The sequence below is a fragment of the Oncorhynchus gorbuscha genome, unplaced genomic scaffold (assembly GCF_021184085.1).
Source record: "Oncorhynchus gorbuscha isolate QuinsamMale2020 ecotype Even-year unplaced genomic scaffold, OgorEven_v1.0 Un_scaffold_2676, whole genome shotgun sequence".
In the NCBI taxonomy this organism is placed as follows: domain Eukaryota; kingdom Metazoa; phylum Chordata; class Actinopteri; order Salmoniformes; family Salmonidae; genus Oncorhynchus; species Oncorhynchus gorbuscha.
Window position 1 is genome coordinate 1 of NW_025747120.1, and position 69,033 is coordinate 69,033.

A 69,033-nucleotide genomic window follows, 5' to 3' on the forward strand; every position below is an offset into this window, starting at 1 on the left:
GTTCCACCTGGTTTTGAGGTTACTGTATCTTTGTGTTTCTCAGTGTATTGTTCCACCTGGTTTTGAGGTTACTGTATCTTTGTGTTTCTTTTGGTTTTGTTTCTCAGTGTATTGTTCCACCTGGTTTTGAGGTTACTGTATCTTTGTGTTTCTCAGTGTATTGTTCCACCTGGTTTGAGGTTACTGTATCTTTGTGTTTCTCAGTGTATCCACCTTCTTTGTGTTTCTCAGTGTATTGTTCCACCTGGTTTTGAGGTTACTGTATCTTTGTGTTTCTCAGTGTATTGTTCCACCTGGTTTTGAGGTTACTGTATCTTTGTGTTTCTCAGTGTATTGTTCCACCTGGTTTTGAGGTTACTGTATCTTTGTTCTATTGTTCCACCAGGTGTATCTTTTGTTCTCAGTGTATTGTTCCACCTGGTTTTGAGGTTACTGTATCTTTGTGTTTCTCAGTGTATTGTTCCACCTGGTTTTGAGGTTACTGTATCTTTGTGTTTCTCAGTGTATTGTTCTAGCTGGTTTTGAGGTTACTGTATCTTTGTGTTTCAGTGTATTGTTCTGGTTTGAGGTTACTGTATCTTTTGTTTTCAGTGTATTGTTCCACCTGGTTTTGAGGTTACTGTATCTTTGTGTTTCTCAGTGCTCTGCCAAAAACCTGAAGAACATCTCAGAGCTGTTCTACTATGCCCAGAAGGCAGTGCTCCACCCTACAGGACCCCTGTACTGCCCAGAGGAGAAGGAGGTGAGGAGGGCAGAGGGAAAACTCCAGGTCCCTAGCTACCCTAACTATGTAGTTACTTTTCCTGGTCAGGTTACGCAATCAAAACGTTTCCTAGCGCTACCATGGGTACACAGGCAACATCTACTTTTTAGCTCTCCAAAAATATAATATTTTACATATTTCAAATGTATACTTTGTGTTTATTCAGATGAAGCCGTCTTGCATCAAGTCTCTAACTCGCATCTTCAAAGTGTCGGACCTGGACAACGATGGCATCCTCAACGACAAAGAACTCAACTTCTTCCAGGTAGGAGCCTCACTGTGGGAAAATAAACCTTGTGGGAAAACCTTTCTTGGCTGTAGCTGCAGGCTTGTGTGCTTTATCTGGCTGAAGTGAGAACCTGATTTACTTCCTTTTCCAATGGCAGTTTATTTGAACTTGAGTGGAAGAGAGGGGGAGGGATAGGTTATTAGTGGGTTCACCGGTAGCCTGCAGACAGGTGGTTGATTTAGAAACCCTTTCAGAGCATCTTTTGTCCTCTAGTAAATGGGGCAAAGCTGTATACATATCTGCTTGTGACTTCATATATCCCAAACCACGTTACATTATTAGCTGTGTCAGAGTTGTTGGAATAGACTGGTTCTTTCCCATTTTGGTCTCACCGGACGTATGTTCAGTTGTGTTTAGGTGATGTGTGTTGAGTGATTTATTGTTGAAGCACTTGGATGCAGCATTGTGCTGTCTGTAGACTTTCATTCTTCACTCTAGTTCTGTGTGGATATAGTAGTTCTGTGTGGGTATAGTAGTTCTGTGGGGGTATAGTAGTTCTGTGGGGGTATAGTAGTTCTGTGGGGGTATAGTAGTTCTGTGGGGGTATAGTAGTTCTGTGGGGGTATAGTAGTTCTGTGGGGGTATAGTAGTTCTGTGGGGGTATAGTAGTTCTGTGGGGGTATAGTAGTTCTGTGGGGGTATAGTAGTTCTGTGGGGGTATAGTAGTTCTGTGGGGGTATTGTAGTTCTGTGTGGGTATAGTAGTTCTGTGTGGGTATTGTGATTCTGTGTGGGTGACACATGTGTTGTGTGTCTGGTAGAGGACGTGTTTCAACATGCCCCTGGCGCCCCAGGCCTTAGAGGATGTCAAGAACGTGGTGAGGAAGAACATGACGGACGGAGTTGAGGACAACGGACTCACGCTCAAAGGTGAGACTGACCACATTGATTCAGTTCATTCAGTTTCTCTCTATAATCTCTCTCATTCAATCTCTATATTGTCTCTCCATCTCTCTCATTCAATCTCTATTGTCTCTCCATCTCTCTCATTCAATCTCTATATTGTCTCTCCATCTCTCTCATTCAATCTCTATATTGTCTCTCCATCTCTCTCATTCAATCTCTATATTGTCTCTCCATCTCTCTCATTCAATCTCTATATTGTCTCTCCATCTCTCTCATTCAATTCAATCTCTCTCTCTCTATTGTCTCTCCATCTCTATTGTCTCTCCATCTCTCTATTGTCTCTCCATCTCTCTCATTCAATCTCTATTGTCTCTCCATCTCTCTCATTCAATCTCTCTATTGTCTCTCCATCTCTCTATTGTCTCTCCATCTCTCTCATTCAATCTCTATTGTCTCTCCATCTCTCTCTCTCCATCTCACTCTATTCTCTGCCCACTCTCCCTTGTACTCTTCTGTAACCTTCACTAAAGGTCATGCATGAATAACATATTTAATAACCCTTTACCAGTGTACTGTGTCCATCTCTATCGTTGTGTCTGGGTGTATCTCTGACGTGTGTCCATTCTTCACCCTGATTGGCCACTAGGGTTCTTGTTTCTGCACACGCTTTTCATCCAGAGGGGGCGTCACGAGACAACCTGGACGGTGCTGCGGAGGTTTGGGTACGACGACGACTTGGAGCTTCACCAGGAATACCTGTTCCCCCTGTGAGTGGACACTTTGAACCCCCCTGGACCAGGGTCATGTACATTAGGGCACATCGTAGTAAAACTCTTTACAGCAGAACACAAAAACCACCTGTTCTGGACAAGTGTACATAGTGATAACTTTCACTCTGTGTTTGAGCTCTTTCTTCCATTTCGCGCCTACAGAACACAACCCTGCCGTACGTATGGGCAACTCTTACCTCTGGGCAGAAAGAGGGAGATATACACCTGTTTATGTAAGGCTGGACGAGCATAACAATGACTCTCTGGCCCCAATTCAGTTTCAGTCAATAGCAGAGAAAGGACATCTGCTCTGCAGGCTCTCACTTTCTTTACACTGTGTCAAAGATGTTAACGTTGATGAAACCTACTGAACCATCAAGCTGTCTGCGGGTGCATCTTACACTACTTGTTATGACTTGCAAGCAGCACTAGGTCTTTCCCAGGGTGAGCCTTTTGAACAATGCCAGTTTAGCCATAGCACTTTTAATGAGATTAATCCAGAATGTTCTCTTGTCCGTGCCAGGCTAAAAATACCTGCTGACTGCACCACCGAGCTCAACCACAACGCGTACCTCTTCCTCCAGAGTGTCTTCGACAAGCACGACAAAGTAAGTCTTGGATGACATAACTCCTACTGTTGTGTTTCCTTCTGCCTCACACAGACAAACATTCACAGGTTTTTACCAAAGTCCCAGTTGGAAGTTTCCCGGAATCAGGAGGGAATAAGCAGGGAGGGTATCCTCCAAACGGCTTTTGGGAAAGTTACCGGAATATTGTAACCCTACACAAAGCTATCATATTTTTAGAACAGTGGTCCTAACCTGTGTGTGTGTGTGTGTGTGTGTGTGTGTGTGTGTGTGTGTGTGTGTGTGTGTGTGTGTGTGTGTGTGTGTGTGTGTGTGTGTGTGTGTGTGTGTGTGTGTGTGTGTCAGGACAGAGACTGTGCCTTGTCTCCAGAGGAAGTCAAGGACCTGTTCAAAGTGTTTCCCTACATGCCCTGGGGCCCCGACGTCAACAACACAGTGTGTACCAACGACCAGGGCTGGATCACGTACCAGGGTTACCTGTCACAGTGGACGTGAGTTAGGCCAGCATACCTGGACTACACTACCTGTTACCTCTGTCTAACTTGAATGATTTGGTAATGCAGTTATACAGCACTTTGCTGAAACTCAAACTTCTTCACTTTCGTATGCTACCGTAGATGTGTACCAAAGCCCCCCGCCGACAGACACACACTAACAGGCTTTCCATTGTCTGATTGGCCAGGTTAACGACGTATCTGGATGTGCAGCGCTGCTTGGAGTACCTGGGCTACCTTGGCTACTCAATCATCTGTGAGCAGGAGTCCCAGGCAGCAGCCATCACAGGTAATGTGAGCGTGCGTGACTAGGTTTATATGCTTGTCATGTATTGGTGTTAATTATTGTGGCCTCTCTGTTTGTGAATTTGAAACCTAATTAGTGGTGAGTTACTATAAATATACAGTCACTGTAGTTGTGTGTTTGCGCGCACATGTATCTGTATATCTGTATATATTGTTCCTCACCCGTCTCCTCCCTCAGTGACCCGTAACAAACGCATCGACCTGCAGAAGAAGCAGACGCAGCGCAGCGTGTTCCGCTGTAACATTCTGGGAGCCAGGGGGAGTGGCAAGACCAGCTTCCTGCAGGCCTTTCTGGGTCGCAACCTGCTGGTGAGTCCCTGGAGCTACCGGACAACTGGGGTGTATTCATTATGGCACACCCCAGCAAAATGTTTTGCAATGCAAAAATATTTTTTTCTTATTGGACAAATTCAGGTAGTCCCTCCCTGTTTCGTTCAGTTTTCTTCCTAATTTGGTGCCTAATGTACATGATCCTGGCTTTTCCATGGAAGGCTCACTGCTACCTGCTAAGCACACATTTCTGTTTCATAGCTACTCTTAAGTAGCCAGGGTGACTTGGGCAGTCTGCTACTGTGTTACCAACTCCTTTAAGACATAGTTTGCTATGTATTATTATTATTATTATTATACAAACTTAACTATTTAGCAGTGAGGAATAACATGTTGTATCAATGTGGAGTGGTGAATGTGTGTTTTTCTGTGTTACTTAACAGAAACAGCGGAAGATCAGAGAAGACCATAAATCGTTTTACTCCATCAACACCACGTATGTCTACGGCCAGGAGAAGTACTTACTGGTGAGGCTGTGCATCTCTCTCTCCGTATCCATGCTTTCTGCCCGGTAACAAGATTAAAACCCCGGGAGATGGATTATAATACAGTTGTATAATTTATAATACTGTGTTTTATGTGTCCAGCTGTCTAGCAGTAAATCATAAGTGTTTTCCCCTCGTATGTTTTGGAAACTAATATGTTCAGTGTGACACAGTGAATATTAGAGAGGCCTTTCTGCTGAAACGTTGCCATTGAACGGTCTCAACTTCCCCCTTCTCCCCTCTTCACCCATCTCTCCTCTTCACCCCTCTCTCCTCTTCTCCCTTCTCCCCTCTTCACCCATCTCTCCTCTTCTCCCCTCTTCTCTCCTCTTCACCCCTCTCTCCTCTTCACCCTCTCTCCTCTTCTCCCCCTCTCTCCTCTTCCCCTCTCTCCTCTTCACCCCTCTCTCCTCTTCACCCCTCTCTCCTCTTCACCCCTCTCTCCTCTTCACCCCTCTCTCCTCTTCACCCCTCTCTCCTCTTCTCCCCTCTCTCTCCTCCTTCTCCCCTCTCTCCTCTTCTCCCCTCTCTCCTCTTCTCCCTCTCTCCTCTTCTCCCCTCTCTCCTCTTCACCCCTTTCTCCCCTTTCTCCTTCTCCTCTTCACCCCTTTCTCCTCTTCACCCCTTTCTCCCTTTCTCTTCTTCACCCCTTTCCTCTTCACCCCTCTCTCTCCTCTTCACCCCTCTCTCCTCTTCACCCCTCTCTCCTCTTCACCCCTCTCTCCTCTTCACCCCTCTCTCCTCTTCACCCCTCTCTCCTCTTCACCCCTCTCTCCTCTTCACCCCTCTCTCCTCTTCACCCCTCTCTCCTCTTCTCCCTCTCACCCCTCTTCACCCCTCTCTCCTCTTCACCCCTCTCTCCTCTTCTCGCCTCTTCACCCCTCTCTCCTCTTCTCGCCTCTTCACCCCTCTCTCCTCTTCTCCCTCTTCACCCTTCTCTCCTCCTTCCCCGCTTCTCTCCTCTTTTGTCTCCCTGTAGCTTCATGAGGTGATGCCAGACTTTGACTTCCTCTCAGAAGAGGACCTGGCGTGTGACGTGGTCTGTCTGGTGTATGACGTCAACAACCCGCGCTCCTTTGAGTACTGTGCCAAGGTCTACAAGGTGTGTACAGTACCTAACTGACAAACTGTATCAAATCCATCAGTCCTTAGTTTAGTCCTGGGCCTCTATTCACCACATGTCTATAGTAGGAGGACTGATCTTGGATCAGGTCCCCTCCTGTCCATGTAATCCTATTCGTTATGATCTAAAAGACTAAACTGATCCTAGATCAGCACTCTGCTTGAGATGCTTTGTGAATGTGGGCCCTGATCCTTGATTCACTAACCTGGAATAGAGGGACTTCTCAGCTTTCAGCTTTTCACCTTCTGAAACTGTTTACCAAAATGTTATGATATCAACAATCCTTACCTCGTCTTGTTCTTATAACTAACCTCTGAACTTGAACCTTTTGACCCATGACAGCAATACTTCATGGACAGCAAGACGCCGTGCATGATGATCGCCTCCAAGTCAGACCTGCACGAGGCGCGCCAGCACTACAGCCTGACCCCGCTGGACTTCTGCCGCAAGAACAAGCTGCACCCGCCCCAACCCTGGACCTGCAACACGGTGGACACCCCCAACAAGGACCTCTACACCAAACTCACCACCATGGCCATGTACCCGTGAGTATAGTCCCCTCAAAGACCTCTACACCAAACTCACCACCATGGCCATGTACCCGTGAGTATAGTCCCCTCAAAGACCTCTACACCAAACTCACCACCATGGCCATGTACCCATGAGTATAGTCCATGACGTCTCCAACACCCCATCCTCTGACTTCATCCCCGTCACAGGCCCTGTGACCGTCTTTTCCTCCAGCCAGGCCTCTGTGACCTCATCCTGTATAGGCTTTCGTCCCTGTATTGATCCCCTGTGTATGAGCAGGGTGTAGCCCAGGCCTCAGACACCCCTGGCTTTCTATTGATCCCCTGTGTATGAGCAGGGTGTAGCCCAGGCCTCTGTGACCTCGTTACGTCCTGTATGACGTCTCCAGACACCCCTGGCTTTCTATTGATCCCCTGTGTATGAGCAGGGTGTAGCCCAGGCCTCTGTGACCTCGTTACGTCCTGTATGACGTCTCCAGACACCCCAGGCTTTCTATTGATCCCCTGTGTATGAGCAGGGTGTAGCCCAGGCCTCCACTGTCCTCCATGTCTCCCTTCCTCTCTAGTCCTACATTAAGCTGCTTCTTCCTGAGAGGGTGAGATATTTTAGGTGCTGTTTTATTTCAGTTCCTTAGCGTTGGCAACTGTCAATGTGTTGTGGTACTGTAAGTTTAACTGTAAGGTGATGACTAGGCCATTTTAAGTCCCAAAACGAAGGTAATCTACTGAAAATCCTTTGGCCTTGAAGGAAGTCTCCCCAGTCAGCTGTACTGAATGGGTGTTATTGACTTGTTGACAGTCTTAGCCATTCATTCTCTATGAGAGGTAGAGTTAGTATTGTACTTTATTTAAGAGATTAGCCATTGGATTAGATTAATGTCCATTTAATTGAGCCTTAAATCTCCGCTTTACAGGGAAGAACTTCCATTATCTAATGTTAAAAGCATTGTCTTTCCCAAGGCATAGAGGCCTATAGCTAAGAATCCAGGCCCTCGCTCTTCAAATGACTGGACTCTAGGATGGAAATCTTTTGACAGAAATAATCAGCAGCTTCTGCTCTATACACTACAGTGCTTCACCTGTTTCAGACATCTCTCTTGGTAGTGAACAGAGTTTTTTATGTAGTTAGGGCACTACTATTATTCTGCGTTCGTTGGGTATTTGGTACGGACTGTTTCAGTACCGGCTGCAGATCGATTGTAGGTCAGAGTGACTCATGCTATATAACCCAGGCCAACAGGTAAGATTATAATGGTGTAGTTCCATGTATTTTTAATGGTCAATCTGGAGATTCTGAGACTGGTTAGCTGTTTTTATTCAATTACCCTGAACTTTCTCATCACTTTGTCACTATTTCCTTCATTCTCTGTGGCTTTCCCCCTCTTCTACCTAAGGATGATTGTACCACTAATGAAGAGGTGTCTCCTTCTGTATGTTATTACAGAGGACATGTCTCCTTCTGTATGTCTCCTTCTATGTATTACTGAGGAGACTAATGAAAGGTGTATGTTATTACAGAGGACATGTCTCCTTCTGTATGTTATTACAGAGGACATGTCTCCTTCTGTATGTTATTACAGAGGACATGTCTCCTTCTGTATGTTATTACAGAGGACATGTCTCCTTCTGTATGTTATTACAGAGGACATGTCTCCTTCTGTATGTTATTACAGAGGACATGTCTCCTTCTGTATGTTATTACAGAGGACTGTATGTTATTCCTTCTGTATGTTATTACAGAGGACATGTCTCCTTCTGTATGTTATTACAGAGGACATGTCTCCTTCTGTATGTTATTACAGAGGACATGTCTCCTTCTGTATGTTATTACAGAGGACATGTCTCCTTCTGTATGTTATTACAGAGGACATGTCTCCTTCTGTATGTTATTACAGAGGACATGTCTCCTTCTGTATGTTATTACAGAGGACATGTCTCCTTCTGTATGTTATTACAGAGGACATGTCTCCTTCTGTATGTTATTACAGAGGACATGTCTCCTTCTGTATGTATGTGAAGAATGTTCCTTCAAGATATGTAACTTTCATAATGCTCAGTACTTAGTTCTTACCACTTTCTCTGTATTACATTACAGTACTTATTAAAGTAATAACCAATCTTCTTTGCCTTTGTTACTGATGCAGTTATTATTTCATAACTCAGCCAACCAAAGTCCAAGCTCCCCCCCCATCTGGTGCTAGAACAGGGTCTGTCTTTCAGGGTTCTGCCATCCCACGGTGATGTTTCCATGGAAACATGTACAAATGTAGATCTGACTTAATCTTTGTGTTTGTATGTGCGTGCGTGTGTTGTGATTGTGTCTCCTCAGCCACGCCAAGCTCCGCTGCATGTGTACCTGCAACAGGTGTACCTTCTGCATCTGTCAGAACATCCTCCGGTCCCAGCTACTGACAAATATAAAGGCCAAATTCTACAGTGTTGTTCTGAACAGGTCCATACTGTAAATACTGTAGTGTTTAACAGCCCGTCCTCTCTCTCTGAGGCGGGAAACCCTAGCTTTCTAACCTGGGTGAAGGTTTTTCTCCTCTTCTCCCTCAATGCTTCCTCATAGTCAGGTTTACACTGCATATCCACAATGGAAAAAATGAAATTCTGAGATCTTATTTCGATCTCCAGGCCTGATTTGCACATCTCCATTGAATTTCATATGATTGTATGGGTGGGTTTATAAGACTGTATTCCAAGTACTCATATCGGCTATAGAGTTGACAAGGAGGTCTCAAGACTTCATTTATTTGCTCTCCTTATTTGCTTTTAACTCAATCAAGTGGATTGTCCAAGCTGCTTCTGTCCCCATCTCTCTGTCCCCATCTCTCTGTCCCCATCTCTCTTACAACAAGAGAACTCAGTCCAATGCAGCCAGTGTTGCCCCTCGATTTGTTTATTTTTATAATTGGTGTCAAAGGTTGTGGAAGGGGGTGCACTGAGTTGAGTTTTTATAGGACGACTGTGAGAAGGTTCTGGTGACTTTTTAAAAGGACGTTCTACTCCAAAATGAATGATGCCGACTCCTCTATCTATGATCCCCCACAGAAATGAGCCAAATAACATATATATTTTATGGCTGACTCTTTTACCATAGCCTATACATGGCCCTCTACCAATGTTCCCTATAAACTGCACGCGCGTGTGGCTGCACACCTACAGCACTACCATGTAGAAGAAATGCCTTGCTACGCAGAGACCAAGAGATTGAACTTCAATAAGTTCACCCAATTAGTTTGCACTATATAGATTAAAGTTTGTTCTGTGATCTAATCAACATTATATCAGCCCATTTTCATTGCAACAAACCAAAACAAATCTAACTTTGCAAGATTGAGTCTGTGATTTTTGTTGTAGGCAGAGCCAGAGCACAAACAGAGTAAAGTTCTATTGGTCAAGTAGCCCACAATGCGCTTTTCAGATCAGAGCCGCCTGTGTGCACATTAGTTGATATTCTTAGCTAGTTAGCGAGTTATTATCCCAGTTATAGATTTTGCCAATGCTAATTCTGTGTTCTTATACTCAAACAAAATAAATGGGTATCCAAATCAGGGCCCCTGGGCATGTGCCCGATTGGTAATCCAGCCATGCCTAAAGTACTCCAAGATCAATTTAGCTTTTATTTTGGTGATTTTCTAGTTCTCAAAGATGATAAAATATATAGGTCAATTATCTTTTCTACAAACTTTGTCTGGTTTAGTCGTTTTAAGTTTAAACTGAAAGCGTTTTTCAAAAACGTGTGTGTATACATACATACAGTTGAAGTCAGAAGTTTACCTTAGCCAAATACATTTAAACTCAGTTTTTCACAATTCCTGACATTTAATCCTAGTAAAAATTCCATGTCTTAGGTTTCTCCCACTTTATTTAAGAATGTGAAATGTCAGAATAATAGTTATAGTAGAATTATTTATTTCAGCTTTTATTTATTCTTTTTTTTTTTTTTTACCCCTTTTTCTCCCAAGAGTACAACTGTTAAGTAGCTACTATCTTGTCTCATCACTACAACTCCAACGGGCTCGGGAGAACCAAGCCGCACTGCTTCTTAACACAGTGCGCATCCAATCCGGAGCCAGCCAGCCGGAGGAAAAACCGTGCACCTGGCCACCTTACACTGCGCCCAGCCCGCCACAGGAGTCGCTGGTGCGCGATGAGACAAGGACACCCCTACCGACCAAGCCCTCCCTAACCCGGGCGGACGCTAGGCCAATTGTGCGTCGCCCCACGGACCTCCCGGTCGCGGCCGGTTACGACAGAGCCTGGGCGCGAACCCAGGGACTCTGATGGCACAGCTGGCGCTGCAGTACAGCGCCCTTAACCACTGCGCCACCCGGGAGGCCCCAGCTTTTATTTCTTTCATAACATTCCCAATGGGTCAGAAGTTTACATACACTCAATTAGTATTTGGTAGCATTACCTTTTAAATTCTTTAACTTGGGTCAAACGTTTTGGGTAGCCTTCCACAAGCTTCCCACAATAAGTTGGGTGAATTTTGGCCCATTCCTCCTGACAGCTGGTGTAACTGAGTCAGGTCTGTAGGCCTCTGCTCGCACACGCTTTTTCAGTTCTGCCCACACATTTTCTATGGGATTGAGGTCAGGTAACTTTGTGATGGCCACTCCAATACCTTGACTTTGTTGTCCTTAAGCCATTTTGTCACAACTTTGGAAGTATGTTTGGGGTCATTGTTCATTTGGAAGACCAATTTGCGACCAAGCTTTAACTTCCAGACTTATGTCTTGAGATGTTGCTTCAATATATCCACATCATTTTCCTGCCTCATGATGCCATCTATTTTGTGAAGGGTCCCTCCTGCAGCAAAGCACCCCCACAACATGATGCTGCCACCCTCGTGCTTCACGGTTGGGATGGTGTTCTTCGGCTTGCACGCCTTCCCCTTTTTCCTCCAAACATAACGATGGCCAAACAGTTCCATTTTTGTTTCATCAGACCAGAGGACATTTCTCCAAAAAGTACGGTCTTTGTCCCCATGTGCAATTGCAAACCGTAGACTGGCTTTTTTATGGCGGTTTGGAGCAGTGGCTTCTTCCTTGCTGAGCGGCCTTTCAGATTATGTTGATATAGGACTCGTTTTACTGTGGATACTTTTGTACCTGTTTCCTCTAGCATCTTCACAAGGTCCTTTGCTGTTCTGGGATTGATTTGCACTTTTCGTACCAAAGTACGGTCATCTCTAGGAGACAGAATGCGTCTCCTTCCTGAGCGGTATGATGGCTGCGTGATCCCATGGTGTTTATACTGGCGTACTATTGTTTGTACAGATGAACATGGTACCTTCAGGCTTTTGGAAATTGCTCCCAAGGACGAACAAGACTTGTGGAGGTCTACCATTTTTTTCTGAGGTCTTTGCTGATTTCTTTTGGTTTTCCCATGGTGTCAAACAAAGAGGCACTGAGTTTGAAGGCAACAGTTTAGCAGTGGTGGTGCGCCGCGGCAACAGTTTAGTAGTGGTGGTGCGCCGCGTCCAACAGTTTAGCAGTGGTGGTGCGCCGCGGCAACAGTTTAGCAGTGGTGGTGCGCCGCGGCAACAGTTTAGCAGTGGTGGTGCGCCGCGGCAACAGTTTAGCAGTGGTGGTGCGCCGCGGCAACAGTTTAGCAGGTAACATAATACTATAGGTCAGCTGTAAGGTAACATAATACTATAAGGTAACATAATTTAGGTCAGCTGTAAGGTAACATAATACTTTAGTCAGTGCTGTGCGGTAACAGTTTACTAGTAGGTCAGCTGTAAGGTAACATTTACTAGTAGGTCAGCTGTAAGGTAACATAATACTATAGGTCTGCTGTAAGGTAACATAATACTATAGGTCTGCTGTAAGGTAACATAATACTATAGGTCTGCTGTAAGGTAACATAATACTATAGGTCTGCTGTAAGGTAACATAATACTATAGGTCAGCTGTAAGGTAACATAATACTATAGGTCAGCTGTAAGGTAACATAATACTATAGGTCAGCTATAAGGTAACATAATACTATAGGTCAGCTGTAAGGTAACATAATACTATAGGTCAGCTGTAAGGTAACATAATACTATAGGTCAGCTGTAAGGTAACATAATACTATAGGTCAGCTGTAAGGTAACATAATACTATAGGTCAGCTGTAAGGTAACATAATACTATAAGGTAACATAATACTATAGGTCAGCTGTAAGGTAACATAATACTATAAGGTAACATAATACTATAGGTCAGCTGTAAGGTAACATAATACTATAGGTCAGCTGTAAGGTAACATAATACTATAAGGTCAGCTGTAAGGTAACATAATACTATAGGTCAGCTGTAAGGTAACATAATGCTATAGGTCAGCTGTAAGGTAACATAATACTATAGGTCAGCTGTAAGGTAACATAATACTATAGGTCTGCTGTAAGGTAACATAATACTATAAGGTAACATAATACTATAGGTCAGCTGTAAGGTAACATAATACTATAGGTCAGCTGTAAGGTAACATAATACTATAGGTCAGCTGTAAGGTAACATAATACTATAGGTCAGCTGTAAGGTAACATAATACTATAAGGTAACATAATGCTATAGGTCTGCTGTAAGGTAACATAATACTATAGGTCTGCTGTAAGGTAACATAATACTATAAGGTAACATAATACTATAGGTCAGCTGTAAGGTAACATAATACTATAGGTCAGCTGTAAGGTAACATAATGCTATAGGTCAGCTGTAAGGTAACATAATGCTATAGGTCTGCTGTAAAGTAACATAATACTATAAGGTAACATAATACTATAGGTCAGCTGTAAGGTAACATAATACTATGAGGTGCTGTAATGTGATTGTGTTACTTCCTCATCTCTGCTACAGCCTCACACAGCACTCCCAATCTGCTCTCACCACCGTGACACAGCGCTTTACCCAATTATCTGCCACACTGCACCATCATCTAACACCTGTGGTGCTAGCCAGGGAGGTAACCGTGTGTTGTGGTCAACCCCACCGTGTGGTTGTGTTGCTTTCTGTTTGAGCCAGTCTGACCTGAAGATGCATGTTTGCAGTCTGTTGGCGATGGGTTGTGGGTAGATTACCCTCCTGTAGCAACACGTTGCAGTCTATCATCAAGTAACTAATGCATGGATTTTTTAAGATATAAAAAATGTCGAAGTTACTTGGCAAGTCATTCATCTTTCGAGAGTTGAACATACAAGTGGATGTTGAAGCCAACATGGCCATTTCGTTTAAGAATGGTGTTTCTATCATGTTAAGTGGATATGCAAACTGTAAATCTGTACTAAAGACTAATTTGCATAGTGAGTGAGGAAGAAACGTCACCTTGCAGATCTTTCTGTTTTGGTTACATTTCGCCCCACTGAAGCTGATGGTGAAACTGAAAGCCTCATAGAAGTCAGCTTGGGTTGACTGTCTGGTTATTCCCCTCTTTACGAAAGTAGTTAATATTTGGTTCAAATGGCATTTTCTAAATGTCTATCTTTTTTAGTTTTCTTTGTCATTGAACTGTTTCCACCGCCAGAGATGTGCATGGTTTGATTTCTATGATGATTTCAGTTTGATTGGTTGTGGAGTGATTTTCACTTCTTAAGTTTACACTCACAAGATACAGTTAGTCTATATAAGGTCCTGTGTTAGGCCCTAAATTCACTCTCAAACGTGGCACATACTGCAGCCCTAGTGTTATCACAACCTAATTCATCTACACAGTTTATTAGACAATCTTCTTTACAATCCTGCTTCTCTTGTGGTTGAAACTTTTATTTTTTTTACTAACAAAAACATTTTAATTTGTATGACACAAATGTTTTTCTTCCACAAAGTGATTTTACACTGTATGGATCACATGTAATTTCATTGTGTTTCCGTTGTCTTTGTTTTCATCCTATAGGTGTTCATACACCCGTTTTTGGCTGCCCCTCTTTCTGTTACTGTTGCATGTGTTTACTTCTTGTTAATTGCCCGCACCTGTCTGTCTGTCTGTCCCGACTCTGTCTCTGTCTCGACGCTGTCTGTCTGTCTCTGCAATTCCAGTACTCGGGGGCCTGACTGGTGTCACACTTTTCTCCATTCCTAGCAAACACAGCTGATTTCAACTAATTGCATTCTAAACTGAAGATCATGATTATATGATTATTGGAGTCGGGTGTGTGAGCTGGGACTGGGGAAAAGGTGTGCCACCCATCAGACCCCGGGGACTGGAGTTGCCCAGGCCTGGTCTAGACGCTGTCTGTCTCATCTTCCAATAGGCTTGCCTTGGTCTTCAGCTCACCACTGTCCCCCTATGGACGGCTATGCATAGGCTCCACTCAAATCAGCAGTCTGTTTTGAGCATTGGGAAGTATGGGAACTAGCCTAGTGCTTGGGGTTTGAGTGCGTGTGGTTTATGATGTGCAGGGTTTGGATGGCTTGTGGTGGCTCACCATTGAAGGGTTGACATTTCATTGTGCTTGTATATGCTTGTACAATAGAGTGTGTGTTGTGTGAGAGTGTAGATTACTGTATGTATTGCTATGGTTTGGGAGGGTTACAATGGTTCCTAGTAAGTTTACAATGGCTTCTGGGGACCCAGGCATGCCTGATATAACACTAATGTGTTACATGCTAACTCCTTTGTCAATGCCTGTTTAACCTTGGGAGAAGAGAATTAACGCACCAGAAATGGCATGCCACTAATACAGAAGTTATTGAAGGCGGTCACACCACATTGACTAGCTGAGATACTATAGTATTTAACACCTAATTGGTTTGAATCTTCGCTGTTTTTGGTTTACCTCAGATATATATATATATATATATATATATATATATATATATATATATATATAATATATCTCATGTAATGACTCAAAGTAGCCTATTTCAACAAATTCAGACAAACTGAATGTAAAGTATTTTCTAACCCTGTATCTTCATCAATCTTATGATTTGAAGCCTGTCTTTTATTTGGCTGGCATTTTGCCAACTCAGCCACCGCATTGGACAAGATTTTTTAGCTGCAAGGTGTGGTGTGTGACCAGGTGTGGTGTGTGACCAGGTGTGGTGTGTGACCAGGTGTGGTGTGCTGTGGGGTGAGTTCTGCGGTGGTGTCATGTCCCGTTGTGTGTGGGGTTGGCGTTGAACTGCCCTACTGTGTGCACGTGTGTGTGTGTGTGTGTGTGTGTACATAAGGTTACATGATGTTGGAGCCTATCTGTTGGCTGACGAGGAGTGCAGTCTGATCCAGCAGGTTCACGCCATCAGTAATGTAGAGGAGTCTATCTACATGGAGTCTTCTGTCCAGCCCTATGGGCCCCAGGCCAGGTAAAACACAGCATGGAGAGTCTTCTGTCCAGCCCTATGGGCCCCAGGCCTGGTAAAACACAGCATGGAGAGTCTTCTGTCTAGTCCTATGGGCCCCAGGCCAGGTAAAACGCAGCATGGAGTCAGTCTTCTGTCCAGCCCTATGGGCCCCAGGACTGGTAAAACACAGCATGGAGTCAGTCTTCTGTCCAGCCCTATGGGCCCCAGGACTGGTAAAACGCAGCATGGAGTCAGTCTTCTGTCCAGCCCTATGGGCCCCAGGACTGGTAAAACACAGCATGGAGGCTTCTGTCTAGTCCTATGGGCCCCAGGCCAGGTAAAACACAGCATGGAGTCTTCTGTCTAGTCCTATGGGCCCCAGGCCAGGTAAAACACAGCATGGAGTCTTCTGTCTAGTCCTATGGGCCCCAGGCCAGGTAAAACACAGCATGGAGTCTTCTGTCCAGCCCTATGGGCCCCAGGCCAGGTAAAACACAGCATGGAGAGTCTTCTGTCTAGTCCTATGGGCCCCAGGCCAGGTAAAACACAGCATGGAGAGTCTTCTGTCTAGTCCTATGGGCCCCAGGCCAGGTAAAACACAGTATGGAGAGTCTTCTGTCTAGTCCTATGGGCCCCAGGCCAGGTAAAACGCAGCATGGAGTCAGTCTTCTGTCCAGCCCTATGGGCCCCAGGACTGGTAAAACACAGCATGGAGTCTTCTGTCCAGTCCTATGGGCCCCAGGCCAGGTAAAACACAGCATGGAGGCTTCTGTCCAGTCCTATGGGCCCCAGGCCAGGTAAAACACAGCATGGAGGTCTTCTGTCCAGTCCTATGGGCCCCAGGCCAGGTAAAACACAGCATGGAGGCTTCTGTCTAGTCCTATGGGCCCCAGGCCAGGTAAAACACAGCATGGAGTCTTCTGTCCAGTCCTATGGGCCCCAGGCCAGGTAAAACACAGCATGGAGTCTTCTGTCTAGTCCTATGGGCCCCAGGCCAGGTAAAACACAGCATGGAGTCTTATGTCTAGTCCTATGGGCCCCAGGCCAGGTAAAACACAGCATGGAGAGTCTTCTGTCTAGTTCTATGGGCCCCAGGCCTGGTAAAACACAGCATGGAGGCTTCTGTCTAGTCCTATGGGCCCCAGGCCAGGTAAAACACAGCATTGAGTCTTCTGTCTAGTCTTATGGGCCCCAGGCCAGGTAAAACACAGCATCTGACAAACTGGGGGCTAAGGGACAGCTGTTTGTCACTGGCTGGGTAGATCCAGGTATGGTGGCCGTTGATGGGGCAAAGGCAAGCACTGTTGGTGGAGGAGATTGCTGTAGGCTCCGTTATTATATGAAGAAGAGATTATAATGAAGGCTACAGACATAAAACACAGCTACATCTAAGTACTTTGGCCTCAACCTTCAATAAACAACAGCCTTTGATCTGTTTTCACCCAGTGTACCTGATGGAACTCACTGACTATTTTTAATGGCCATCTATCATTACTTTTGAAGGTACCGGTCGATGTCTTAGTCCTACAAATAGCTGGTTGGTCTGGTTTGTGTGTGGCTGCTTGCTGAATAAGCTTTGTTGTGCAGTATGCTGTTGGGAGGAAGGTATTTCTCTTCCTCTGAGGTACATGTCATGGTTAAGCAGGATGGCAGTTGTCTAACTAATGGACACTTCCTGCTTGAATGGGTTAGGGTTTCTGCTGCTGTGTCAGATATCACTGTGAAGATTAATGGGTTGTTGAGCTGTGTGTGTGTGTGTGTGTGTGTGTGTGTGTGTGTGTGTGTGTGTGTGTGTGTGTGTGTGTGTGTGTGTGTGTGTAAACAACAGCCTTTGTGTGTTTTGTGTGTGTGTGTGGCCATCTATCATTACTTTTGAAGGTGTGTGTGATGTCTTAGTCCTACAAATAGCTGGTTGGTGTGGTTGTGTGTGTGGTGCTTGCTGAATAAGTGTGTTGTGTGTGTGTGTTGTGAGTGTGTGTATTTGTGTTGTGTGAGTGTGATGTCATGGTTAAGAGGATGGCAGTTGTCTATCTAATGGACACTTGTGTGAATGTGTGGGTTTCTGTGTGTCAGAATATGTGTGTGAAAGAATGGGTTGTTGTGTGTGTGTGTGAGAGAAAGTGTGTGTGTGTGTGTGTGTGTGTGTGTGTGTGTGTGTGTGTGTGTGTGTGTGTGTGTGTGTGTGTGTGTGTGTGTGTGTGTGTGTGTGTGTGTGTGAGAGAAAGAATATGTGTGTGAAAGAATTGTGTGTGTGTGTGTGTGAGAGAAAGAATATGTGTGTGAGTGTGAGAGGGAGAGAATGTGAGTGTGAACACGAGATTGTGTGTTTGGCAATTTATAAGTTAGAGCTTTCTGCTAACCTCTGCACTTCAGAAATTCCTTTCGCTTCTAGAGCCTCTCCTTCTCCCCCTCCCCTCCCCTCTCCTTCTCCCCCTCTCCTTTCCCTCCCCTCTCAGCCTCCTGTCTTCCCTCCATGTTGTTGTCTCATACTGTTAGTACTGTATGTTATAGCCAGGGTTGTGGTCAGTGGACCTAGAAACTGAGGCACTATATTCAATCAATACAGTCAAAATGCTTGTTAATTTCCACCTTGTGTACCTATTGAATGTGACCCGGACTTAGGGCTTTTCTCTTGTTCCTGTTTCCCTAGCAGAACCTTCTCCCCGTCCCTCACTCTTTCTGTCCATAGCCAATACTTTCCTCGCCTTTTAGGTTTCACCCAATAAATAGGAGTTATTGTCAGATTGACCAAACCAATCTAATGTTCCAGTACCAGCCACTCACATGTTAGTGTATGTGGTACTGCTCGCATCACAGACTTAGCCTGGTTAAACTAACTGAACGCTGAACTCCCCATTCTAGGGAAGTGAAACAATGGTGACCGCAGCGTTCAGTCTGGTTTAACCAGGCTATCACAGACTAGCTCATTTTCAGAAGACAGTTTAACTAGGCTGTCTTCTGAAAATGAGCTAGTCTGTGATAGTATATCATGTTTAACCAGGCTAACTCATTTTCAGAAGACAGTATATCATGTAAAGAGGTTGTATTGGTACTACAACATTGGTACTATCGAACAGTTGGACTGTACCTCTGTTTTTGTAGACATTTGTTTAGGAAGCTCAGAGAACATAACTTTGGTTTGTCATTTGTCAACATGTCCTCATGTGATTTGGAAACGAGGCTGTATTGTTGTATTCATTTCTTTATCCCCCCACTCCCTCTCTTTATCCCCCACTCCCTCTCTTTATCCCCCCCACTCCCTCTCTTTATCCCCCACTCCCTCTCTTTATCCCCCACTCCCTCTCTTTATCCCCCCACTCCCTCTCTTTATCCCCCCACTCCCTCTCTTTATCCCCCCACTCCCTCTCTTTATCCCCCCCCCTCTCTTTATCCCCCACTCCCTCTCTTTATCTCTTTATCCCCCCTCCCTCTCTTTATCCCCCACTCCCTCTCTTTATCCTCCCTCTCTTTATCCCCCTTTATCCTCCCTCTCTTTATCCTCCCTCTCTTTATCCCCCCACTCCCTCTCTTTATCCTCCCCTCTTTATCCCCCACTCCCTCTCTTTATCCTCCCTCTCTTTATCCCCCACTCCCTCTCTTTATCCCCCCCCCTCCCCTCTCTTTCTCCTCCCTCTCTTTCTCCTCCCTCTCTTTATCCCCCCCTCTCTTTCTCCTCCCTCTCTTTATCCCCCTCCCTCTCTTTATCCCCCACTCCCTCTCTTTATCCCCCCCACTCCCTCTCTTTATCCCCCCTCTCTTTATCCCCCCACTCCCTCTCTTTATCCCCCCACTCTTATCCCCCACTCCCTCTCTTTATCCCCCCCACTCTTTATCCCCCCACTCCCTCTCTTTATCCCCCACTCCCTCTCTTTATCCCCCCTCCCTCTCTTTCTTTCCTCCCTCTCTTTATCCTCCCTCTCTTTATCCTCCCTCTCTTTATCCCCCACTCCCTCTCTTTATCCTCCCTCTCTTTATCCCCCACTCCCTCTCTTTATCCTCCCTCTCTTTATCCCCCACTCCCTCTCTTTATCCTCCCTCTCTTTATCCTCCCTCTCTTTCTCCTCCCTCTCTTTCTCCCCTCTCTTTATCCCCCACTCCCTCTCTTTATCCCCCACTCCCTCTCTTTATCCTCCCCTCTTTATCCCCCACTCCCTCTCTTTATCCTCCCTCTCTTTATCCCCCACTCCCTCTCTTTATCCTCCCTCTCTTTCTCCTCCCTCTCTTTATCCCCCATCCTCCCTCTCTTTATCCCCCCTCCCTCTCTTTATCCTCCCTCTCTTTATCCTCCCTCTCTTTATCCCCCACTCCCTCTCTTTATATCCCCCTTTATCCTCCCTCTCTTTATCCTCCCTTTATCCTCTCTTTATCTTTATCCCCCACTCCCTCTCTTTATCCTCCCTCTCTTTATCCTCCCTCTCTTTATCCCCCACTCCCTCTCTTTATCCTCCCTCTCTTTATCCCCCACTCCCTCTCTTTATCCTCCCTCTCTTTATCCCCCACTCCCTCTCTTTATCCTCCCTCTCTTTATCCCCCCCCTCCCTCTCTTTATCCTCCCTCTCTTTATCCTCCCTCTCTTTATCCTCCCTCTCTTTATCCTCCCTCTCTTTATCCTCCCTCTCTTTATCCTCCCTCTCTTTATCCTCCCTCTCTTTATCCTCCCTCTCTTTATCCTCCTCCCTCTCTTTATCCCCCCCCTCTTTATCCCCCCCCCCTCTCTTTATCCTCCCTCTTTATCCCCCCCACTCCCTCTCTTTATCCTCCCTCTTCTCAGGCACATGGCTCAGGCAGACCTGAAGAGCTCTACGTTTTGGCTAAGGGCAAGCGTGGGGGCAACCGTGTTTGCAGTCCTGGGCTTCGCTATGTACAGAGCTATCCTCAAACAACGATGATCAAGACGGACACAGGATACATGAGATGACCATTGACCCGCCCCCACCGCCTAGTCTCTGCCCGTTGACCCCTTATCCCTCCCTGAAAGAAAACATGACCTCCAACATCCCACAATCCTCTGCTCCCCTTTCCCAAAAAAGAGACAACTACTGAATGAAACGGAACTTCCAGCCCATCTGAACCAGCCCTGATCCCACATCCACCCTACCGGAGAAGGAACAAACTGGAGAAACCATAGATTGATTTTATATATTTGAAACGGAGAAAAAAACTTGTCATCAAATGTTTTTTGTTTTTCTTTGGGGGAAAAAATGTCACCACAAACTCGCATTGTATTTTTTGAACACCATCTAATCAATCTACCGCAGGCATTCTGGTATCGTGTGATCTGGTCGAGTCTTGGGGTTTTTTCTTCTCCAGGTCAGACAGTAGCAGTTGCTGATTGTTTTTAAATCTGTGTAGAACCCGGTCTTTTTTCTCAGGTCAGTATTATAGCTAGCTGGTTTGACCCCCAGAGCCCAGGAGAAAGCAAAGAAGGCAGCCGCATACAACTCACTACAAAAGGGACTGAAAATATTTGTTTATAGGTATGTGTGTGTATATATAAATATATATATTTGCTCGGGTACTTAGAGAAATACCCAACTAGATTACGGCGTGAACAAAGCTTGCCAGGATCAAAGCATTCAGTTCTGTAACACCTCAACAGTGAGCCTACAGGAAGAGCTGCAAAGTCAAAGCCATTTTTAACGTTGAAAAGGTCATGGGTTTCAATCGCTATTAATTTATTAACCTGTTTTCTTTGGTTTATCAGTTTGGAATGGTTTGTTCAGCATTGCATGAAACAGACGCACTTCTAGAGGATAATGCATTCATTTCCCATGTGTTTTTGTATATCTAGTATTATCAAAGCCGTTATTAATAATGACATCCATCATTCACTAACTCTGAAAGACAAAATACTACAACATTATCATGACTGCTTCTTCCTCCACTTGTTTTATTTTCCTGTTTTTAAAATAGCTTTTTTCCTTTCATATTGTGATTCTATTTGTCTGTTCCACTGTTATGCCTCCAGATTCCACTATGTTATTAACAGCCATGCAGTGCACCTCTGACTCCCTCCTTGGACCATGGACAGAACTGTTTATTCTCATTGACTTTTCCAACATTTACAATAAAGAACTGTGTGATCTGATACAGGTGTCTGCAATATGATTTGATCCATTCATATAACATACACATTATCCCCCTCAAACTATTCCCTATCTTTTAGCAGTGTCAAAACAGTGTGTGTAAATGTTGGAGTCATCTGATTTCTTCAAATCCACCATACTTACATTTTCATTGTACAACATGTCACGAAGTGTAGCCTGCTTTTACTGACATTGAATCCTTTGAAGAATAATGTTCTCTTCATTGAGCTCAAAATTCTCAGTGGACAAACACCTCAAATGTGGGAACATATAATGGCTATGCAGGCGCGTATAGTTCAACACACACAGTCAACGTCAACTTGACCTTAATATCCCATACGTTTCTATAACGAGTGACTGAAGACAAACATGGGGACAAACAAGCATTTTGTGTGTCAGAATGGAGAAGTGGGCAGGTGATGGAGCCGGTGATATCCCAGTTCTCAGTGAAAGGGGAAGTCACCCATCGACTAGTGATACTGAACAAGAACTAATAACAGGATTTAGTACAAGTGATAACTTCTGAAACGATGTCAACGGAGAGGCAACAGCTGCTTTTCGAGGGCTTCCTGAAGAAACGGAAAGATACAATGGTAAGACAAAGCTCTCAAAAATGTAGAACAACTTGTCACATTAACAGCTCAATTACTGGACTCACTTTACCTGGTAGTTGTTGGGGAAATGTTAGATATTACTGCACTGTCAGAACTAGAAGCACAAGCATTTCGCTAAACTCAAATTAACACCTGCTACCCACGTGTATGTGACCAATAACATTTGATTTGATGTGTTGATGAATACTTAAAAGTGATCGCTTTTCCAATATTTTTGTCAACTGCTTTCTATTTATGCCAATATATTCCATACTACTGTGTTTTACTCTGTTATTGCCAGTCAGTCATGGTTTGTATCCAGAATCAGGTCTTCACTATCTGGAGGGACACTGAGTCTGTAGAGACACTGAGTCTGTAGGGACACTGAGTCTGGAGGGACACTGAGTCTGGAGGGACACTGAGTCTGGAGGGACACTGAGTCTGGAGGGACACTGAGTCTGGAGGGACACTGAGTCTGTGTTTTTTCTCTTTTAGAAAATGAAGTGGTCAACCTATTGGTTCAGGCTCCAAAACACAACATTATTCTTCTACACTAAGAAACATGGGAGTGCTGTGAGTATCAGCTGTGAGAAATCCAACGTTTTCAGGGGAAGTTGAATGTTATTTACACTGTTCAAAGTAGTAATAGTCTTCTGATCTTCTCTGTCCCCCACAGTCACACCTAAGAGGCCTGTACTACATCTACACTGTAAGTCAAACTGATTTGATTTGATTTGGTCTGAAAGCCTTCCTGGTCCTTCTAGCCAGACAGACAGGAACAATTGCCCTGGACTTTGTTCTACTTTCCCTTGTGTTCAATGAACATTACCCACTATTCCATATGCCCTAGTTACAGCTGCTTAATAGTATACTATTTACAAGTATGTATAGCACTTTATGTCTGAAATAGAAGTGTTGTTGTTGGGTCAGGTGCAGTCTGTGCGTGAGATCCAGAGGGAGAAGCGTAAGCACTACGTGTTTGAAATCACCATGAAGAATGGGAAGAGGAAAGTACTGGTGAGTCACACAGGCAGCTCTACTCCCACTTCAGGTGTACAGAACCGTGTGGTGTGGGCTGTGCAGGCTGCCCTGTTGTTTCAGGATGTGGTCTGTTTACTAGTGTCACTACAGAACCGCATGGGCGCCGATGCCTGTGTAGGTTTAACATGTTGTTTCAGGATGTGGTCTATTACTGTCACTTCATACTCACTGATGGGAATTTCCCAAATAGTCATCTTGGGGAATAGAACCAGAGACCTTTTGATTATTAACCCAACACTCTTAACCACTAGGCTAACTGCATCCCAGCTGTGTTCTACAGTACTTGGATTGCTTAAAGTCATTTAACACTTCCTCAAACAACTAAGGATGATCTTTTTAACTCAGACTGTAACAATGTACTAGATTCATCCCTGCTACCCCTGACCATGTGTCTGCAGGCTGCAGAGACAGGGGATCTGAGGAGGAGTGGATTGGCCAGCTGTGGAGGGCCATGCATCTCTCAGGCCCAGGGGAACAGACCCAGGCTGCATACGGTAACAGAAAGCTCAGGATTATTGAGACACTACTGCACTGTTTGTCATTACATTACACTAGTAATTTATCAGGAGCTCATACCTAGAACGACTTCCAAAAGGTTCATTCAAATTAGGCTAAATAACCTATGAGTTAAACCTTAAAAAATAACTGTTTGTAACAATCACAGTGCTAGAATAGATTAAATCTGTGCAGGTGTATTTGAAGCCTGAAACTACTAAATAGATATGGGAGGATTTGCTATGCAGACAGCACAGGAGGTTGGTGCCACCTTCATTGTGGAGGACGGGCTCGTGGTAATGGCCGGAGTGGAATTTGTGGAATGGTATCAAACACATGGTTTCCGTTCCAGCCATTATTATGAGCCGTCCTCCCCTCAGCAGCCTCCAGTGGCAGACATAGCCTATGCAACAGCTGTCTAAGATAATACTTTATGTATTCCTGGTCAGCATTTGAGTGCCTTGGAATGCATCATCTGCAAAAATGTTGGTTTAATAAAATATATTGGGAAACATTAGTTTTATTTCTGTCCATTTGAGTGTTGCCTGTCCATCTGTTTTGTCTCCAGACAGCAGGATGTGAGGACTGATGACCTGAAGGCCAGAGGTCGCTTCAGCACCTATAACAGCTCAGAATGTGACAGCATGATGGAACCACTGGGGGTTCATCGACCCCTCTCTGCACCCCTCAACCCCTCCACCCCTGACCAAGACCTCGACCAGGGACACAGGATTACCCACTGCCTCTCTGGCCCCCTCACCCCTGACCAAAATGTGGGGCACAGGGCTACCCTCTCTCTCTCCCTCACTGACGAGCTCAGTAATGAGGAAGCCATATGCCAGAACACCATCTCACATTGTAAGTAGAGCATCAATCCTCTGTAAACTCAGCAAATTTAAGTGGAATTATGTTTGTTTTTTCATTCACATTTGCTGTGCCAAGCAGTTGGCGGGAATCAATGGTTTGGTTGTGTCGTGGAAAGAGGAAATGGGCACGTTGTGGCATTTAATGCTTTGGTGGTGAGGTGGGGAGCCAAGCTGTATGTTCAGCTCTGAAATATGGCAACATCTTTTCACTGTAATTTCAGATGGAGAGGAGGATGAAGACAGTGTCCATAGATTTAGAAGGAGATGTGACGAGGAGAGAGATGAAGAAGAGGAGGAAGAGTGTAAGGAGGAAGAGGATCAGTATGACATTCTACCAGCCCCCGGAACTGTGAGTACTACCCTCATGGTCACATCAGTGTGTCGTTATATGTCATAAATCAATCAATGATCCATCATAAATGTCATAGATTCTTCCATTATGGAAACCACTGTATATGATACAAAATACAAGTAGATATCAACATATTACATGATAATGACTTATGTTAATGGTCTGTGTTTGATAAATGACCAAAAACCTACCTGCTATTTCCTCTGTAGCTGAGTATCACATCAACCAATCAGATGAAGACTTGACTGACGGAGAGGACCTCTATGACTTCCCACTGTCCAATAGGAGGGCAAGTGACCGCCAAGGTGAGATTATGAAAATGTTTATTTTTCAATTGAATGCGTTTTAAATTAATTCAATATTTTTCATTTGTTTACCAGCAAATTGAAGTGTATTTGTGTTTATTTTCATGTTCTATCTCAGATTATAGGGAGATGACAGAGAGCATCTATGACGTCCCCAGTTCCCTAATGAGGAAAATGTCTGAACACACACTTGGTGAGTATGACAGCAGCGTTCTTGTTCTAATTCCCTTTTCATACATTTCTGTTTTCTGCTCATTTTATAGACACACAAATGTAAGGGACCTTTCAATCTATCTCCTTGAATAGCACGGTGTAAAGGTCATTTACGATTTTATGTTTTATTTATCCTTTATTTAACTAGGCAAGTCAGTTTAGAACAAATTCTTATTTACAATGACGGCCTACCCCGGCCGACGCTTGGCCAATTGTGCACCACCCTATGGGACTCCCAATCACGGCCAGATGTGATGCAGGCTGGATTCAAACCAGGGACTTCAGTGACGCCTCTTGCACTGAGATGCAGTGCCTTAGACAGTTGAGCCGACATATGCAGCATTTGCCGTGAATGCAGTCTCCGCTAAGAAAGAAACATTGCCTTTAAATGTAAATCACGCTGTAAGGCTGAACTCCCGCGATACGGATTGAATAGAGCCCTAACATATTATGAGAATGGTATACTTTTATTTAAAGGAATGTGTAGAACCAGAAGCAAAGTAGACACTTTCCCCCCTATCTACCCCATGAAAATCCTAACCAGACTCATCATCAGTATTAACAGAAACACACACGTCTTTATCCCTCACTCTCATAGCAGAGCCTTACCCTGGAGGTGAGATACTGGTGGAGGACAGGGGCCTCCTGGATGACATGATGGCCAGTCTGGGTGGAGGGACGGTGGGCTGGATAACAGGTGCTTCTACTGTGGAGCCCTACGGGCTGGCTCATCATGGCTCTTAGGACTGGTATATAGTATAGACTCTGGATAATATAGACTGAATGAGTTTTCCTCATTCAAATTGTTCTATAAAGCTTGACGCATTCTGTTAGAGATTTAAATACGTTTACATTTTATGAAAAAAAAATCTCCTTTGTCATGATATTCTATTCTATTGACTTCTCTTTTAATACAATCTACTGTCAAGGAAATACCATATTAAATAACTAACTTCATACTGTCAAAGTGTTCCACTTAGTATATAATGTCAGGAGAGAGGTACTATAGTATTCAGGCAGACCCTATCCTTCTTTTTTAGGAGGTAGATCAGCTTTAATACTGCAGATACATTGTGGCTTCTATCAATGTAATTGTCTGCATCATTTCCAATCACACGTGTATATTTTTTGTAAATATATAGAGTATATATTATTTTAAATATATATACATTTTAAATATATTTATCTTCTTTATTATTTTCCCCCTAACCCTACCACCCCTCCCTTAATTGGAGTAAACAAATGAAATAGATTTGACTTCTTTATTAATTTCCCCTAACCCAACAATACTTAGGCTTCCACTTCCAGGTTATACATACTACATACATTTAATGGAAAATATATTTGACATTAGTTATCTTCTGTTAGTTTTTAGTCCCAGCCTTCAGCTACCATCAACACCTCCCATCTACAGTGAGGGGGGGGGAAAGTATTTGATCCCTGCTGATTTTCTACGTTTGCCCACTGACAAAGAAATGATCAGTCTATAATTTTAATGGTAGGTTTATTTGAACAGTGAGAGAGACGGAATAACAACGAAAAAAATCCAGAAAAACACATGTCAAAAATGTTATAAATTGATTTGCATTTTAATGAGGGAAATAAGTATTTGACCCCTCTGCAAAACATGACTTAGTACTTGGTGGCAAAACCCTTGTTCTCAATCACAGAGGTCAGATGTTTCTTGTAGTTGGCCACCAGGTTTGCACACATCTCAGGAGGGATTTTGTCCCACTCCTCTTTGCAGATCTTCTCCAAGTCATTAAGGTTTCGAGGCTGACGTTTGGCAACTCGTACCTTCAGCTCCCTCCACAGATTTTCTATGGGATTAAGGTCTGGAGACTGGCTAGGCCACTCCAGGACCTTAATACGCTTCTTCTTGAGCCACTCCTTTGTTGCCTTGGCCATGTGTTTTGGGTCATTGTCATGCTGGAATACCCATCCATGACCCATTTTCAATGCCCTGGCTGAGGGAAGGAGGTTCTCATCCAAGATTTGAGTTGTCCTGTCCCCTTAGCAGAAAAACACATTTACATTTACATTTAAGTCATTTAGCAGACGCTCTTATCCAGAGCGACTTACAAATTGGTGCAATCACCTTATGACATCCACCCCAAAGCATAATGTTTCCACCTCCATATTTGGCGGTGGGGATAGTGTTATTGGGGTCATAGGTAGCATTCCTCCTCCTCCAAACACGGTGACATCAGTTGATGCCAAAGAGCTCCATTTTGGTCTCATCTGACCACAACACTTTCACCCAGTTGTCCTCTGAATCATTCAGATTTTCATTGGCAAACTTCAGAAGAGCATGTATATGTGCTCTCTTGAGCAGGGGGACCTTGCGGGCGCTGCAGGATTTCAGTCCTTCACGGCGTAGTGTGTTACCAATTGTTTTCTTGGTGACTATGGTCCCAGCTGCCTTGAGATCATTGGCAAGATCCTCCCATGTAGTTCTGGGCTGATTCCTCACCGTTCTCATGATCATTGCAACTCCACGAGGTGAGATCTTGCATGGAGCCCCAGGCCGAGGGAGATTGACAGTTCTATTGTGTTTCTTCCATTTGCGAATAATCGCACCAACTGTTGTCACCTTCTCACCAAGCTGCTTGGTGATGGTCCTGTAGCCCATTACAGCCTTGTGTAGGTCTACAATCTTGTTCCTGACATCCTTGGAGAGCTCTTTGATCTTGGCCATGGTGGAGAGTTTGGAATCTGATTGATTGATTGCTTCTGTGGACAGGTGACTTTTATACAGGTAACAAGCTGAGATTAGGAGCACTCCCTTTAATTGTGTGCTCCTAATCTCAGCTCATTACCTGTATAAAAGACACCTGGGAGCCAGAAATCTTTCTGATTGAGAGGGAGTCAAATACTTATTTCCCTCATTAAAATGCAAATCAATTTATTACATTTTTTACATGCATTTTTGTGGATTTTTGTTGTTGTTTTCCTGTCTCTCACTGTTCAAATAAACCTACCATTAAAATTATAGACTGATCATCTCTTTGTCAGTGGGCAAACGTACAAAATCAGCAGGGGATCAAATACTTTTTTCCCTCATAATATCTTTGAAGACCATTCAATTTTGATTTTTTTGATTTTTTGATTTCACCTTTATTTAACCAGGTAGGCTAGTTGAGAAGAAGTTCTAATTTTCAGCTGTGACCTGGCCAAGATAAAGCAAAGCAGTTCGACATATACAACAACACAGAGTTACACATGGAGTAAACAAACATACATTAAATAATATAGTAATACAATACATTTCTGGCTGCCATATATTTTTCAACTGTGCTGTGATTTTTCATAAAAGTTCTGAACCTTTCTATACTCATAGTTTCTACAGATTGTAAATGAAAGATAAACACCTTTGCTAAGAGTATTATTATTCTATTGATCGATTGACTATGACTTTTCAAATCACCCAGCAGAGCTATTTGCAAAGTTGGCTCCAAGTAAATTTGGCAATTTTTCGGCCATTTCTGAACCTGCGACCAAAAACACACTACAGGTCCTTCTGTAGCTCACTACATATGGACAGTACCAAAACAAATGATCCAAATATTCTGTCTCTTTGCAACAAAATCTGCAAAGCTGGGATGGTTGTAGCCCCATATATATATATAACATTCTATTGGTTGCAAGAATGTTATAGAATATTTTAAATGGCAAAACTCTGGTTGTGTTTTTTGGTCCTTAAATGAAACTGGTATACTTTGTTATTTATCACAATTGTCTTTAGAAAAATGTTGGTATTTAATGCAGGTCCGAGGGACAAGTTCCTTACCTTGTCCCCTTTCCACTTGCCTCCTCCATTTTTGCGGTAATGCTGCAATCAGTTGGTTGTCATTTTGGATAGAACAGACATTTCCATATATTTTTTGTTAACTGCATGTATGAAATAACTCCACCAGTCCTATTTCTGATCGCTCTGGATAAGAGCGTCTGCTAAATGACTTAAATGTAAATGTAAATAATTTACAAAGATTATACTGTCTTTTTAAAATCAATTAGTGTATTTGATTTCAACCATAGTATTTGTTCTAATATTTGTTCTGTCTTTTCTGGTGGATTAAACTGAAATTGCAACCAACTTTCTATTGCTTGTTTTAAAAATAGCCATATTTTGGAGATTATTTCACTTTCAAATAACTGAAAGTGAGAGGTTGTAATCTGGATGAAGGTAAAAAGGCCATTCTTGAACACGGGGTGATTCACTCTTACTAATCTCCTAGAGCAGGTATTCTACTAGAGCAGGTATTCTACTAGAGCAGGTATTCTCCTAGAGCAGGTATTCTCCTAGAGCAGGTATTCTACTAGAGCAGGTATTCTCCTAGAGCAGGTATTCTACTAGAGCAGGTATTCTACTAGAGCAGGTATTCTCCTAGAGCAGGTATTCTACTAGAGCAGATATTCTACTAGAGCAGGTATTCTACTAGAGCAGATATTATACTAGAGCAGGTATTATCCTAGAGCAGGTATTCTCCTAGAGCAGGTATTCTACTAGAGCAGGTATTCTCCTAGAGCAGGTATTCTACTAGAGCAGGTATTCTACTAGAGCAGATATTCTACTAGAGCAGGTATTCTACTAGAGCAGATATTCTACTAGAGCAGGTATTCTACTAGAGCAGGTATTCTACTAGAGCAGATATTCTACTAGAGCAGGTATTCTACTAGAGCAGGTATTCTCCTAGAGCAGGTATTCTACTAGAGCAGGTATTCTACTAGAGCAGGTATTCTACTAGAGCAGATATTCTACTAGAGCAGGTATTCTAATAGAGCAAGTATTCTACTAGAGCAGGTATTCTCCTAGAGCAGGTATTCTACTAGAGCAGGTATTCTCCTAGAGCAGGTATTCTACTAGAGCAGGTAATCTACTAGAGCAGGTATTCTCAAACTGGGGTACTACGCGCAATGCCGTCGCCAAATAAAAATGTGATTCACATAATTTTGTAAAACATTTTGTTTATCATAATTATTATTTTTTATTCACATTTTCAAACAGTCCATTTAGTAAGGCCCACGTCCATAGAGACACATACCACCAGTTACTACCATCAGTACGACACCTGCACCTGTCGACGACACAAGTGGTTCTGATTGCACGAGCACATCCAATGCCAGCATCAGTAATTCTACATGTGTTGTTAGCCCAGCTAGCATGGACACTGGCAGTTGTGAATCTGATGCAGCCGAATAGCTACTGCCCCTTACCTGGGAAAGCACAGAACAACAGAGAGGGACATTGGATCATCGAAGAGGCGCAAATATGATGAGAACTACGTTGTTTTGGGGTTCACTTATATTGGGAGTAGTGCCTTTCCTCAGCCACAGTGTGTTATAGGTGTAAAAGTACTATCTCACAACTCGATGAAACCTTCACTCTTGCACAGACATTTAGAAACAAAACGAGCCAATTTTAAAAATAAGGAATTTTTTGTCTGAGAATTAAGACGACTTTCGAGTCGTAAGACATGTATAAAAACAACAGATACCATTAATAAGAAGGGGCTAAAATAGTCTTATATGGTGAGCTACCGAGTGGCTAGGACAGGCAAGACCCAGACTATTGTGGAGGACTTAATGGGACAATGCTGGGTGGAAAAACTATACATACAATGTCTTCATCAAACAACACTGTTTCACGACGCATCAGTGACATGGCAGGAGATGTTTTGAAACAATTACTGCTTCGCATACAAGCCAGTGAATTACATGTGTTACAGCTGGATGAGTCAACAGACGTGGCGGGACAGGCACAGCTCCTGGTATATGTCTGTTACAGCTGGATGAGTCAACAGATGTGGAGGGCCTGGCACAGCTCCTGGTATATGTCTGTTACAGCTGGATGAGTCAACAGACGTGGCGGGACAGGCACAGCTCCTGGTATATGTCTGTTACAGCTGGATGAGTCAACAGATGTGGAGGGCCTGGCACAGCTCCTGGTATATGTCTGTTACAGCTGGATGAGTCAACAGACGTGGCGGGACAGGCACAGCTCCTGGTATATGTCTGTTACAGCTGGATGAGTCAACAGACGTGGCGGGCCTGGCACAGCTCCTGGTATATGTCTGTTACAGCTGGATGAGTCAACAGATGTGGCGGGCCTGGCACAGCTCCTGGTATATGTCTGTTACAGCTGGATGAGTCAACAGACGTGGCGGGCCTGGCACAGCTCCTGGTATATGTCTGTTACAGCTGGATGAGTCAACAGATGTGGAGGGCCTGGCACAGCTCCTGGTATATGTCTGTTACAGCTGGATGAGTCAACAGACGTGGCGGGCCTGGCACAGCTCCTGGTATATGTCTGTTACAGCTGGATGAGTCAACAGACGTGGAGGGACAGGCACAGCTCCTGGTATATGTCTGTTACAGCTGGATGAGTCAACAGACGTGGCGGGCCTGGCACAGCTCCTGGTATATGTCTGTTACAGCTGGATGAGTCAACAGACGTGGCGGGCCTGGCACAGCTCCTGGTATATGTCTGTTACGTTTATGGGGGTCAATTAAGGAAGACATCCTCTTCTGCAAACCACTGGAAACCAGGACAACAGGAGAAGATATGTTTAAAGTATTGGACAGCTTTGTGACATCAAATGCAGTTTGGTGGTTAAGATGTGTTGGTATCTGTACTGATGGTGCAAAGGCCATGACAGGGAGACATAGTGGAGTGATAACACACGTGCAAGCAGTTGCTCCCGACGCCACTTGGGTACACTGCAGCATCCACCGAGAGGCTCTTGCTGCCAAGGGAATGTCTGACAGCTTGAAAGATGTTTTGGACACTACAGTGAAACTGGTTCACTTTGTTAAAGCAAGGCCCCTGATCTCTCGTGTATTTTCTGCATTATGCAATGATATGGGCAGCGACCATGTTACGCTTTTACAACATAGAAGTCTGCTGGATATCAAGGGGCAAAGTATTGGCACGTTTTTTTAATAGAGAGATGAGCTTAAAGTTTTCTTTACTGACCATTTTAATTTGTCTGACTGCATGATGACGAGTTTCTCACACGACTGGCCAATCTGGGTGATGTTTTTCACACCTGAATGATCTGAATCTAGGATTACAGGGACTCTCCACAACTATAATCAATGTGTGAGGCTATAATAAAGAAGTTGGAGCTCTTTTCTGTCTGCATTAACAAGGACAACACACAGGTCTTTCCCATCATTGCATGATTTTTGTTTGCAAATGAACTCAAGCTTACGGACAATGTCAAATGTGATATAGCGAAGCACCTGAGTGAGTTGGGTGAGCAATTACACAGGTATTTTCCCGAAACGGACGACACAAACAACTGGATTCGTTATCCCTTTCATGCCCTGCCTCCAGTCCAGTTAGTGATATCTGAACAAGAGAGCCTCATCAAATTGCAACAAGCAGTTCTGTGAAAATGTCATTTAATCAGAAGCAGGCTTAAAATGATGGCAAAAAAGTGCGCTGACCCTGGTGCTAGAGGGGGTACAGCTGACCCTGGTGCTAGAGGGGTACAGCTGACCCTGGTGCTAGAGGGGTACAGCTGACCCTGGTGCTAGAGGGGGTACAGCTGACCCTGGTGCTAGAGGGGTACAGCTGACCCTGGTGCTAGAGAGGGGGTACAGCTGACCCTGGTGCTAGAGGGGTACAGCTGACCCTGGTGCTAGAGGGGTACAGCTGACCCTGGTGCTAGAGGGGGTACAGCTGACCCCTAGAGGGGTACAGCTGACCCTGGTGCTAGAGGGGGTACAGCTGACCCTGGTGCTAGAGGGGGTACAGCTGACCCTGGTGCTAGAGGGGTACAGCTGACCCTGGTGCTAGAGGGGGTACAGCTGACCCTGGTGTACAACTGACCCTGGTGCTAGAGGGGTACAACTGACCCTGGTGCTAGAGGGGGTACAGCTGACCCTGGTGCTAGAGGGGGTACAACTGACCCTGGTGCTAGAGGGGGTACAGCTGACCCTGGTGCTAGAGGGGGTACAGCTGACCCTGGTGCTAGAGGGGGTACAGCTGACCCTGGTGCTAGAGGGGGTACAGCTGACCCTGGTGCTAGAGGGGGTACAGCTGACCCTGGTGCTAGAGGGGGTACAGCTGACCCTGGTGCTAGAGGGGTACAGCTGACCCTGGTGCTAGAGGGGGTACAGCTGACCCTGGTGCTAGAGGGGGTACAGCTGACCCTGGTGCTAGAGGGGGTACAGCTGACCCTGGTGCTAGAGGGGGTACAACTGACCCTGGTGCTAGAGGGGGTACAGCTGACCCTGGTGCTAGAGGGGGTACAGCTGACCCTGGTGCTAGAGGGGGTACGCAGCTGGAGGTTGAATGTGTGAAGGGGTACGGGACTATAAAAGTTTGGGAACCACTGTACTAGAGAACCAGTTCGGAATTAAGTAAAGTTGTTGTACGATTGAAGCCTTTAGTGAGGTCTAATGCTCTAATATTTAATAATTTCTGCCCGTCCAAAAATAGGCTCGTTTAACTTTGTTTGGTTAGACACTCCAAATACAGTGGAATATTTTTTGCTCATATGATTTGTATTTTTTTAATCGTTAGGTGTAGGCAGGGCCATAATTACATAGGTAAACTGGGACCCCATTGTTTCATATGGTCAGAAATCAGATTGCATATTCATGATTCAGTCCACACAGAGGATTCACATGACTATTTATACAAGTCAAACCACAGAGCTACATGATAGACACCACATTAGACATTAACTTGTACAGGAGATTTAAATGCACAGTTAAAAGGTTGAATGATCATTCACCATTGTCCACTACAATAGATCACCGACTAACATGTCACTTGGTTCACAGTTTAAAGGACACACCTTCACAGACAATATTGCTTCATTTTCACCATAATATACTTTTTAGAGACGTCGACACATTGATAGGAAAATAGAACCTACGTAGTTGCTGTCATACAGGCACAATAAATCATGTGGGTTATTTAGCCCTGAACACACTATCATTACAATAGGGCTGGTGAAGAATAGTGAAGGTCATTTTTGTAACTTAACATACAGTGACAGTAGATCACAGGAGGTTGGTGGCACCTTCATTTGGGAGGACGGGCTCATGGTAATGGATGGAGAGGAAAGGGTGGAATGGTATTAAACACATGGTGGAGGACGGGCTCATGGTAATGGATGGAGAGGAAAGGGTGGAATGGTATTAAACACATGGTGGAGGACGGGCTCATGGTAATGGATGGAGAGGAAAGGGTGGAATGGTATTAAACACATGGTGGAGGACGGGCTCATGGTAATGGATGGAGAGGAAAGGGTGGAATGGTATTAAACACATGGTTTCCATGGTTTGGATGGTGGAGGAAAGCTCATGGTAATGGTGGAATGGTATTAAACACATGGTTTCCATGGTTTCTATGCGTTTGATGCCATTCCATTCACTCCGTTCTGGCTATTATTATGATGAGCCATCCTCCCCTCAGCAGCCTCCTGTGAAGTAGATATACAACACGTTGGCCTCTACAACACTAATATTCCCTACTAAGGATTAACCACATGAACAAGTATCTTTAGATAAGACGAAGACAGCAGTCAGCAACAGAAATACAAAAACAAGCAGCGCATAAATTTAGTCACTTAGCAGAAGCTCTTATCCAGAGCGACTTACAGTAGTGAGTGCATGCATTTTCGTACTGGTCCCCCTTAGGAATCGAACCCACAACCCTGGCGTTGCAAGTGCAGTGCACTACCAACTGAGCTACGTGGGAATGTCAGTGTGTAGCAATTTCTTTACTGGTGAAATTGAGTAAGTAACAAAAGCTGATTAAAGTGATTTGTGCATTGTTCCACTGTGCAGAAAAGCAGGATTGTACTGTAGTATGTTGATAGCATACTGACATGCAGACAAAAGGCAAGCAACACTAATAGTTTAAAAGAAATACAACATTTGGACATGATGTAAGACAAGCAAAACAAATTACTCACATGTTGAGATGTATAGTCTGGGTTAAACATACTGATTGTGTTTCCATTCGTTTATAGTACTGCGTGTTTTAATTACCAGCAAAGAAAACATTAGTGTTAACATGACTTTGGATATTTTTGTTTTTAGAGTTAATTCTGATCCAGATAAAACATACTTGGTCTGTTTCTTCTGGGTAAAAGCTATTCAATCACACCCCAAATGGAAGACAGGGACCAACTGTAAAACACCAACGGTAAAGGAAGAGTTCCCAATACGGTACACACTGACATCTAGCATGGAACAGTTCCCAATACGGTACACACTGACATCTAGCATGGAACAGTTCCCAATACGGTACACACTGACATCTAGCATGGAACAGTTCCCGTGTGAGGAGACCTGGGTCAAATACAGATACACACTGACATCTAGCATGGAACAGTTCCCGTGTGAGGAGACCTGGGTCAAATACAGATACACACTGACATCTAGCATGGAACAGTTCCCGTGTGAGGAGACCTGGGTCAAATACTTCCACATCCTTGTGCTGTGCTTGATTTAGTTAGTCTGGTACAACAATTGAACAAAAGAAATGGACCCAAAAGTGGCTAACTCAAATCAAGCACACCCCTATTTCACACAGGTCTGGGCCTGTATTCACAAATTCACATCTCAGAACAGGAGTTGTGACTTCTATAGGATCATTTATAAATACAGGCCATGGTGTTGAGACTGGGTAGGTTAGAGTTGAACTACCGCCGCCCTCGAGGTGTCACTGCCAATTTGACTTTAACTATCGCCGACCTGGTGGCTGCGGTGTGTCAGTGTCCCTCATCCCTATCCTCATCCCTGGGCCTGCTGTTCGCTGAGGAACTGGTCCAGCACGCGGATGATGCTGCAGGCCTCAGGGAGGTCCCGGTGCTCGGCGTGGGCGTTCTGGAGCAGCACGTCCCCATTCCCACAGCCCTGCAGGAACTGGCAGCAGCGGAACAGAGCGTAGTGACTCGACTCAGCCTGGCGGATGAACCGCTTCAGACTGTTCATGTCCTGAATGGCCTGGAGAGACAGGGGGAGGAGAAGGAGAGAGGAGGAGAAGGAGAGAGGGGAGAGAAGGGAGGAGAAGGAGAGAGGAGAGAGAGAGAGCATGGATGAGAAAACAGTAAGTCATTTTAAACATGGCCTGGAGAGACAGGGGGAGGAGAAGGAGAGAGGGGAGAGAAGGAAAGAGCATGGATGAGAAAACAGTAAGTCATTTTAAACATGGCCTGGAGAGACAGGGGGAGGAGAAGGAGAGAGGGGGAGAGAGAGAGCATGGATGAGAAAACAGTAAGTCATTTTAAACATGGCCTGGAGAGACAGGGGGAGGAGAAGGAGAGAGGGGAGAGAAGGAAAGAGCATGGATGAGAAAACAGTAAGCATGGCCTGGACATACAGTATTTATATAATGGTTTAAAGTGATCCACTTGTCTGTGTGCTGTGCGTTTGCCCACCTTGAGTTTGAAGTTCTCCAGGATCTGTCTGAGGAGGAAAGGGTTACAGCGTTCTGCTGCGTTCAGGAATGACTGGATCCAACCGTCACAGAAACGGTTACTGACTGTGGAAAAAGGTGCGAGAGGGATGACGGAGTGATTAGCCAGTGTGTATTCTGTGACGATTATTCATGGAAAATGTTTTGGTGATTCTATGTCTGTGTGTCCATGTACAGTGCCTTCGGAAAGTATTCAGACCCCTTGACTTATTCTAAAATGGATTAAATAATTGTTTTTCTTCAGCAATCTACACCCAATATCCCATAATGACGAAGCAAAAACAGGTTTTTGTACATTTTTGCAAATGTATTAAAAATAAAAAACAGAAACACCTTATTTACATAAGTATTCATACCCTTTGCTATGAGACTCGAAATTGAGCTCAGGTGCATCGCTATTTCCAACAGTTGACAGTGCATGTCAGAGCAGGAACCAAGCCATGAGGTCGAAGGAATTGTCTGCAGAGATCAGAGACTGGATTGTGTCGAGGCACAGATCTGAGAAAGGGTACCAAAAATGTCTGCAGCATTGAAGTCTCCAAGAATACAGTGGCCTCCATCATTCTTAAATGGAGGAAGTTTGGAACCACCAAGACTCTTCCTATAGCTGGCCGCCGGGCCAAACTGAGCAATCACGGGAGAAGAGCCTTGGTCAGCTAGGTGACCAAGAACCTGATGACAGATCTCTAGAGTTCCTCTGTGGAAATGGGAGAACCTTCCAGAAGGACAAGCATCTCTGCAGCACTCCACCAATCAGGCATTTATGGTAGAGTGGCCAGACGGAAGCCACTCCTCAGTAAAAGGCACATGACAGCCCGCTTGGAGTTTGCCAAAAGGCACCTAAAGACTCTCAGACCATGAGAAACTAGATTCTCTGATCTGATGACACCAAGATTGAACTCTTGGCCTAAATGCCAAGCATCACGTCTGGAGGAAACCTGGCACCATCCGTACAGTGAAGCATGGTGGTGGCAGCATCATGCTGTGGGGATGTTTTTCAGCGGCAGGGACTGGGAGACTAGTCAGGATCAAGGCAAGATGAACGGAGCAAAGTACAGAGAGATCCTTGACGAAAACCTGCTCCAGAGCGCTCAGGACCTCAGACTGAGGTGAAGGTTCACATTGCAACAGGACAATGACCCTAAGCACACAGCCAAGACAACGCAGGAGTGGCTTCAGGACAAGTCTCTGAATGTCCTTGAGTGGCCCAGCCAGAGACCGGACTTGAACCAGATTGAAAATCTCTGGAGAGACCTAAAAATAGCTGTGCTCCATATATCCACAGGTTAGAGCAGTCACACAGACCTGTGTGTGTGTGTGTGTGTATATATATCCACAGGTTAGAGCAGTCACACAGACCTGTGTGTGTATATATCCACAGGTTGTGTGTGTGTGTGTGTGTGTGTGTGTGTGTGTGTGTGTGTGTGTGTGTGTGTGTGTGTGTGTGTGTGTGTGTGTGTGTGTGTGTGTGTGTGTGTGTGTGTGTGTGTGTGTGTGTGTGTGTGTGTGTATATCCACAGGTTAGAGCAGTCACACAGTGTGTGTGTGTGTATATATCCACAGGTTAGAGCAGTCACACAGACCTGTGTATGTGTGTGTGTATATATCCACAGGTTAGAGCAGTCACACAGACCTGTGTGTGTATGTATATGTCCACAGGTTAGAGCAGTCACACAGACCTGTGTGTGTGTGTGTATATATATATCCACAGGTTAGAGCAGTCACACAGACCTGTGTGTGTGTATATATCCACAGGTTAGAGCAGTCACACAGACCTGTGTGTGTGTGTATATGTCCACAGGTTAGAGCAGTTACACAGACCTGTGTGTGTGTGTATATATATATATCCACAGGTGAGAGCAGTCACACAGACCTGTGTTGGAGAGTGTAGGAGGGCTGGTGGAGCAGTCTATGACCAGGTCAGTAAGAGCCTCTGAGGCCTTATACAGAGAGGCTGTGGTAGTGTCCTCCTGGACCAGGCCCTGCAGACTGGCTGCCTTAATGAACCTACACACACATGAACCATATTCATTCATATTCACAGCACATACTGTATATTTCTATAGTTTAACCACAGGAATAAAGACTAGGTGTTTTCAGATTATTTTCAGAAGTGATACTCATTTATTAAATAGAATTTGGCCGAAAACCCAATTTGGACTGGACTGGACCTTTAAAGTAACTCACCGAGCAACATCAGCCTTGGTCCTGTCATCTGCATTGGTGACCTCCACGTGTATGTGACTCAGAGCCTTGAAAACAATAACATGGGCCTGATCAGCGTTGCATATTAAACTAAACTTTATTCTACAATAACATGGACCTGATCAGCGTTGCATATTAAACTAAACTTTATTCTACAATGACATGGACCTGATCAGCGCTGCATATTAAACTAAACTTTATTCTACAATAACATGGACCTGATCAGCGCTGCATATTAAACTAAACTTTATTCTACAATGACATGGACCTGATCAGCGTAGCATATTAAACTAAACTTTATTCTACAATGACATGGACCTGATCAGCGCTGCATATTAAACTAAACTTTATTCTACAATAACATGGACCTGATCAGCGTTGCATATTAAACTAAACTTTATTCTACAATGACATGGGCCTGATCAGCGCTGCATATTAAACTAAACTTTATTCTACAATGACATGGACCTGATCAGCGTTGCATATTAACTTTATTCTACAATGACATTTCAGCGTTGCATATTAAACTAAACTTTATTCTACAATGACATGGATGATCATGCATATTAAACTAAACTTTATTCTACAATAACATGGGCCTGATCAGCGCTGCATATTAAACTAAACTTTATTCTACAATGACATGGGCCTGATCAACGTTACAACCAGTCAAAATGATTCTTGGAACCTTGTTTCTGCTCTAAGCTACACAGTGGCAACATTGATGGCCATCAAAGAAAATGATGCGTTTTGAACTATGCAATTTCATGACTGACGCCAACAAATGTGAAGATGTTTTGTGACAATACAATACGCTGGGAATATCTCATTGTTAGAGTGGATGTTTTGTTTACGCTGGGAATATCTCATTGTTAGAGTGGATGTTTTGTGACGATACAATACGCTGGGAATATCTCATTGTTAGAGTGGATGTTTTGTGACGATACAATACGCTGGGAATATCTCATTGTTAGAGTGGATGTTTTGTGACGATACAATACGCTGGGAATATCTCATTGTTAGAGTGGATGTTTTGTGACGATACAATACGCTGGGAATATCTCATTGTTAGAGTGGATGTTTTGTGACAATACAATACGCTGGGAATATCTCATTTTGCATTTGAATGTTTCCACTTCCCATTTGTTTTGTCAAGCAAGATGTCTACTAGTCAGTAAAGACTAAATTATAGTTTTAGCTAGTGGACACAGCCCAAGTAAGTAACTAGCAAAAACATAACATAGTGAAGGTTGGAGGGGAAGTAAATGTATAGAAACAATGAGGGGGAATCACTGGTACAGGGGGAATTAATCACTATGGTAACGGTCAAATGACGGGTCAAAGGTGACTCACAGCATATAGCAGGAAGCTGATGCTCCCCTGGACCATCTGCACCACTCTGTGGATGTGCATCACCGACTCCTCGTACCACATGCTCAGGTAGGGCCTGATCTCAGTCTCTAGGTTCACCAGCTATATACACACACACACACACACACACACACACACACACACACACACACACACACACACACACACACACACACACACACACACACACACACACACACACACACACACACACACACACACACACACACACACACACACACACACACACACACGGAGGACAGAGAGGGAAATAACACTTATAACCCTACACAGGGGACTACCTATTTGTGTAGTCATTTTATATTTATCTATCTAGGGTGGTGTTAAGTAGGTCACACTGATAGCAAAACATTTCACAATGGAGAATAAAAATCTGTTTTCTTATTTGACAACATCAGGTAGTACCTCTTGAACACAACCTAGGTGAGTCCCCTTCAGATAGTGTTTATTACAAAGGAGCCCTGTCCAAGAGATGATGGAATCCAGTACAATTAAATTATTTTGGTGATTCCACTTCCTGCTTACCTCAGCAGTCTGTAGACTGCTCTGCAGGCCTTGCACGTACTTGTCCAGTTCAAGTCTAAACGTGCAGTCGATTAAGGAAATGGTTTTGGTTTAATGATGAATGGTTTATGAGTTTCAGTACCCATCTATACATCTAGACTGACTCTACATTATTATGATTCAGAAAGAGCTGCGTTAGCCTATAAAGGATATAGGTTGAGGCCTTTCTCAGAGCCTCCCATCAGGCAGATCACATAGCCATTGCCGTCCACGTCGGGCTGCTCTGGGGATCTCTCCTGCTCCAGGAGACAGCAGTAACAGCCCACCGCTGCCTCTGGGACACTGGGATGGGACAACAAACACATATTTATTATGAATGTAAAACACTGGCTTTACACTACTTTAGATGTGTGCAGGCTAATTGGTGCCACATTGCTTCAGATGTATACACAAGGAGAGAATACTTTGGTCTGATTCCAAATCAAGACCTTGCTTAGCAAGATAGAGCCAGAGACACACAGGCCTGTATATAGTTACTATATTGCTGATACCATACCTAAGCCATCCAATCAGATCTGTGAGATGGGCTCAACAGGTTCCTAAGGATATTAAAGCTGGATTTGTTTGAAATTAGGTTCAACAAGTTCTTAAGGAAAGGAGAGATGGGTTGGTTTGGAATGAGGCCCTTAGTTTAAGTTCGTTAAGGTCACCTGAGCTCCACGGCGGCAATGTTTCCCATGCCCCCGAGCAGGGCTCCTTTGCTCAGCCTCCGGGAGATGTAGCATCGTAGCTCAGGCTCCGCCTCTACCGGCAGGCTGCTGTCCACTAGGGTGAGGCTGTTGGTGGGGCAAGAGTCAGTTACCATGGAAACAGAGTGACAGGCAACCCATCCGATCTGATGAGAAAGTGGACAGCCAAAGAGGAGATGAAGAAGGAAGCCGACGAACAAAAGCCACATCAACACAACATGAAGGCTAGATTCAGATGTAGTGAAACAGAATCTTCCAGTTTCCATGTGAGTCACAGAGCCTATTTAAATCCTTCCTTCCCACTTCTCTTTCCTTATGGTCACTATGTAAGATGCATGATGTGACACTGAAATATCACCTTTTAATAACATAACAATATCATATCACATAACTATATCATCATCATTATAGAATCTGAGGCTGAAACAACTTGACGTCACAGAAAGACGACATGCCAAAAGAAGTAGGGTGAACAGTGTGTACAGAAGGAGGTAGATTGGTACTAGGCTTTGTGACTCCATATCCCAGATAGCCGGAAGCACACTGATGACATCATGACAGGAAAGAAACCGTGTTGATTCCAGGTTGATAGGTTTCCAGCAGCAGGCCCATGGATACGACAGAGAAGGACAACACTGAAAGCCACAGAAATAAAACCACCAGAGAAACAGACAGGTCACGGGGAGACCTTGGTTACCTAAAGTCTTCCTGACTGGTACTGGCTGTGGAATCTGTTCTTCTCTGGCTCCATGCCACGTTGCCCTCTGCAGCTGCCTCAGATCTAGACAGGTACTGTGGGTAGTTACTATACTCATGACTTGGTTAGTTAGTGGAGAACAGAACAGCAAGTCTGAACTGACAGTACAGTAAGTCAGCAGCAGGATCCACAGTTGATGTCCACTGAGAACCAGTGAATTTGGGAGAAAGTGGTTATATAGTGACAAAGAAATTGGCCTCAATATGCAGCTGGACTAGCTTGATGATGTTATCACAGTCAGTGGAGACTGGTGAGTTGAGCTATAGGAGGATGGGCTCATTGTAATGACTGGAATGGAGTAACTGGAACGGGGTCCAACATGTTGTTTCCATGTTTCATACCGTTCCATTGGTTCCATTCCAGCCATTACAATGAGCCCATCCTCCTATAGTTCCTCCCACCAGCCTCCACTAAGACAGTGTATGTATAAAGACTGTCAGAGCATGAATACTGTACATTGTGAGAACCTCCAACCTCTAATGAGTCTAATAATATCAACAAAGTCAGACATTGGTGTGATTGGTAATGCATTTCAATTCATCCCTATGGAGAAGGGTGAGGCACCGAGGTCCATAGATTCTCTACAGCCGAGTAGCTAAGGCAAGTAAACATTACACGTCATCTGCAGATATTTGCATACCAGATAATGCCCTAGTTTAGGTCATTGTGTACTGTCAAAACAAATTGCTTGATGTAAAGTTAGATAGACTCAAGCAGAACATTCAGATGGAGAAGATTACCTGGTGCCTTGGTAGAGATAAATGGTATAGTAACAGTTCAACTGTATTTTCTGATTATATCCCATCTCTTCGTTATCATAATCCGTATCCTTTTCTTCCACGTCAATTGAATCTTGGAAGGAGGACGTTTGCATGGAAGTTTGCGAGGTAAACATGATTGCTTCGCACGTATCAACAAATGACAGATACCGAGAAATGACGTTCAGATATTTAGGATGCAGGTTGAACTGGATAAGAAATAATAACAATACTAGGCATGTGGATAGACTAACATCTTCCTTTACTGAAGAGACGAGTCTATCATTATTTCTAAAGATCCATGATCTGATTCACGCATGCGGAGTGTAATTCCATGAATCCGTCGCTGTTTAAGGTCCGTGTAAAATTTGCTATGACATGATTTGGTCCAGGAAATAAACTGAACACATCATTTAGCTAAATTATGCCCAAATTATCAGAGGTCGTTGCCTTCTTATAGCCACGTATCAATGGGTAAAATTAAGCTAATGTTTCTGAATATACAAACAATGCCATAATAACTTTTGGGATATTGGCGTTCATTAGCCTGAACAGCCGCTAGTGGTCACTGTTTACCGGTCTTTTGAAGGTTTACTATCCGATGACTGATGGACTGTTTTGTATTTCGATTCCACAGCCACAAAGTCAAAATGGTCTATATAGTAAAAATTCATGTAAACGAAAAAAATATTTTGGGATTTATTAAGATTAGGCATAAGGTTAGCTGTGTGGTTAAGGTTAGGATTAAAGTTAGGGTTAGGTATAAAACACCCCATTTTTCAGTTTTTGATTTGTTAAAAAAGTTTGAAATATCCAATAAATGTCGTTCCACTTCATGATTGTGTGCCACTTGTTGTTGATTCTTCACAAAAAAAATGCAGTTTTATATCTTTATGTTTGAAGCCTGAAATGTGGCAAAAGGTCGCAAAGTTCAAGGGGGCCGAATACTTTCGCAAGGCACTGTACATGTTTCCATTTTCTGTCTAACACTATACGTTTCTGTCGAATTTTGGTCTCAATGTTAACTTCAATTAAAATACTCTGTCTGTTACTAATACTTTGTAAGGTTCTTATTGAAATGAAACAGTCAGAGGCCAGTATAATTAGTCAGCAGGTTTATTTACGAGAGCTCTGCCTATCATTTCCTGTACATTGGTCTATATACCTCACATTTCGTCATAAATGTCCCTCCTCCTCTCAGACACAATGACAATATAGTTCATAAGTCTTCTCCTACTCATACATCGTCTGCCCCCTGTTATACAATCTACTACAAGCCAAAGGTCTCTCCCCTCCCTGGGTGGGGACAGAATGTCCTGTAAGCAACACAGTAGTACAGCTTGTCTGTCGATAGCTCCTCTTCTCATTTGTTTCACACTTGCACCCTGCTTACATACTAAAAAGGAACAAAATGTCCTTGTTCTAATTCTGACTAGAACTACACACATCAGATTTAGCTTTATGATTCTAATAAATGTCATACAATCATACAGTGACCGGGTAGAAGAATTCTGTTAATTATAGTTCTACGTATACATCATTTAGTCATTATTCATAAAATTCATAACAGTTTCAGCATTTGGACAACCTTGAAGTTTGTCCAATGCTCCCCACCCGGCCACATCATTGTCATACATACAGTACCACAACATTCTTTACCTTTTGCACAATGCAGCTTATTCAAACTGGACAATGTACTGTATGTGTTCCAGGGTTCCCATTGTATTTACATTTTGCTGCATTTTGCTCATAATCAGCTGCTAACCATTCACAGTAGTGAAAATGTAAATCACATTCATTTGGTTACTCTCGTTTCGCTATGTTGTAGAAACTTTTTGGGAGCACATTTTGTGCTTATATGGACATAAAGTTGAAGTGTACTTTACTCCTCCAGAACTTGAATGTCAAAAGCAACCACCCCATCGAAAGAGAATCCTAGGTAAAAAGTGACGTTTTCATTGGCATTTGGTAACGAGGCAGAATACAAGGGGATGACTCTGATCTTGCTTCCCTTGGTAGTGCCTCGCACAAAGAGTTGCCCGTTTTCTGTCCATCCTTCAACACGTTTCAGCATTTGCACCACCTCAGGGGTTGTCCACACCTCTCCACCTCTCCACTTGAGCCTTCTCTCTGTGAGAGTTCCCTTTATGTGCTTTTCGATTGCACTTCGATGAACAATCTTGTACAGACCCCTTGCCTTTCCAAAAAAGAAGTGAGTCACTATTCTCCCTTTCCGTGGTTTTGTTTTGAGCATACATAGTCTTTGAAGGTCGTCAATTGCTGAGATTAAGACTTTTTCATTTTTTGCAGAGCTAGCTTCCTTCCAACGGTTGTCACTTGGATCCTCTGGCCAGAATAAGATTGAAAGCAAAAAGAAGGCACTTGCTGACCTGCTGCCTTCCCTGTAAAATCTCATGCTCAGATCTTGAAGTTTCGTAAGCGCAACCAGCTTTGAAGAACCAGGTAAAACACAAGCAAGAGCTATTTGAGAGAAAATGAAGTTGATCAGTTCTGTTTGGTCAAGGTCATTCCTTTGGGGGTTCTCTGGATACATGGCAATTATCTCCTCTAGCTTTTTGCCACATCTCTCATTCTTCTGATCAGAGAGCAGGGAGAGTATGGTTGTGACATTACCACCACCCAGCTGGTAAATGTTCATTTTCTTTTGAGTGGAGAGACCATTCTAGTGTCACTGCAGTCAGACACTGGACTGTCTAAATGTGAAACAACATTACAGAAAAATCCAGCATAAACAGCACTTTTCCTTGTAAGCCATTTTCTTGGATTGCTCACTTGTTCCGGTTCTCTTGTGTCAAGCTCCTCTTCTTCCTCACTTATATCTGTACGATAGTAACTGAGATCTTCAGAAATGCACTCAAGAGCAATGTAAATACTCTTCTGCATTCCTTTTAACTGACCATGGAACTTCATCCAGGGTTTTTGACAGCGTCTGGTATGTTGTCACTGAGTAAATACCTCATTAGTTCAGACTTTCCTTCTTTTGTTGAGAAAACATTCACTGATGATATGAGTTGAAGTAGCCGACATCCAACGTCTACTTCCCCAAAGTAGGAGTTGTTGAGACTGACTGTCTCTGATTTCGGAGCTTTTTCAGAGGCACGGAAGGCAGCAATTCCTTTCAGAGCTGTACCAATGGCTTCAGAGACCTCTTCGGGCCTTAGTTCAGCTTTTCCAGAGCATCATGCTGTTCATAAAACCACTTCTTGTACACCTGCCCCTCCGTATCAAGAATGAAAGTGTCATGTGGAAGCTGTGCTTTTGCTTCCTCCGCCCAGTGCTGGGCTTGAATGAATAATTTGTTTGTGTAAAGCAGTCGTGCAAGCTGCTGGGCTACAAATGCATTCTTTCCAAAGTAAGTGTAGGCTACTTCTAAAAGTTTAATTGCTTTTTTGAAGGCCATCTTTCTCTGTACAGACATGCTCAATTAAAGGAGAGAAAGAACTGTCGTCGGGATCTCCTCTGCTTATTTTGTTTCGTCTGATGAGCAGATCTCGGATAAACTTTAAAAATTCATCCCTACCAAACCTATGATCCATCAGCACCTTATCTGAGAGAAGATTCTTTGCGATAGAGCTTTGAGACTGAATGGCAGACAGCTGTTTCAGAATTTCCTTTGCTACAAGAGGATGGATTCTAATAGATGAGATTTGTGTTGTACTTTCTCTTAGGTGTATGAAAACAAGTTTAGCTTGTTCACTTAGAGAATTCACAAATGTATGGTAACGGAAACGATCCATTTGAATACCTAAGCCCAGGGAGGCCTCACAATGTGACACAGATATGCTGGAGTTCGCAACATAACAGTTCAGCAAGGCCACAAATCTGATAAGGCGAGTGGTGAGAGATGAGTGGTCAATATCCTCCAGTAGGTTCTTCACAAAGTCCTCAATGTAACTCTTTTGGTATTCCTCACTCATGAGTACAAAAGCAAGAATGGACTCTGGTTCAAAAATCAGTTCCTGACGTTTCTTTTTGAACAGAATCTTCTCCTGGCTAGACAGCTTGTGTGTTACTGCTACTGTCTGGGAAGGCATTGTTCTGCTCATCTTTTCTGGGTTGTGGCATCTTTTGCAGACAAGAAGGATGAAACATAATACAGAAGAATTGATCTTCATGGTTGTAATTCCGTTATGTAATTCATGTCTGAACTCATCTATATACTCTGCATTACAGTCATCCAGCAGCAAGAGCACCGGGAGACAACGGTTTTTGTCTTTCTCTTCATATTCTCGCAGGCGTACTGAATGCTGACATACAGTTTGAATTTGGTATGATTGCTTAACCACTGCACACCGGAGTTTGGTTCGACAGTTCCAGAGGATCTGATGTGCGACTGTGCTTCCACCACTGCCAGGTTGGTGACATATGTTAACACTCTGAATGGACCTTTTTGTTGTATCATCCTGTAAAATGGCCTCTAAAATCTTGGTTGTTTCTTTGTATGCGTCTCTCTGAATGACCTCATCACACTTCACCTTTTCTGCAAGCCACAAGTGCATCCAGCTGATTTTCCCTCCTTGATAGAAATACTTCTCAACGTTACTAACTTGGTCATTGCCCATTACTTCCAAGTTTGTTTCTTCACACTGATCAGTACTGACTATGTCCAGAGAAAGCATTGTGTCTTCATCTATAGGCTTCAGGAAGCACAGACCTTTGTTGAACACAGGTAGCGTCGGGTCAGTTGTTTATTGGAAAGCTGAATGCTTTGAATTGTAGCATCTACATGACTCATTGGCATGCCAACAATACTAATTTGTTCCAGTGATTCCAAATCACAAGACGCTTGAGCGAGACTTGACCACTTGTTGTAGTTCTCTTTGGACTCTGAAATGATAGCCAAATCCTCATGGCCATTCATTTCTGCATAGAATTCATGAAATGTATCAACAAGTGGCTGTTCGACCTGAGACATGAGCAAGAAAAGCACCACAAATGAACCTTTAGGAAGGATTTCATTGCAGATGACAGAGACAGTCCTCTTCAGTTGTTTTTTCTTTGTTCTGATCCAGGTTTTTTCATCACAAGGATCTTCTCCACCAAGGTAATGATTCCGCCCATTGCAGAATATCCAGCTTGTCCTATCAAATAGCTGTAAGCTCTTCTTGAAGTCAGTGGTGCTTAGACCAGGATCAATAGCAAAGTCATGCAAAAAGTGGAGGTTAGCAGCATGGTGCTCACGATATTGTCCACAAAGTCCAGATGTTTTGGAGTCTGGATCGAAGTCAAAAACACAGAATATTTTCATGTGCACTAAGAAGTTGATAGTCTTCAGATGTTCTTCTTGAAACTTATTTGTCACAATGATGAATGACAAGGTGTCATCCATGTACTTTTTTCCACAGGTCAAGAGAATTGACAATTTTCTCCCAAGATCCTCCCTGGTGTCTGCAGCTGTTTGACTGGTAGAAGACTCTGCCTCCTCCCTCTGCAGATCTTTCTCTTTCAGTCCTTGAATGAAATGAACTAAGTCTTCACCAGGTATGCGGGGTGTATTGGCCCCTACTCTGTGGTATGGTGCTTTCTCCTCATAGATCACTTTGTTGGTTTTCTCGCTGAACTTTGGAATAGTAACACTGTAGAGTTGGTCTTTCACCACTCTTGCCTTTGGGACAACATCAAATTCAATGATCCAGTTTCCTCCACTGCTCCCCTTGTCAATTACCTCAATAAACTTTGGATTCCTTATGCATTTCCTGGCATCAGAATGGTGGTTTAAATCCTTGAAGCAGTTTTCAATGTAGTCCAATGCATCCACAAAGTCACTTTGGTTTTCAACTGGTATTCCGATGATTTCACCATGCTTGTAGCTGCCTTTAATCTTATCCATGACCCCAAAGTGTATTGTGCCATTGGTCCGCATGTTCATGCACCCACAAGCAAATCTGATTACCTCACTTGCGACTTTGACTCTAAGCTTCAGTGGTTCTAATTTGTGGGCAATTTCCAGTGATTTGTATTCATGGCATGGAACAATCATGTTTTCAATTCCAGTCTCTGCTGGAAGCACTCTGTGCTTGACATATCGGAAGTCGTTGTCATGGTCATCAAATACACGGAAGTTACTTAGAGAAGAAGATGCGCCAATTGGTGTTTGTTCATTTTCACTTGTTTCACAGGTACTCTCAACATTGTCTTTTGACTCTTGTGTGGATGCAGCAATGGATTCAACATTTCTGGTATCTCTCTGTGTGCTACTGCCTGCTTTTAGTTTCTGTGGCCTTGGCTTTGATAGATCATTACGATTAGATAGCAGAAGTTCGATTTGGCCACCTTTCATTTCAATTGTGTCACGTAGATATTCTCTTTGCAGCCTCATTAGTGCAGGTCCTGTAACCTCCTCTTCGTACAGTTTCAGAATGTACTTCTCTTTCACTCAATGGATTTTAACCAGGAGCTCACATGGGATTCTGTCCATTTGCCACATGGAAATTCGTTCCACTCTGTAAAAAAAGAATACACCCCATGTAAGACTTCATGGTATATCAATATTTGCACCTGGGTTGGAGTGAATCATATTTAAAATTGAGTAATTTCAGGAAGATGAAATCCAATAAATTAATTGAAAATATTCAGAAAATAATTAATTGAATTTCAATTCACTCTCTAATGTCTGATTGTAAAATGTACCCCAACCCTGAGCATAGACTAATCATTTTCGATTGAGATTTTCCATCAGGTATTAATTTTATCCAAGGAATGTTGTACATAGGCCATTCTAGAATTGTGGTGGCTTTGGACATGGAATTATGGAAAAATTCTAAATCAACTTTAAAATGACTTGAAAATGATTTGTTATTGACCATTACTATAACATTATACCACCAGTAGGAGTAGTAACACCAATGACTTGAAAATGATTTGTTGAAAATGACATTTACCACCAGTGTTGTAACACCAATGACAGTTAATAATAATAATAATAATAACATTTATACCTTTTACCAGCGACTTACAGGTCAGTAGTAACACCATGGGTGGTCCCGGGGATCGAACCCACCACCCTGGCGTTACAAGCGCCATGCTCTACCAACTGAGCTACAGGACCACTGACACATTTTAGGTAACTGAGGGTCTTCTTAAATGGAGGCCAGAGATGCTCAAATCTATGGTCATTAACTTAATAATTTACTAAAGTGATATAATTAACCAGTAACACTTCTTTTCAGACCCACTAAATCATTCTCAAATGTATGACATGTTAAAAGGGTGTGATTAGCTAATAATTTTCCTTGGACACTGGACCGTTGGCAATTTGTCTAGGAATACAAAATGCTGCCAAAATGTTGGTTCCAACCCTTGGATGAGTAGGTGTTCTAAAACTTTTGACCGGGAGTGTAAAGTACCGGTTAAAAGTTTGGACACACTTACTCATTCAAGGGTTTTCCTTTATTTTAACTATTTTCTACATTGTAGAATAATAGTGAAGACATCTAAACTATGAAATTACACATACGGAATCATGTAGTAACCAACAAAGTGTTAAACAAATCAAAATATATTTTATACTTGAGATTCTTCAAAGTAGCCACCCTTTGCCTTGATGACAGCTTGGCACACTCTTGGCATTCTCTCAACCAGCTTCATGAGGTAGTGAATTTCAATTAACAGGTGTACCTTGTTAAAGTTAATTTGTGGATTTTTTTTACTTCTTAATGCGTTTGAGCCAATCAGTTGTGTTGTGACAAGGTAGGGGTGGTATACAGAAGATAGCCCTATTTGGTAAAAGACCAAGTCCATATTATGGCAAGAACAGCTCAAATAAGCAATGACAGTCCATCATTACTGTAAGACATGAAGGACAGTCAATCTGGAAAATTTCTGGAAAAGTGCAATGGCAAAACCATCAAGCGCTATGATGAAACTAACTCTCAGCCCAAATAAATGCTTCACAGAGTTCAAGTAACAGACACATCTCAACATCAACTGTTCAGAGGAGACTGCGTGAATCAGGCCTTAATGGTCGATTCACGCAGTGAATAAAAGAGATTTGCTTGGGCCAAGAAACAAGAGAAATTGACATTAGACTGGTAGAAATCTGTCCTTTGGTCTGAAGAGACCAAATTTGAGATGTTTGGTTCCAACCGCCGTGTCTTTGTGAGACGCAGAGTAGGTTATTCTCTGCATGTGTAGTTCCCATTGTGAAGCATGGAGGAGGAGGTGTTATGGTGTGGGGGTGCTTTGCTGGTGACCCTGTCAGTGATTTATTTAGAATTCAAGGCACACTTAACCAGCATGGCTACCACAGCATTCTGCAGCGATACATCATCCCATCTGGTTTGCGCTTTGTGGGACTATCATTTGTTTTTCAACAGGACAATGACCCAACACACCTCCAGGCTGTTTAAGGGCTATTTGACCAAGAAGGAGAGTGATGGTTTGCTGCATCAGATGACTTGGCCTCCACAACCACCTGACATTAATCCAATTGTGATGGTTTGGGATGAGTTGGACCGCAGAGTGAAGGAAAAGCACCCAACAAGTCCTCAGCATATGTGGGAACTCCTTCAAGACTGTTGGAAAAGCATTCCTCATGAAGCTGGTTGAGAGAATGCCAAGAGTGTGCAAAGCTGTAATCAAGGCAATGGGTGGCTACTTTGAAGAATCTAAAATATATGTTGATTTGTTTAACACTTTTTGGTTACTACATGATTCCATGTGTGTTATTTCATAGTTTTGATGTCTTCACTATTATTCTACAATATAGAAAATAGTAAAAATAAAGAAAAACCATTGAATGAGTAGGTGTATCCAAACTTTTGACTGGTAATGTATATCCAAAATCAATAAATCCCCAAACCATGTCACTACAACTCTACTCATCACTGCTGGCTCAAGCTAATTTGCTTGTCATATTGTACTTTAAACAATGCATACAAATACAGTTTGGCAGTTTAAAGCACTGGCATTATGTTTTATCACTGATAAACTGTTCAATATAAACAAAAGCATATATGATGTGTATCTTTTCAACATTTTACGTGTTTGTCATGGTGGCAAAAGTGAGGGATGCAAAAGCCTCATTTCAAGAATGACCCCATTTATTTTGAAACATTCATCAGATGATGGATAATAGCCATTCCTCTCTGATTACATGTCGTGACTAGGCTTAAGAACTGTGACACATCATGGTTTTTATTTTCTTCTTCCAGGCCATAACACTTTGGCCAAGATGGATGAAACTTGGAGCTAAACATATTTAGGCCATCTCTACTTGTATAGCAATTGCCTAGATGTATATAATTGATCAGAAACAGAATCCACATTTCACTGATATATTTTCATTCAATGTTCTTTAAAACTACACACAGTATAAAAGTATTTGACAGTTTGATGTATCTGACTTACCCATCTTGCAGACACTACATGTCAGTTCATTTTGGCATCTTTGAGAGAGGAAAATAAAAGGAAGGGTAATTGAGGCAAAGGTGAAAAATGAATCGTTGATCTCAATAAGCCTTATTTTTTGCCCTTGACAAATTACTTACAATGAAATCATTCAAGCCCTGTTTATACCAGGTAGTAACATGCATTGTGTGTCCTGATCTTGTCCACATTTAGATTTTTAGACAGGTGTAGATTATTAAAATAACTGTTTGTGATCAGATCTTCCTGACCTCAGGAGGTAGATAGAGGTATTGTATCTGGATATCTTACTGGATGATCAAACATTTAAATCATCATTATACCCCTGTCTAAAATCATTGACAGGTGGCACCTTTGACCTAAGGCATCATTATTTGTATTAACATAAAATAATCATTATTTTGAAACAATTTATTTTAAATCATTTGCATATAGGGAGGGATCAGGAAATAAAGTCACACTGTAAACAAGGTGGATGGCTAATAAACATATAAATACCATGTGTAGAAACAAGAAACCTTGATCAGAAAGTGATTGGGTCACCTTGATAGGAACACAACAACCACATGTTAGCATAAGGTGTAAACGGGGATTCAGATGGGTGCTTATCTACCCTCATACATGAACTTGATATTCAGCGCAGCATTGTTGTTCAAAGACAGGTTTGTCAGATTTGACAAACACTTCAACCAGGAATCTCAGAACTTCCTCTTTAAAATAAAATGTTCTATGTTTAACTTTCATTAGTTGGAAGTATATGAACTTAATTTAAAAGTTTAAAACACATGTAATTGCATGTGTTTCTCACCCTATAATTCCTGCAGGACTTCAATGACTCTTCTCTACACACCTTTTATCATTCGCATAACAAAACATTAAGGAACGACAGTTAACATTTCTGAGTCCAAATTCCAAAACATAAACAATTCCAGTTCTTATTTCTATATTTTATATATAAATACCTTAAATTCTGTGCAATCGTAACAAAATGTTGTTCACTAAAAGTTCAGGCAGATATCATTCTTAATAGCTGAATAAAGTTAAATAGTGAATCATTAAAAATGTATTGGTTTTATTCTAGAGATGAAATGGCAATGCTTAATGGTACATTTGTAGATTGGGATAATCTTATGCCCTTAGTAATTATACTCCTTTGAATCCACAACAAAACCTACACACATTGCACTTTTAAAAGCCTTTATGATTATTATGGCATTCAATTAGCTTCTTACAAAATACAAATGTTCCACAATGTTTAAGTACATTTCATTCTGCTCACCTTGAAACTGACGGCTGAAGTGGTATTCACCATATGAAGTGACTACTTGACAGTGTGGTTGCTTTTATTTTCCGGTCGTAGCAACAGGGTGTGTCTTCTGCCAGGGCAGTCCACATAGACATGCACATTGTCCTGGTGCATTTGAATAATGTCCATCCTTTTAAAGAGTAAGTGTGATGTTATGGGGCTGACAATGTATTGAATAATAATGTACATAACTATCTTATCCTTGGTGCATACACATATTTAACTGTTTGATACATATTGTCATAAAGTATTTCTCTCCAATCAGATATGGTACTTAATGAGTTAATTCTGTTGCAACAGCTAAATGTTGCAACACTGAAACTATGGGGGTTTTGTGCTGAACAGGAAATCGAAACTTCAGGAAAGAAACGTCAGGAAATAAAAACTTAAAGAAACAACTGGGTCATTCTTCAATTGCAGTAGGCCAATAAGGGCTCTTCAAAAGAAGTCCCTTTTCATTAAAGTACAAAAGGTTATTTTAGTAGAAAAATCTGGTGGTAGTAACCAGATGGTTACTAAGAGGATGGGTTGAAGCCCAGGTCTCCTGCACACCACAACATTGTGTTAGCCTGCTGAGATAGGCATTAGTTTGTGGAGCTCGTCTTCAGGTCGCAGCTATAGATGGCTTACTAACACATTACAATGGTAAACAATTACTCAGGTGCCATCTAGACCTGGGTTTAGATAGTATTTAAAATCTTGGGCATGTGGGGTCTGCACTTTTGAGGCTATTCCATTGATTAGTCCGGCGCCGACTGAGATGGCCGCCTCGCTTCGCGTTCCTAGGAAACTATGCAGTTTTTTGTTTTTTTACGTGTTATTTCTTACATTAGTACCCCAGGTCATCTTAGGTTTCATTACATACAGTCGAGAAGAACTACTGAATATAAGATCAGCGTCAACTCACCATCAGTACGACCAAGAATATGTTTTCCGCGACGCGGATCCTGTGTTCTGCCTTACAAACCGGACAACGGAATGGATCGCATGCAGCGACCCAAGGAAACGACTCCGAAAAAGAGGGAAACGCGGCGGTGTTCTGGTCAGACTCCGAAAAAGGGCACATCGCGCACCACTTCCCAGTATTCTTCTTGCCAATGTCCAGTCTCTCGACAACAAGGTTGATGAAATCCGAGCAAGGGTGGCATTCCAGAGGGACATCAGAGACTGCAACGTTCTCTGCTTTACGGAGACATGGCTTACTGGGAAAACGCTATCCAGGGCGGTACAGCCAACGGGTTTCTCCACGCATCGCGCCGACAGAAACAAACATCTATCTGGTAAGAAGAGTGGAGGGGCGTATGCCTCATGACTAACGGGACATGGTGTGATGAAGGAAACATACAGGAACTCAAATCCTTCTGTTCACCTGATTTAGAATTCCTCACAATCAAATGTAGACCGCATTATCTTCCAAGAGAATTCTCTTCGATTATAATCACAGCCGTATATATCCCCCCAAGCAGACACATCGATGGCTCTGAACGAACTTTATTTAACTCTTTGCAAACTGGAAAACATTTATCCGGAGGCTGCATTCATTGTAGCTGGGGATTTTAACAAAGCCAATCTGAAAACAAGACTCCCTAAATTTTATCAGCATATCGATTGCGCAACCAGGGTGGTAAAACCTTGGATCATTGTTACTCTAACTTCCGCGACGCATATAAGGCCCTGCCCCGCCCCCTTTCGGAAAAGCTGACCACGACTCCATTTTGCTGATCCCTGCCTACAGACAGAAATTAAAACAAGAGGCTCCCACGCTGAGGTCTGTCCAACGCTGGTCAGACCAAGCTGACTCTACACTCCAAGACTGCTTCCATCACGTGGACTGGGACATGTTTCGTATTGCGTCAGATGGGAATATTGACGAATACGCTGATTCGGTGTGCGAGTTCATTAGAACGTGCGTCGAAGATGTCGTTCCCATAGCAACGATAAAAACATTCCCTAACCAGAAACCGTGGATTGATGGCAGCATTCGCGTGAAACTGAAAGCGCGAACCACTGCTTTTAATCAGGGCAAGGTGTCTGGCAACATGACTGAATACAAACAGTGCAGCTATTCCCTCCGTAAGGCTATCAAACAAGCTAAGCGTCAGTACAGAGACAAAGTGGAATCTCAATTCAATGGCTCAGACACAAGAGGCATGTGGCAGGGTCTACAGTCAATCACGGACTACAAGATGAAATCCAGCCCAGTCACGGACCAGGATGTCTTGCTCCCAGGCAGACTAAATAACTTTTTGCCCGCTTTGAGGACAATACAGTGCCACTGACACAGCCTGCAACGGAAACATGCAGTCTCTCCTTCACTGCAGCCGAGGTGAGTAAGACATTTAAACGTGTTAACCCTCGCAAGGCTGCAGGCCCAGACGGCATCCCCAGCCGCGCCCTCCGAGCATGCGCAGACCAGCTGGCCGGTGTGTTTACGGACATATTCAATCAATCCCTATACCAGTCTGCTGTTCCCACATGCTTCAAGAGGGCCACCATTGTTCCTGTTCCCAAGAAAGCTAAGGTAACTGAGCTAAACGACTACCGCCCGTAGCACTCACTTCCGTCATCATGAAGTGCTTTGAGAGACTAGTCAAGGACCATATCACCTCCACCCTACCTGACACCTAGACCCACTCCAATTTGCTTACCGCCCAAATAGGTCCACAGACGATGCAATCTCAACCACACTGCACACTGCCTAACCCACCTGGACAAGAGGAATACCTATGTGAGAATGCTGTTCATCGACTACAGCTCGGCATTCAACACCATAGTACCCTCCAAGTCATCAAGCTCGAGACCCTGGGTCTCGACCCCGCCCTGTGCAACTGGGTACTGGACTTCCTGACGGGCCGCCCCAGGTGGTGAGGGTAGGCAACAACATCTCCTCCCCGCTGATCCTCAACACGGGGGCCCAACAAGGGTGCGTTCTGAGCCCTCTCCTGTACTCCCTGTTCACCCACGACTGCGTGGCCACGCACGCCTCAACTCAATCATCAAGTTTGCGGACGACACAACAGTGGTAGGCTTGATTACCAACAACGACGAGACGGCCTACAGGGAGGAGGTGAGGGCCCTTGGAGTGTGGTGTCAGGAAAATAACCTCACACTCAACGTCAACAAAACTAAGGAGATGATTGTGGACTTCAGGAAACAGCAGAGGGAACACCCCCTATCCACATCGATGGAACAGTAGTGGAGAGGGTAGCTAGTTTTAAGTTCCTCGGCATACACATCACAGACAAACTGAATTGGTCCACTCACACTGACAGCGTCGTGAAGAAGGCGCAGCAGCGCCTATTCAACCTCAGGAGGCTGAAGAAATTCGGCTTGTCACCAAAAGCACTCACAAACTTCTACAGATGCACAATCGAGAGCATCCTGGCGGGCTGTATCACCGCCTGGTACGGCAACTGCTCCGCCCTCAACCGTAAGGCTCTCCAGAGGGTAGTGAGGACTGCACAACGCATCACCGGGGGCAAACTACCTGCCCTCCAGGACACCTACACCACCCGTTGTTACAGGAAGGCCATAAAGATCATCAAGGACATCAACCACCGAACCACTGCCTGTTCACCCCGCTATCATCCAGAAGGCGAGGTCAGTACAGGTGCATCAAAGCTGGGACCGAGAGACTGAAAAACAGCTTCTATCTCAAGGCCATCAGACTGTTAAACAGCCACCACTAACATTGAGTGGCTGCTGCCAACACACTGTCATTGACACTGACCCAACTCCAGCCATTTTAATAATGGAAATTGATGGGAAATGATGTAAATATATCACTAGCCACTTTAAACAATGCTACCTTATATAATGTTACTTACCCTACATTATTCATCTCATATGCATATGTATATACTGTACTCTACAACATCGACTGCATCCTTATGTAACACATGTATCACTAGCCACTTTAACTATGCCACTTTGTTTACTTTGTCTACACACTCATCTCATATGTATATACTGTACTCGATACCATCTACTGTATGCTGCTCTGTACCATCACTCATTCATATATCCTTATGTACATGTTCCTTATCCCCTTACACTGTGTATAAGACAGTAGTTTTGGAATTGTTAGTTAGATTACTTGTTGGTTATCACTGCATTGTCGGAACTAGAAGCACAAGCATTTCGCTACACTCGCATTAACATCTGCTAACCATGTGTATGTGACAAATAAAATTTGATTTGATTTTGATTTGATTTGATGGATCTCGCCTCGTCTCCCTAGGCAGACAGGTTGCCTCCCACAATATAAACAAGACGAGAACGCCCCAGGCAAGCTCAATCAAGCACAGCTATGTCTTGTATTTGAAATATACTAAACTTGGGGCTGCTGACATCTCTTACTGCCATTGTGGCTCTGTGCTCCCAGCCTGTTGCTTGAATAGTGTGTAAGGAGTTTTGGTACTGTGACAGTACAGATACACATTTCAATGTCACAACGGATTAATACACTTTTATTTAAAGGGAGTTTCATTTTGAAAACTCCTCATAAATGATGTTGAATACATGTGTTATAAAGGTTGTTATGCATGATATTGAAACTGTCATAGAGGTGTTATGACTGGTTTCATGAGGTGTTATGTATAGCTCCATGTATAATGTTACCCAAATATCAATATTTAGGCTGGAATTCAATTTGCACATAAAAGTTATACCACACTGCACTTTCAGAAGTGAGTTTGAGCAAAAGCAGTGTTCAGTTTCCTGCATGTGCTCACAGCCATTCATCAAATATGGTCGTGTTTCCTCTCAAATGTATTCATCTAGATTGATGACAGTTGGGGCTTTCAAGTCTTCTTCCTGTGCTGAGCTCATAGGTGGGAGAACTATACATGTACACAATGCATAACCGCAGAGCTTCACAGTTTAGTAGCCTATAGGAAATAGTCCTCCTCACATGATTTAACATTAGGGTGATATGCTAGAGCAGGTCATGTGGATCAATACATAAGTAAAACCATGAAGACCAGCTGGTACTTGATTTGGATATTCATTCTCACACTGATGATCAGCACTGGTAAGTGGTGAATTTCCATTGAGGGGTTTCCTCCGGGGACTGAGGTTAAAACTAGGTTTTTAGGAACACAATAAAAGTTGTGTTTGGCTTTGTTGGAAAATAAAATATATTGATGTTCATTTATCCATTCAATCATATCGCCTGCAAATACCAAAAGGTTACCATTAATACACAATGGAGGTTATGAGTAACTTGCATGAGTTTTAATCCATTACCCTCACTAACCCACAACCGTCTCTCCAGCCCGTCAGGAGGTGATGTACATAAAGGGCTCAGAGGGGCAGTCAGTGGATCTCTCCTGTACACCTGAGCAGACAGGTGGAGCCCCTGTCAGTCTCTACCTGACCCGCAGGTGTGTCCGGCCTGAGAGGGAGGTGCTGTTCATGGCCAAGGACCGGAGTCCGGGACGGTGAGGTTAACCGGCTATACAAAGATCGTCTGAAGGTCACAGGCGGATTGAACTCTGACCTGCTCAACGTGACCATAGCCCATCTACAGCGCACAGACACAGGCCTGTACCTATGTGAGTTTGTCTACACAGCTGACCCCTCTGATCGAACAGGCTCCGGCAGTCTGGAATACTTCCTGTTTGTTGAAGGGACAGGTACGTGATCATGATTTGGCTATAGCACTGAGAAGGAACTATCAGTGGTCACCAACCGTGGTACTGGAGTTACTGAGAGTGACGGCTATAAGCCCTGTTCATCCTATGTGTCCACATTCTCATTGGGGAATTCCGACCTGAGTTAAATGCAAGTGAATGGAACACAATTTCCTTTTTATGCTCTGTTACCTCCACGTATTCTGACCTTAAATGTAAGCATGAGAATAGAATGCTATTCACCCGCTATTCGTTTGGGTGGAGATCAATGAATTAAGGTGTGGCGGAGATGTGTCTACAGATAATCTGCATTCTGACCTTGATTTAGGGATTTATTCCATTTGTAAAGCTTAAGTGTTTGTTACAGATTCCGCGATATAAATGTAAAGGTCATTTTCGATTGAGCCGACATATGCAGCGTTTACCGTGAATGCAGTCTGGAATACCATCACGGACAACTTACATTTGTTTAGCTAATTAGCAACTTTACAACTACTTACTACTTTCTAACTACATAGCATGTTAGCTAACCATCCTCTAACCTTAACCCCTAAACCATAGCCTAGCTAACGTTAGTCACCTAGCTAACGTTAGCCACAACAAATTGTAATTCGTAACATATCATACGAAATGGATAATAGACATCTACAAATGAATACATACCTTACAAAACATATCATACTAATTGGAGTGTCCTGGATTTACAATTACTATGTATTTGGATAAAAGTGTGTGGTGTTGATTGTGCAGAGAGTGTGTGTCAGTGCTCCAGCTACCCCCCACTGATCTACACCATCTCTGCAGCAGCTGGCCTGCTTCTCCTCGTCCTCATCTGCCTGTGTGCAGTAGAGTGTGTAAGTAGCCTAATCAACCCGAATCTTACCACCATACCAAAACCAAGTATGTTCTTGTCGAAATTTAAAGGAAGGGGCAGTCCTCACTGTTACTCTCGGGAATTACTTCAGTTTATTTTTCAGACACATGATGAACATTGTTTCCACATCTAATTTTAGTCAGGTATAAAGTCATGAGTAAATTTGTCAGTATAAAAAGTATGCCTCATATCCATTTCAGGCTAAGCTGAGAAAACGTCATAAAACACAAGCCCCCATTCCCATCTATGAGGAAATGAACAGTGGGTGTCGAGCTGGAAGTGCCCAAAATAACCATCCCGTGCCTACACACCTGGAGAAACAGAGTCCCCTGTGTACGCCAACCCCCAGGCCAGACAAGCACAGGAGAACCACTACGCCAGCCCCAGACAGATCACTCTGAAGCCTGGCTTGAACCACAGAGGGTGGTGTCATGCCCCCTAATGTTTTTAAAGGGGGAGTGGATGGCAGAAATAACAGTACCAGAGTTCCAGATATACATGTTCTAACCCACTCTGACAGGTGGTGGGAAAGAGTTTGACTGTCATCATTGCTTTTCAAGTGTGTGCAAGATCGTAAACTATTGGTCCCCACCTCACCTCTCTTTTCTGCAGTGTCAGGAGTCACCCAACTATGGTTGCCCAACAAACCCACCAACAGGATGAGAATGGAAAATACTGAGAGCTAGTACAGGTCACAGTGCCTGTATGCCCTCAGAACAGGTAGGAAAACTCCAATCTGCAAACTAATTGACAAACATCAACATCAAGCATGATGCCCTCAGCTAACAGGATCTAATAGGGAAAACTCATTGTTTCAATCTGCAAACTAATTGACAAATCATTCAACTTTAAATCTCCAAGCATCAAGAACTGACCACAACACCCTTTAACAGACCAGAAAAAAACTGCAATTTTATTAATAGATGAGAAATGTCAAGCTCCATAGTGACAATCTGAATACACAGTATAGCCAAAACATTGTTTTAGCGATGACAATCGAATACACAGCTTAGCCATTTAACAATCACATTCTACGATGGCGTGATGAGAAAGAGATACATGATGATCTGAAAATAGCATGATGTCAATCTGAATACAAGCCACTGACTCTTTAAATCTCAATCTGAATACACAGACATTTTTCAATCTGAATTAATATGTCAATCTACAGCATAGCCATGTAGCGTGATGACAATCTGAATACACAGCATAAAGCGTGATGCATCTGAATACACAGCATAGCCATGTAGCATGATGTCAATCTGAATCAGCATAGCCGTAGCATGATGTCAATCTGAATACAGTATAGCCATCGTGATCCCAAGCAAAAGGCGTGATGTCAACAATAAGCATAGCCATGTAGCGTGATGTCAATCGACCGATGAATCATACACAGTATAGCCATGTAGCGTGATGTCAGTCAGATACACAGGTAGCAGGCGTGATGTCAATCTGAATACACAGCATAGCCATGTAAGCGATGACAATCTGAATACACAGTATAGCCGTAATAGCGTGATGTCAATCTTACACAGCATAGCCATGTAGCGTGATGTCAATCTGAATACACAGCATAGCCGTGATGCAATCTGAATACACAGCATAGCCAGCACGATGTCAATCTGAATACACAGTATAGCCATGTAGCGTGATGACAATCTGAATACACAGCCGATGACAATCTATCTGAATACACAGCATAGCATAGCCATGTAGCGTGATGTCAATCTGAATACACAGTATAGCCATGTAGCGTGATGTCAATCTGAATACACAGCATAGCCATGTAGCGTGATGTCAATCTGAATACACAGCTTAGCCATGTAGCGTGATGTCAATCTGAATACAGCATAGCCATGCATAGCCGTGATGTCAATCTGCCATGTAGCGTGATGTCAGCATAGCCATGTAGCGTGATGTCAATCTGAATACACAGCATAGCCATGTAGCGTGATGTCAATCTGAATACACAGCATAGCCATGTAGCGTGATGTCAATCTGAATACACAGCATAGCCATGTAGCGTGATGTCAATCTGAATACACAGCATAGCCATGTAGCGTGATGTCAATCTGAATACACAGCATAGCCATGTAGCGTGATGTCAATCTGAATACACAGCATAGCCATGTAGCGTGATGTCAATCTGAATACACAGTATAGCCATGTAGCGTGATGTCAATCTGAATACACAGCATAGCCATGTAGCGTGATGTCAATCTGAATACACAGCATAGCCAAGCGTGATGTCAATCTGAATTAAAAAGCCAGATGTTGGAGTCTTGGGGTGGGGGGTAGGCCTACCCAACCAAATAAAAACAGTGGATCCCAAAACCCCTGCATAAAATGCACCTTGTACCCATCAAGCCCCCAAATTTGTGCATAGATCATGATCCTTTACAACCAGCTAGTTTAAAAAACATCCTCCAAATAAATCGGCGTCCAGTTATTTCCCCTGTTCTTTAATACCAGACATAGAGAGAATGACAGAGGAAAGAGAGTAATGCACAATGGTCCTTATTCAGTCAGGACAGGACTTCTAAGAAAATACAATAAAGATTCAAAACATGCAGAATTTGCATGTTCTTTCACGGTCATTTTTGTAACAATCAAAATCAAATGATAATTTTGTTTTTAAATGTAAAGCAATTTTAATAAAAATGTATATAAAGCACTCCATTTTTTGTAAGTTCATTTAAAGCCCATTATTTGGTTAATATGTACAGTGCCTTCATAAAGTATTCACACCCTTGACTTTTTCCACATTTTGTTGTTACTTAGTGGGATTTTTTGGCAATGATATACACTTTGAAATGAGAGAATTGTGTAAAAAAAATCTAATATTTGTGCAAAATTCATGAAAAATAAAAACACTAATATATGTTGATGAGATAAGTATTCAACCCCCTGAGTCAATACATGTTAGAATCACCTTTAGTCTGAGTAAGTCTTTCCACACCTGGATTGTGCAACATTTGTCCATTATTCTTTAGAATCCTTCAAGCTCTGTCAAATTGTTTGTTGATCAATGTTAGACAACCATTTTTAGGTCTTGCCATTCAAGCAGATTTAAGTCAAAACTAACTCGGCCACTCTGGAACATTCACTGTATGCAACTCCAGCATAGATTTGGCCTCGTGTTTTAGGTTATTGTCCTGCTGAAGGTGAATTCCTCCCCAGTGTCTAGTCTAGTGGAAAGCAGACTGACCAAGGTTTTCATATATAATTTTAACAATTACAAGCATACCCATAACAAGATGCAGCCATCACTGCTTGAAAATATGGAGGGTGGTACTCTCAAACATAACACTTTGTATTCAGGGCAAAAGTTTTTGCTTTGCCACATTTTTGAAGTATTACTTTAGTGCCTTGTGGCAAACAGGATACATGTTTCAGAATATTTTGATTCTATACAGGCTTCCTTCTTTTCACCCTGTCAATGAGGTTAGTAATTGTGAAGTAACTACAATGTTAGTGATCCATCCTCAGTTTCCTCCTGTCATAGCCACTATACTCTGTAACTGTTTTAATGTCTCCATTGTCCTCATGGTGAAATCCCTGAGCAGTTTCCTTCCTCTCCGGCAACGCATGTTAGGAAGGACGCCTGTATCTCTGTAGTGACTGGGTGCATTGAGACACCATCCAAAAGTGTAATTAATAACCACCATGCTCAAGGGATATTCTATGCCTGTTTTATTTTTTTACCCATCTACCAATAGGTGGCCTTCTTTGCGAGTGGAAAACCTCCCTGTTCTTTATGGTTGAAATTCACTGCTGACTAAAGATAATTGTGTGTATGGGGTACAAAGATGAGGTTGTCATTCAAAAATCATGTTAAACACTATTACTGCACACAGAGTCCATGCAACTTGTGTGACTTAAGCACATTTTACTCCTGAATGTTTTTAGCTTTCCATAACAAAGGAGTTGAATACTTATTGAATTTAGAAATGTAGAAAATCAAATTCCACTTTGACGTTGGGGTATTGTGTGTAGGCCAGTGACCAAAATAAATCTACATTTAATCCATTTTAAATTCAGGCTATAACAACAACATTTGGTAAAAGTCAAGGGGTGTGCATACTTTCTGAAGGCCCTGTAAACTGCTACGGATTTAAAAACAAAGGATATTTTCTCTCTTTCTGAAAGTCATAAGTTTTCAGTGCTTCATTTTTTAAAATCATTTTTGTTCTTCGTACATTAAAATGAGTGGAGTTGGAACTCTGGAACCCTGGCCTTCCTGAGACAAGATCCCTTTATGTGCAAGATAGTGAGCAATTATGGTTTTTTTAAAGTTTTTTTTTTACAAAGGAAAAATGTAATAAAAACGCACAGGCTTTAGATAGTCCATGAAATCAACATAGAACAAAAGATGTCAAGGTCAAATATAACATGACAACACTGTTGGATCCCAGAGTTCTGAAAGTAGCACAATATTAAAAATCTTCATTCTGTAAAGTGTTTTTGTTATTCTTTTAAAAATGGAAGTATGTCCTTTTTTTTTTTTTCTCCAACATTTTCGTAAGTTAATTCATTTTCCTCGAACTTCAGACAAACAAACATGGCTGTAAACCGTCAGTGGCCTTGCAGAAAACAAGCAGACATAACGCATGAGATTTGAACAAAAATGAAACTGAACAAAAGCTAACAAACCAAAAAGGTAGGCACCTCTGAAGTGAGCCTTGTAATCAACCCTCCTTCTGATGTCTTGTCCTTCGGTTTCTCCCTGAATAGACAGGGAGAGCTACAAGTCTCTCTACCCAAACTCTATGGCCACAGAGGTCTTCAAAAATACTTTTTTGTTACTTTTTTCAATATTTGTTTTTTTGTTGCTTTGTATACTTTTAAAGTTTATAATCTGAAAAGAATGGTGCAATACTTATACTTAATAATCCATATTTGTTCTTGGATTATTCCACAATGAAAACCACTACAAGGTATATAAACATATTACAGATTAAAAACACTTATTTTCTTAAGTCCTTGAGTAAACATTTACACGTGAAGTCGCCGTCTGCCCCCAGTATTTTATCTGGCGTTGTTCGATTAGCTTGAGGGGAGGACTGACACTCAGTGCAACGCTAGGTCTAATAACAATTAACATCACAATATACTTTGATAAGCCAAAATAAAACATAAAACTAATATACTGAATAGAAATCAAATGAAAAAGCGGAGATAATTCCCGCTGTAAATCACAGGCTCACAATCGTTTGAAACCTCATACACACAGTCTGTCAAACAGACACATCCATCCACCCACCCATGAACCATACAGTACAGGCAACCTTGTGCAAACACTCAGATACAACAGATGTCATTTAGCCTTTTTTTTATACCAATCTTTGTTTTTAACAATCCTCATTTTCAGATTTAGTTCACTCAGAACAGATATTCTCAAATATCCAGGAAGTGTATGAATGAGACAAAATTATTACAAAGTGTTCACATTACAATATTGGCGCTTCTTTTGATTCAAGTATTTGTATTCTTTATTTTTGTATTACTCTGATATGTTAATATTATATTTATCTTCTGGGGGAAATATACAGAGAAGGAGAATACATAGGGGTAAGGTTGGACCTGGGGCAGAGAGAGGCGGGTTTAGGGTAAAGTGGAAAGAGAAACCTAGCTGTATACATATGCACACTTGGATGTATACATGTATATAAAACTAGCATGTGCATATTCAACCCAGGCCCTTGACAAAGATTTGTTTTCTTGTTTTCCTCTTGAAATGGGGTCCCTACCCCAGAACCTACTCTGGTCCATGATTGAGAAGCATACTTTGCTTAAACTCCAGTTGCCTTTGAGTGATTTAAAAGGAGATTCTCTTGACTTCCTACACCAGTCATCCATGGTGTATATTGGTGGGTCAATAAGGTGGGGTAGGGGTGGGTAGAGTGACAGGTGGGCTCTCAGTGCTCGTGCTGCACAGAGAATCCTGGGACGCCTCTGAGACTTGACCCCCCCCTAATCCCTTTTTTGTGACCCTATTCCAGTCTGTAGCCTCGAGAGCCCAGCGTGGAGCAAAACAATTCAGGTTTTCAGAAATAGGCAATTAGTGATTGTTGCTAATGTCACACGACAATGACATCTGAAAAACAACTCTTGGAAGAGGCCTTTCCCCTTTTAAGACTTGGTACCGAACAAAACTGTGAGGTGTGTCCTGGCCCTGCTGATACGGTGGGCCCCACCTGGACCCTAACCCAAAAACCCAGATCTGGGGCAATGTTCTGTGGGTGGTGCACTCGAGGCTGGAGGTCAGAAACAAACAGCATCAACACAGTGTTCCAGAAGAAAGCCCCAGTCAGAGGGCCACAGTTGGGGGGAAAAGGCTTGCAGAGACAGAACGAGGCCTCTCAGCCAAGGAGTGCACAGCAAAAAACATACTGTAGGACTTTTTGAAAACACTTTTTTTGTACTTTAGTTTCTACTTTTTGCCCCCAAAAAAAAGATAACATGTTTTTGGTTTTATAAAAGGTGTACCCAATGTGACCCATCAACAGTACACACAAGACTGCCTGTTTTCTTTTGACAGCTGGGACAAGGGACTGCCTCATATGTCCTGGCCCAAATATTACCCCCTCCTCCCACCCCACATTCCTCCATGACCCATGTGCCTTTAAGTCTAGGATTTAGGAGGAAATGTAGTCTCAAAACTACTGAATCTTGGAAATTGAAGGCTCATTTGACAGCAGAGACAACTCAATGGTAAATGGCAGGGCTGAAGTATATATTTTAGTCCAGTTGGCACATGACACATGAGGAAGGACTCCCAGAAACCCCCATCCCCACCACTCATACTTCTCATACCACTCAGCAGTTCATTATTAGTGTTACCTAAAAGCTCTTGAAATCATCATAATGAAGAACTGTACTTTACAGATGTACTTTACACAATGCTAGAGCGCCAACAGGGGAAAGCAGAGTCCACTCAGTGGTCCTCCTGAGGCGTGTATGTATGAGGGATATCAGTGAGACTGAATTACAAACACACCACAGTGATGGGACAGTGGGGAGGGTAGTTGGGAGTCAGCCCAGTGCTGGCTGGTAAGAAAAAATGCCAAGGGGGTGGAAAGGAGAGGGTTAGACAATTGGCAGATGGTTGGTGGACTGATGGTTGATGGTTCTGAGCCGCGAACCTCTGTCTTTGCATAGAAATCGAGTGCTGCGTCAGTTTTATTGGTATTCAGGGTGACGGAGAGGGATAGTGGTTAGGAGTCTGTCCTAGACAGCCTATGGAAAATAAAGCACCAGTGTGGGAATGAGGGGCCTGACTGGGTGGAGGATGTGTATGTGTGTGTGTGGAGCGGACAACATGAGGATGGGAAGGAGAGGCGGTGGGCTGGGCGGCAGAGGCTGAGAGAGAGTCAGGCTCAGGCAGCAGAGCTGAGGTGGGCTGGGCCAGCAGAGGCTGGGGTGGGCTGAGTGTGGGGGGCTCGGGCAGGTGGGCTGGGCAGCAGAGGCTGAGAGAGAGGCGGGTGGGCTGGGCAGCAGGCTGAGGGAGTGGGCTGGGCAGCAGGAGCTGAGAGAAGAGTGAGCGGTGGGCAGGCAACAGAAGGTTGAGAGAGAGGTGGAGCAGGGGGCAGCAGAAGGTTGAGAGAGAGGGTGGGCTGGGCAGCAGAGGCTGAGAGAGAGGGTGGGCTGGGCAGCAGAGGCTGAGAGAGAGGGGGAGCAGAGCAGGTCGGGTAGATTGATACCCTCAATCTCACTCATGATCTGACTATACATTAGAACCATTAGGTCCGCTCCTGAACCAAAACACTGACTGTCCAACAACCACACCAAATGAACCACCCCCACTGAGATCTGCAGTGTCCGTATCCATAACATTCCTGTGGTGGGCTGCGTTTGCTGAGGTGCGCGTCGAACCAGAAGTATTTTAGCTTCTGCTTACGAGCAGTAAGAGCAGGGGACAGGAGAGCAGCTGAACACTGCATGGAGCCGTTGAAAAAACATCCGTAAAAATCATTGTAATCATCATAAAACAAACATCAACAACAGCAAGTTTGACAAAAACTAAAATAACAACTCTGGAGATTTTTCCAGAAATGAAAATAATAAACCAAAAAAATTGAACCCCCCAAAAATTAACACAATTCAAAAACCTCTCCATCTCTGGCTAAAGTGATCCTTGCATGAGAGACAGAGATAGATGGATAGAGTGGAGGTGATGAACAACAGAGAGTGGGATAGAGTGGAGGTGATGAACAGAGAGTGGGATAGAATGGAGGTGATGAACAGAGAGAGGAATAGAGTGGAGGTGATG

General features: G+C 43.2%; 2 protein-coding genes and 1 long non-coding RNA gene across 5 annotated transcripts; 2 read left to right on the forward strand and 1 right to left on the reverse strand.

Moving 5' to 3' along the window:
• Positions 1–591: 591 nt before the first annotated feature.
• LOC124026263 (mitochondrial Rho GTPase 1-A-like) lies at positions 592–20,716 on the forward strand (the record flags this gene model as incomplete). The annotated part of the gene is made up of 14 exons (XM_046339362.1): positions 592–742; positions 930–1,028; positions 1,813–1,921; positions 2,544–2,664; positions 3,191–3,275; positions 3,600–3,745; positions 3,937–4,037; positions 4,233–4,363; positions 4,768–4,851; positions 5,849–5,971; positions 6,335–6,537; positions 8,852–8,974; positions 15,692–15,823; positions 20,574–20,716. Coding segments are annotated over 14 exons (1,726 nt in total), but the record flags the coding sequence as incomplete, so codon positions are not given.
• Positions 20,717–25,444: 4,728 nt separating this feature from the next.
• Positions 25,445–26,902, forward strand: LOC124026262. The gene is made up of 3 exons (XR_006837271.1): positions 25,445–25,540; positions 25,659–25,733; positions 26,352–26,902. It is a non-coding gene; the product is annotated as an uncharacterized LOC124026262 (long non-coding RNA).
• Positions 26,903–35,842: 8,940 nt separating this feature from the next.
• LOC124026264 (protein Njmu-R1-like) lies at positions 35,843–43,794 on the reverse strand. 3 transcript variants are annotated; one of them, XR_006837272.1, is made up of 11 exons: positions 43,544–43,793; positions 42,744–42,827; positions 42,008–42,133; positions 41,511–41,639; positions 41,319–41,379; positions 40,755–40,874; positions 39,384–39,448; positions 39,070–39,203; positions 37,159–37,262; positions 36,188–36,724; positions 35,843–36,127 (listed from the first exon to the last, which is right to left on the reverse strand). XR_006837272.1 is itself a non-coding variant. In XM_046339363.1 (10 exons), the coding sequence occupies exons 1-10, from the start codon at positions 43,696–43,698 to the stop codon at positions 36,512–36,514; spliced, it is 1,191 nt and encodes a 396-aa protein (XP_046195319.1). In that variant the 5' UTR covers positions 43,699–43,793; the 3' UTR covers positions 35,843–36,511. The 3 variants fall into 3 exon arrangements, 2 of the variants coding, with proteins under 2 accessions (XP_046195319.1, XP_046195320.1); XM_046339363.1 differs by having other exon boundaries at positions 35,843–36,724; XM_046339364.1 differs by lacking the exon at positions 42,744–42,827 and having other exon boundaries at positions 35,843–36,724; positions 43,544–43,794.
• Positions 43,795–69,033: the final 25,239 nt, after the last annotated feature.

Bases quoted from the DNA above. Each gene is read 5' to 3' on its own strand.
- LOC124026264 (XM_046339363.1), bottom strand. From the start codon at position 43,698: ATGTTTACCTCGCAAACTTCCATGCAAACGTCCTCCTTCCAAGATTCA. The intron at 41,380-41,510 runs ATATCCTTTATA...AATCGACTGCAC, and splicing joins TCTGAGAAAGGCCTCAACCT to GTTTAGACTTGAACTGGACA. The intron at 36,725-37,158 runs GTGGGCAAACGC...CTGTCTCTCCAG, and splicing joins TGGAGAACTTCAAACTCAAG to GCCATTCAGGACATGAACAG.